The sequence below is a fragment of the Coregonus clupeaformis genome, chromosome 24 (genome assembly GCF_020615455.1).
Source record: "Coregonus clupeaformis isolate EN_2021a chromosome 24, ASM2061545v1, whole genome shotgun sequence".
In the NCBI taxonomy this organism is placed as follows: Eukaryota; Metazoa; Chordata; class Actinopteri; order Salmoniformes; family Salmonidae; genus Coregonus; species Coregonus clupeaformis.
In genome coordinates, this window is record NC_059215.1 from 11106341 (window position 1) to 11178429 (window position 72089).

Genomic DNA, 72089 nt, shown 5'->3' on the forward strand with positions numbered 1-72089 from the left:
TCTACTAGTTCTAATGTATCCATGACATTCACAATTTCCTTAAGAGCATGTGGGTGATTGTTTGTGGTGTGATTTCCTTTTCGGTCCATTGAGCTATTTAAAACAGTATTATAATCCCCACCATAATAATATTGTCTTGAGTTGCTTGCAGGCTTGATAATTTATTATATATATTGTCAAAGAATTGTGGATCATCATTATTTGGTCCGTAAAGGTTAATGAGCCATATCTGTTTATGGTCCAATACCATATTTAAAATAATCCATCTACCTTGCGTATCTATTTGGACAATTTGCACATTCGGATCGAAATTACTATTCATTAATATCATCACCCCTTTTGAATTTCTTTGCCCATGGGAGAAGTATATTTCCCCCCATTCTTTTTCCACGCTACTTCATCTCGAATTGTTGAATGAGTTTCCTGTATACAATAGATATTATATTCCTTCTCTTTGAGCCATGTAAATATTGTTCTTCTTTTGTTATTATCAGCTAAGCCATTACAATTATAACTGGCTATACTTATTTCACCATACACCATAATGAGATACAAGTTTCAAGTCTATTTATCATTATATATGTTTGTAAATTTACCAATAAAAAATAGCGTAATGATTGAGTGTCCATATAGCTGTACCGTGATATTTGCATTGCTACGGAGTAACCCTTCAATTGTTCTCCACTAATTCCCCGCTAAAGCCCCTCCCCATCCCAAGTTGAGCCGTCATCCCAGTGATCAGCATCCCCCCACGTCCCTCCGTATCCCTAAGGCCCCGAGAGGCCAGGACCCATCCATCGAAAAACAGCACACAGTGCCACCCACAAAACAGAAGCAGGTTAACCGCCAAAAGCATTTCCAATGCTTTCACCTCTATATATATATATCTATATAACTATTTTTTTATTTTTTTATGCATATCCTATTTTCCATCATTATCAATTAATATGCGAATAATGTCGGCAGTTCACGCATAGGATTCTAACATATAACCAGGATTGCCATTGTATTACATTTAATTCATTGACAAGCAATTATTATCCTAGCAAATAATTCCCGCGGTCCATCCCATACCCCCCCAACATCCCCACCCCCCACAACAGATGCCAGACCAGCACACACGCACATACTCACATACTCCAACACACTCAACCCCCCTCCTCCACAATCCACCATAAAATCCGATACTCAACGGCTGTTATATCCCAGAGCCCAACTCGAGAAATAACTTGATCTACGAGTGCACATACAGTTAAAGCTGATTGAGAAAGCATGCAAATTGAGCAGAAATTGACAACAATGTGAGATTTGATTAATCTACTTAATCTATGTCAAGTCCTAGGTGATGGAGATCAGATCCACCCTCTTCACCTGAGACACAAACACTCTGATCCCCCTGTTGTAACCATTTTCCCCAAGCATCTCCATGCGGTCAGACCTTTGATTATTTTGTGCCACCTGGGCCACAATGATAAACCCCCTCTCTGATTGTCCGAGTGTGACCCCTCCCCCATGGGTTACTGCAGCCAGTGTTGCCAGCACTGCCACTACCTGGGTGGGCGTACCCACCGGAATCCCCACCGGCTAGGTAAAAGGTCGTCAAGGTTCTCATTAGCAGCTTTGAGAATTTCCTTGTATATTATGCTCTCCCATCAGGGGGCTCTGGCTTTGTAGGACCAACCCTGCCAGGCAGGCTCAGAATCTTGAGGGGGCGGTGCTGCTCAAGTAGGTCTCTGACCGCATTTATTTCTCTATTTAGGCTGCATATTCACAGCAGGTCCATAAAAGAGATGGGAACTTCTCTTTGGTGTATGGGTCGCTCAGGTGGGTGTCCAGGTTATAGGGTTAGGGATCTTTCCATCATGATAGGACAATGAATAATTAGATTAGATGTATACTATATTAAAAAATGTATATCCCTCATCTACACAAAATTGAAAGCTCTCTCTCTCACTACCCCTGTTCATAGACCCCCGGTCGGCTCTGGGATATGCAACCATTTCCCCTCTCACTCACTTAACGCCGTACCTTTTCAAACACAAAAATGCACACCACATGGTTGACTGCGGAAGAAATGGGCCGAGCGTGCAAACGCACCCGCATCCACATCTGCTGCAAGGGGGAAAGGATGCCAGAGAGAACACAGGACCAACCACAACAACCATCCGCCAAAACAACAACCTCCCGCCAAAAAATCCATGTTCTAATTATTTGTATATAAAGATGTATTATTCTGCTTGTTATATCGTTTTATCCATTTATAAAATACTATACTTACTATAAATGTTATTTAATATTTCAATCCCTATCATTGCTAGTATCAGGTGCTCCAATATTTGACTCCTCCATTACAACTTTTAGAATAGCCATGGAGTAGTCTTTGTGTCTCTGAACATTTTGTTGTCAATATATAATTTATCCACCACTAGTGCAACACGTTTCCCTTTTAATCTGTTTTCCTTGAAGATTGGATACAGAACTTTGCGCCTTTCTACAATCTCCTTCGGGAACTGATCATTCATGCCTATTTTCGTACCAGCAAGTCTTTTTCCCAGGCTTTTCACCATAGCTTTGTCCTTAAAAAAAGCAAATTTGGCAACGATTGGGCGCTCATATTTCTGTCCTCTTTTTCCGAAACGATGTACACGTTCGAGTTGGATTTTATCGACAGCCTCGAGTGGGATTTGTAGCGCTGTATGCAGGAAGTCCTTCATAATATTCTCTGTTATTTCTCCCTCCTTTTCCTGAATACCCGTAAGTACTAGATTTTCCCTCATCGATCTAGTTTGGATGTCTAGTAAGGCTTCTCTCAGAAGATTGTTCTCCTTTTTTAATTCCCCTAACGTCCGTTTCCATTTTAGAGACTGTCACTTTTATTTCTTTGGTTTCTTTCTCCATTGCCAAAGCTTTTCGTCACTCATTTGAAGACTCGCTTTCAACTCTTTTACGTCTTTACTGACCAGTTCTAATATGCCCAATTTGTCATTTATCGACTTCAACAGGTCGCTTTCCACACTTACCATACCCAGTGGTGAAAAGCATATATCATCTGTATCTGTCGATGAGTCGCGTTTCCCTTTTTGGGGATCGGCTCTCACGCTTGTCTTCAGTCATGTTTGGGTGTTGCTTGTTGTAGTAATATTTGTCGATATATTTCTCTAGCCTTATGATCTTATTTCTGTTATTATCCAGATTGAATTATATTAACTGCGAATATATGAAATGCTAATATTTAGTCTAACTTACTGATTTTGAATATTATGTTTTTATCTTGAGGTGTTTTGTACCGATTTCTATTCAATACGCCATCTTGTTTACGCGCCTACTCTGGTCTTGGCACCTGCGCTCTAGCTCTAAACCAAAGTGAAATCCTCAGTGCTTCTTTGCATTGTCTGTGCAATTCAAAGGCAATTTACTTGTGCATGGTACACTATACAGTATATACAAAAGTATGTGGACACCACTTCAAATAAGTGGATTCGGCTATTTCAGCCACACCCGTTGCTGACAGGTGTATAAAATCGAGCACAGAGCCATGCAATCTCCATAGACAAACATTGGCAGTAGAATGACCTTACTGAAGGGCTCAGTGACTTTCAACGTGGCACCGTTATAGGATGCCACCTTTCCAACATGTCAAATTTCTGCCCTGCTAGAGCTGCCCCGGACAACTGTAAGTGCTGTTATTGTGAAGTGGAAACGTCTAGGAGCAACAAAGGCTCAGCTGTGAAGTGGTAGACCACACAAGCTCACAGAATGGGACCACCGAGAGCTGAATCGCGTAGAGCGTAAACATTGTCTGTCCTCGGTTGCAACACTCACTACCGAGTTCCAAACTGCCTCTGGAAGCAATGTCAGCACAAGAACTGTTAGTCGGGAGCTTCATGAAATGGGTTTCCATGGCCGAGCAGCCGCACACAAGCCTAAGATCACCATGCGCAATGCCAAGCGTCAGCTGGAGTGGTGTAAAGCTCAAAGCCATTGGACTCTGGAGCAGTGAAAACGCGTTCTCTGGAGTGATGAATCACACTTCACCATCTGGCAGTCCGACAGGCAAATCTGGGTTTGGAGGATGCCAGGAAAACGGTACCTGCACAAATGCATAGTGCCAACTGTAAAGTTTGGTGGAGGAGGAATAATGGTCTGGGGCTGTTTTTCATGGTTCGGGCTAAGCCCCTTAGTTCCAGTGAAGGGAAATCTTCATGCTACATCATACAATGACATTCTAGACGATTCCGTGCTTCCAACTTTGTGGCAACAGTTTGGGGAGGCCCTTTCCTGTTTCAGCATGACAATTCCCCTGTGCACAAAGCGAGGTCCATACAGAAATGGTTTGTCGAGATCAGTGTGGAGGAACTTGACTGGCCTGATCAGAGCCCTGACCTCAACCTCATCGAACACATTTGGTCCTAATCGCCCAACATCAATGACGGACCTCACTAATGCTCTTGTGGCTGAATGGAAGCAAGTCCCCGCAGCAATGTTCCAACATCTAGTGGAAAGCCTTCCCAGAAGAGTGGAGGCTGTTATAGCAGCAAAGGCGGGACCAACTCCATATTAATGCCCATGATTTTCGAATGAGATGTTCGACGAGCAGGTGTACACATACCTTTGGTCATGTACTGCCAGCCCGTAAACTTAAGATGACACCTTGAAATGATTTATGAAAATGTTGATTCCTCCCTTAGTGTTGGGTTGGACCTCACCTGATTGTGCCTGATGTTAATGTTGACACAAAGCCCATGTGGCTGGCCAACCAGACACTTTCATTCATTATCATTGATATCATTATACTGTATATCCCTGTGGTGTACTGTCTCTGGCTGTGTCCCAAATGGCACCCTATGGGCCCTGGTCAAAAGTAGTGGACTATATAGGGAATAGGTTGCCATTTGGGACACAGACTCTGTTCCTAATGCTCTGAGTTATGTGATGAGGCTTTGGCAGTCTGTACAACATACAGTTGAAGTCGGAAGTTTAGATACACTTAGGTTGGAGTCATTAAAACTAGTTTTTCAACCACTCCACACATTTCTTTTTAACAAACTATAGTTTTGGCAAGTCGGTTAGGACATCTATGTTGTGGCAAAATGGCTTAAGGACAACAAAGTCAAGGTATTGGAGTGGCCATCACAAAGCCCTGACCTCAATCCTATAGAAGATTTGTGGGCAGAACTGAAACAGCGTGTGCGAGCAAGGAGGCCTACAAACCTGACTCAGTTACAAAATTCACCCAACTTATTGTGGGAAGCTTGTGGAAGGCTACCCGAAATGTTTGACCCAAGTTAAACAATTTAAAGGCAATGCTACCAAATATTAATTGAGTGTATGTAAACTTCTGACCCACTGGGATAGTGATGAAAGAAATAAAAGCTGAAATAAATAATTCTCTCTACTAATTTTCTGACATTTCACAATCTCAAAATAAAGTGGTAATCCTAACTGACCTAAAACAGGGAATTTGTACTATGATTAAATGTCAGGAATTGTGAAAAACTGAGTTTAAATGTATTTGGCTAAGGTGTATTAGTGTAGCTTAGTGGTTAAGAGCGTTGTGCCAGTAACCGAAAGGTCGCTGGTTCTAATCCCCGAGCCGACTAGGTGAAAAATCTGTCGATGTGCCCTTGAGCAAGGCACTTAACCCTAATTGCTATGGATAAGAGCATCTGCTAAATGACTCAAATGTAATGTAAAATGTGTATGTAAACTTCCGACATCAACTGTAAATGGGTACAGGATGGGTTGCCAGGTTAACATTGATACAGTGGCACAGTTGACACACCAGGCTGTGCTCAATACAGCAGCAGACTCCAGAGATCTTTGACAGAGCAAGCAAGCAGCATACGGTACTGCAAGCAGTAACATGGTGAAAGATCCCATAAGGGTCAGAGGACCTGTGGATGGTGTTTATGATTACGGTTTTCCGTTATCCAGGACCATTTTCTCTTTCTGTGGAACACCTGCAGGATTGCTAGCCATTTCCCATGCAGTGCTATGCTAATCATGGGCCAAGATTTAGCTGCAGTAGCATTATGACCCTTTCCACTGTAAAACAACCTTTATATCTATGGTCATCAACAATAAAAGCATTGAATTTAATGATGCCTACTCTGAGGGGTCCAGCAAGTTATTGTTTGTTGCAACAATATTGGATGCCGCTTTTGGGAGATGATGATGTTAATGTCGACCCTCCCTTTAACACTGAGAGCCCTTTCCACCCCAGTATCCTTCCCCTTTGCCTAGAGCACCCTACCCCACTTGACCAGTATAGCACAAATGCTGGGGGTTGCCAAGCCCGGCTTAGGCTGAGCTAGTCAATTTGTGTGTGGGGCCAGTCATGTAGAAAATAGCCGCTCCAGAGAGAGGCCACATCAGAGAGCCGCCATCCTTTAAAGGGGCTTGATGGCCTTTGGCAGCCACAGTGCTAACATGGAGCACACATGAACACAGCACGGCTATTATCGTGTTTACCAGCGCAGGGGGAGAAAATAGAAGATAAAGAGGAGACCACCTTGGTTGATCGTTGCAGAAAACAGTGGCAGGGGGCTTGTCTGACGTCTGACCCTCATGCCAGAGTGGCATCACATGATTACAACCAGGTGTAGCTGTATATTGTATTTGCATAATATCTGCTGTTCTATTGGTACTGTAAACAAACAACTCCTCTGCTGAAGGTCGGGTGCGAAATAATATGTCCTCAACCAGGCCATCATAGTAATATTAGCTATAAAGGTTACAGTGAAATGCCTCAGCTGGTGAGCTTACAGTTGGGTAATGATTGACTAAATTTCAAAGTAGAGAAATACTGGTAGCTGTTCTTTGAATAAATAGGGGTTAGGCTACATTCTTGTAGATATTGTAATTACTGATTGATGATAAAATGTGTAAACTAATTTTCAACTGACCTTCAGCCATATGAAAACATATTTATGGATCTAGGACTGGATTGGTATCGGAGATATATGACTGAGGTAGTTCTGGCAAGCTTTGGCAGCTCTCACACTGTTTAATGAATGACAAACCTATGCATTTTAACATGAACTATTCCCCACTGCCCCAGTTTCCTAGAAAATATATGTTTATTGCTAAGGGACAACAAGTGTCGCTGTGTGGAGCAGCTGAATGTGCAACAGTGGTTCTATCTGCAACAAATGGTCTCGCTACAGTATGTAATTATCCAGATTTTCAGTAGTTGGGTCATTTTCTGCCACAGATGCCACTGTTGTTTGTGTCTCACAGGAGTTTGTCTGGGGGCTAACATGTATGCTAGAAAATAGCAGGAGGTATCATTGTGTTGAAGCACACCTGATCTCAGTCGTCATATGGCAGTACCACCTTCTCACAGGTCCCTCTCCTCATGGCCTTGCCTCAGGGTGGTCCATCTGCTGCAGAGAGAGCGAGAGAGAACAAGAGAGAGCGGGGGAGGGAGGGAGAGAGAGAGAGAGACAGAGAAAGAGAGAAGAGATAGAGAAAAGAGGGGGTGGGTGGGTGAGTAGGGGGTTGGATAGGCTTTGATGGTCCTCCCTAAGGGTTAAGATCTCTCCCACTCCCCTAGTTATTAAACTGATGTTTGAAGTGGGTGAAGGCGGTAAATAAAGGTGGTAACATATGCAGAGACTGTAATTAGCACAAACAGAGGTGGTCTTGAAAGCCAGGGGAAAAATACTTAGACATCCATTCCAATGCAGCCAACAAAGTCCCACTTTATTAATGTAAAATGTAACCAAAAAGAAACAAAAAAGAAACAGTGAAACATCTGAAAAAATTGCTAAACAATAGCCTATCTCGTATAACTGATTTATTTTCTGCTGATGCAGCATTTTCCTATTTGTCCTTGAGCACCTGCTGGTGTTATCATCTCCGTCTCCGGTAGCATTCATTGGAACAGGTTTTTGATAGGGCGGTGTTGTATGGTTTGCTCTGAATGTGAAGTGCTGTGTTTGTGTCACCTCTAAAGAAATGTATAGGTCTTTGAATAAATATTTCACCAAGTATCCAAAAGGGCTTGGCTGTGATTTTGGACTGTTGCATGTATGCCTATTCTAAACGGGTAAGAGGACAAGACCACAGGTGATGATTTATCCACCAGACCACTGTAGATGACGGGGGTGCTTTGCATTAATGTCCAGAACAATGAAGAAAGTGTCTATTTGGACTCAGTTCAAGGGAAATGACATTGGGTGGTCTTCAGCTTTCTGATTGAAATTATGAACTTTGATACCTGGTATCCAACAGAGGATGTTGAGCAGTGAATAAGAAATGAGTGGTCTTTTCAAGGATTGATTATTTATTTTCTCCTTCATTCATTCATATATTGATCTATCTCCTTAATTCCTGCATCATTATCTCTCTAAGCAGAATGATTCATGATAAGAAACAAAGTACACTACATGACCAAAAGTATGTGGACACCTGCTCGTCGAACATCTCATTCCAAAATCATGGGCATAAATATGGAGATGGTCCCCCCTTTGCTGCTATAACAGCCTCCACTCTTCTGGGAAGGCTTTCCACTAGATGTTGAAACATTGATGCGGGGACTTGCTTCCATTTAGCCACAAGATAATTAGTGAGGTCAGGCATGGATGTTGACTCGCAGTCAGCGTTCCAATTCATCCCAAAGGTGTTTGATGTGGTTGAGGTCAGGGCTCTGTGCAGGCCAGTCAAGTTCTTCCACACCGATCTCAACAAACCATTTCTGTATGGACGTCGCTTTGTTCACGGGGGCATGCTGAAACAGTAAAGGGCCTCCCCAAACTGTTGCCACAAAGTTGGAAGCACAGAATCGTCTAGAATGTCATTGTATGATGTAGCGTTAAGATTTCCCTTCACTGGAACTAAGGGGCCTAGCCCGAAACCATGAAAAACAGCCCCAGACCATTATTCCTCCTCCAACAAACTTTACAGTTGGCACTATGCATTGGGGCAGGTGGCGTTCTCCTTGCATCTGCCAAACCCAGATTAGTCCGTCGGACTGCCAGATGGTGAAGTGTGATTCATCACTCCAGAGAACGCGTTTCCAGTGCTCCAGAGTCCAATGGCGTTGAGCTTTACCCCAGTCCAGCTGACGCTTGGCATTGCGCATGGTGATCTTAGGCTTGTGTGCAGCTGCTCGGCCATGGAAACCCATTTCATGAAGCTCCCAACGAACAGTTATTGTGCTGATGTTGCTTCCAGAGGCAGTTTGGAACTTGGTAGTGAGTGTTGCAACCGAGGACAGACAATTTTTACGCGCTTCAGCACTCAGCGGTCCCATTTCTTTGAGCTTGTGTGGCCTAACACTTTGAGGCTGAGCTGCTACTAGACGTTTCCACTTCACAATAACAACACTTACAGTTGTCCGGGACAGCTCTAGCAGGGCAGATATTTGACGAACTGACTTGTTGGAAAGGTGGCATCCTATGACGGTGCCATGTTGAAAGTCACTGAGCTCTTCAGTAAGGCCATTCTACTGCCAATGTTTGTCTATGGATATTGCATGGCTGTGTGCTCGATTTCATACACCTGTCAGCAACGGGTGTGGCTGAAATAGCCGAATCCACTAATTTGAAGGGGTGTCCACATACTTTTGTGTATATAGTGTATGTTACATTCATGTTGCTCTGTGGCAATGTTCACTTTCTCTGCTGCCCTCACTTTACTATGATTTTCTTCATTATGTGGATAGATATAGGGTGCAGGAAAGAATGTAATATGCTAAGTTGACCTCTGCATACTGCTATGGCTTGGTGCCAGCTATGAAAGGACAACAACACAAGCACACTCTTTGATGACGACAATTGGCAAAGTCCCCAACCCTTAAAGTGACCTGTGATGCTGTTGCTGGATGAATCCAGTGGGGAGAGAGTGCACTCAATACATCTACAGTACAGGGCCTAGATACACACCGTCCAGCAGAGCAGGCACAATGTAGTAGTATAGATGTAAGAGTTAATGCCCTCTCAGTTTATGTAACAGTTTAACTTGATCTTGTTTTCTTCCACAGCATTGATACACCACATTTTGAACTCTGTGTATGATGATGGATAGATAATAAAAAGCATTGGGGGAGATCTTGACAAGTCATTTTAATCCGAGCCTCCCAAACATACATTTCGGCAAATAGCGTGAGGACAGCCAACAACCCCATTGAGAAATTAGAAGCCAGTCCCCTACCAATGTCTTTCTGGCCTTTATGAATAATTCAGTTGTCAGAGAGAGGTGAAGGCAGGGAGGGCTGGGAGACCTTGTCAATGGCATCTGACTCAGCACACTGTGGCCGGAGGAGGACACTCTAAACCTGAGAAATGGGTTCTACTTAGTTTCTCCCAGGTTCTAATGCATACTGTGCTGATGTGACTGAGTTCAAACCTGGGTCTCTGGTGTGCCACAAGACAGTGTTAGCCTGCTGAGCTAAAGTCTAGACGTTAGCTCTGGGAGCTAACATAGGTCTTCAGGTCTAAGACAAGTTTACTCTTGTGTGGATTAGCCACCAAAGTATTGTTGAATATCTGTAAAACTGCATGAAACTGGTGGAAAAGTCAGTTGATTATCATCACAACAATGATGCTAAGGAACTTTATCCATACAGATGATTAAGATCATGACCTGGATAAGTGTAAGTCATCTTGACACTAAACAATGATGATAATTGCGTTCGTGTGGCCCTGTCAAATTACTGTACGTGCTGCGTGTTAGCCTGACCTGATTAATCATAATCAGCCTGTTGTCACTACGACCTTTAGGTCAGACAGAGACCACTCTTCCTTTCGCACTCTCTCCCTCCCTGCTCCCCTCTCCCCCTCCCTCTCTCCCTCTCCCTCTCTCCTTCTCCCTGCCTCTCCCCCTCCCTCTCTCCTTCTCCCTGCCTCTCCCTCTCTCCCTCCCTGCTCCCATCTCCCCCTCCCTCTCCCTCTCCTTCTCCCTGCCTCTCCCCTCCCTCTCCCTCTCTCCTTCTCCTTCTCCCTCCCTCTCTCCCTCTCTCCCTCCCTGCTCCCATCTCCCCTCCCCTCCTTCTCCCTCTCTCCCTCTCCTTCTCCCTGCCTCTCCCCCTCTCCCTCTCTCCCTCTCCTTCTCCCTGCCTCTCCCTCTCTCCCTCTCTCCCTTCCTGCTCCCATCTCCCTCTCTCCCTCTCTCCCTGCCTCTCCCCCTCCCTCTTCTTCTCCCTGCCTCTCTCCCCCTCTCCTCTCCCCTTCCTCTCCCTCTCCCTCTTTCTCTCCCTCTCCTTCTCCCTGCCTCTCCCCCTCCCTCTCCCTCTCCCCCTCCCTCTCCCTCTCTCCCTCTCCTTCTCCCTCTCCTTCTCCCTGCCTCTCTCCCCCTCTCCCCTTCCTCTCCCTCTCCCTTTTTCTCTCCCTCTCCCTTTATCCCTCCCTCTCCCTCTTAACAACTCATTCCTCTGATCCACTATGCGCTCCCATTCCCTTGTTACTGTCTTTCTACTCTGTGTTCTTCCATTTGTATAGCCTTTGTTTGTCATACAGACTACCACTGTATGTATCATGTGGCTACATGCCACTCTTATAGCCTTTGGAGTGGGAACGCATTTCAGGACACTTACAAAAGAGTATTTCACATCCAGGCCATGCTGCTCCTCTGGGCTATATAGCATCATCTCCTATAGGCCACAGACTCAAGCCTAAACAAAACATCTGTTTGGCTCTGGAAGTATCCTTTGAAGTGGAAGGATCACAATGCAGAATGAGAATGAAGGAAAATCTAAACGAAAAGTCAGGGTTGAGGACCCACTCAATAAGCTCAACAGATTCATCTTTTTGATATAATTATTGTGGTTAATTGGCTTAACAAGCCAGCCCTATGGGTGCACTGCAAAACAGATCAATACTACTTTAGAAAGACAGCATTCATGTATTAGCAAGTCTTCTCCAACAAACCGACTTCATAAATCTGTTTATCAGGAGATAAGTCCTTTGATTGAGAATTCAAACAGGTGTCATCCTGGCTCCTTGGAGGTGTAATAAATGACAGACTACTGGGCCGTAAATAGCAGAACAGATGATGGGAAACTGGCCATATGTCCACTGTTTATCTATTAGTCCCATGCACAGGCAGTCACACCGGTTTGGTTTCTGATGGGAGGGATTCTTCTGGGAACATCTCAGTGAATGCTCCTCTGGGACAGAGATATGCTTCTCCATCGCCATGGCTGTGTTTACACAGGCAGCCCAATTCTGATATTTTGCCCGATTTTTGGCAAAGGAACTGGTCTGATTGGTCAAAAATACCAGTTATTAGTGGAAAAAGGTCTGAATTGGGCTGCCTGTGTAAACACATCCCATTTGCTTATTTTGTGAAAAAAATGTATTTTTGCTGTTTTGACATCTTAGAGAAGGGTAGAAACAAGACAGGAATATTGAGTTTTCCTGGCTCTGACTCAACTTCTCAGTAATTACAATTAATGTGAAATGATTTATGTAATGTGTTTATTTGTTAACAAGCCTTATGATATACATGACATTTAGATATTTAGATAGAGTTCAGTAATGAACGGCACAATGTAATATCTGTCAAAATATGTAAGGATATCATTTAACAACAACACATAATTTCACATTGTCTCATTAGCCTGCCGCTTTTCCCCTCAATACAGATTTAGAATCTTAATTTGATCACCCTGTTGCAGAATAACTTTCCTGCAATGCAGGACATTTACATATTTTTGTGTATTTGAGGTTTAAAAAGGCTTCTGAAGTTTGTAATTTCCACTTTGACATTTTAGACTTAAAAATGTGTCACACATTCCCAGTGGGTCAGAAGTTTACATACACTCAATTAGTATTTGGTAGCATTGCCTTTCAATTGTTTAACTTGGGTCAAACGTTTCGGGTAGCCTTCCACAAGCTTCCCACAATAAGTTGGCCCATTCCTCCTGACAGAGCTGGTGTAACTGAGTCAGGTTTGTAGGCCTCCTTGCTCGCACGCGCTTTTTCAGTTCTGCCCACAAATGTTCTATAGGATTGAGGTCAGGGCTTTGTGATGGCCACTCCAATACCTTTACTTTGTTGTCCTTAAGCCATTTTGCCACAACTTTGGAAGTATGCTTGGGGTCCATTTGGAAGACCCATTTGTGACCAAGCTTTAACTTCCTGACTGATGTCTTGAGATGTTGCTTCAATATATCCACATCATTTTCCTTCCTCATGATGCCATCTATTTTGTGAAGTGCACCAGTCCCTCCTGCAGCAAAGCACCCCCACAGCATGATGCTGCCACCCCCGTGCTTCACGGTTGGGATGGTGTTCTTCGGCTTGCAAGGACCCCCTTTTTCCTCCAAACATGACGATGTTCATTATGGCCAAACAGTTCTATTTATGTTTCATGAGACCAGAGAACATTTCTCTAGAAAGTACGATCTTTGTCCCCATGTGCAGTTGCAAACCGTACTGGTTTTGGAGCAGTGGCTTCTTCCTTGCTGAGCGGCCTTTCAGGTTATGTCGATATAGGACTCGTTTTACTGTAGACATAGATACTTTTGTACCTGTTTCCTCCAGCATCTTCCAAGGTCCTTTGCTGTTATTCTGGGATTGATTTGCACTTTTCGCACCAAAGTACGTTCATCTCTAAGAGACAGAACGCGTCTCCTTCCTGAGCGGTATGACGGCTGCGTGGTCCCATGGTGTTTCTACTTGCGTACTATTGTTTGTACAGATGAACGTGGTACCTTCAGGCGCTTGGAAATTGCTCCCAAGGATGAACCAGACTTGTGGAGGTCTACAATTTCTTTCTGAGGTCTTGGCTGATTTCTTTTGATTTTCCCATAATGTCAAGCAAAGAGGCACTGAGTTTGAAGGTAGGCCTAGACATACATCCACAGGTACACCTCCAATTGACTCAAATTATGTCAATTAGCCTATCAGAAGCTTCTAAAGCCATGACATCATTTTCTGGAATTTTCCAAGCTGTTTAAAGGCACAGTCAACTTAGTGTATGTAAACTTCTGACCCACTGGAATTGTGATACAGTGAATTATAAGTGAAATAGTCTGTCTGTAAACAATTGTTGGAAAAATTACTTGTGTCATGCACAAAGTAGATGTCCTAACCAACTTGCCAAAACTATAGTTTGTTAACAAGAAATTTGTGGAGTGGTTGAAAAACGAGTTTTTGTCACGATTCAGACAGACGACCAGGGGACCACAATTGCGTCACACCAGAAAGTTTATTAAACTTAAGGGAAAAGGGAAGTAGGGAGTGAATGAAGGCTCCAGGGGTAACAGGGATCCCGTCCAATGCGCTGGGTCTGTGCCCCCCCCAGTGGCAGCGATGCGTCCTATGAAGCCGGTGGTGGGTGGTCCAGAAGTCCTGGGGGGGGGGGAGACACAGACACAACAGGGCGGAATGAAACCAGGCAGCAGTACAGTTCAAGGGAAATCCAAAATACGTAGTAGCAAGGCAGAAGGCTGGTCAGAGTTACCGGGATTGAAGAGTAGTCAGGAGTCGTAATGGCAGAAGCAGGTCTGGATCTCCTGAGGCAGAAGAGTATCCAAAAAACAGGCAGGTCCGGGGGTCACAAAACCAGGGTGAGCCAGAAGCGCGAGCAAACAGGTTCCGGGTGTGAGCTTTGCAGACGATCTGACACCGGAGAGCTGAAAGACAGGGCCTTAAATACTGGGAGAGGTTAGTGGGTAATGCAGCGCAGCTGGCAGAGTAATTAGAGCCGAGCAGAGCAGGGACAGGTGGAGCTAGTTAGGCTGAGTAGAGAGAGGGAGGTGAGCAGAGTGGAAGATAGTGGAAACAAATTAAGGTGGTAACCCGGTGGAGTGAGAGGGCTCATGACAGTTTTAATGACTCCAACCTAAGTGTATGTAAACTTCCGACTTCAACTGTAACTACCCTTTAATGTTCCAAAATACAAATTTTCCTTAAAATTGGGAAAAAGACTTTATTGAAAATAAAGTTATGTAAAATGAGACAATGGCGATTGATTTGAATTATATATTTTAATAATATAAGATTCGATTATTTTAATAATAATAAGATTAGACTGCAACAGCAATATAACCTTTTATCAGAGATCACACTTTTCATAAGGACGATGTCGTTATCCTCAGCAATACAACATCTCTGCTCTCTATAATATATTCAGTGAGTCATGAAGTAAAGTACAGTGGCGTCTCCTTAAAATTATTACATTAAAGTTCCAAAGGGTTGTAAGAGCAAAAACACAAGCTCACCGCAAAGGCATTAACACCTACACACACGTACACATGCACATTCCTCTTGGCAACCATCCAGCCATAGACCACAGCAGTAATTCATTTCCATATTTCATAACTAATGAATTTACTCATGAGATATTACCAAATTCCTATTCCATCCCATTGTCAATGTAACGTGACAACCATAAACTCCCTTCCTAACATCAATGCTTTCTGCTTTAAACCTGTCTGCTATTCTACAAGTGGAACATAATCAAAGGACAAAACCCTTTTGTTGTGTGCAGAGGTACTGTCTGTCTGGACAGCATTTCATAGGATACAACAACTTTATTATCTGATCATTACTCAACAAGATGAATACGGCGGTCAACACATTCACAGACAAATGCTGTCCTCATGGTTGCAAAGGTTTTGGAGTGGTTTATTTATCATGGTTTGAAGATGCGTCTGAGTCTATCCAAAGTACTGATTATACAGAGTGAAGAGGAGCTGCTGGCCCATTACCGGCCAGGAAAAAGACAATGTGAACACCCGCCTCCATCTCCTCTCCCAATGTAGTATGTCAGAGCTTGTCAGCTGCAGCACCATTCATTCAATCTCAACAAGCCGTGTGCTTGAGTCCTCATTCGTTCTCCCCTATCTCTTTCACCCCACCCCCCTCTGTCCCCTCTATCCCTCCACCCCCCTGTCCCTATGAGCCATTGTGAGATCCAAGCAGATGGATGGGAACAAAGGGGGTGAGAGGAGGCCCCCCTCTACTTTGCGTGTCTGCGCCCTCAGTATCACTGCCAGCCAGGCCCTGGGTAATCTTCTCAAGCTTTCACGGCAAGGCCATGAATAACCCCAGCCTCCCCTCTGTGACCCAGGCTCCACCACAGCCCATCCGCCCCCTTCTTATCTCCCCTTGTGCAGGCTCGCCAGCCAGGCCCCGTGCTCCCTTGATAGCATCTCTCACCCTCGCTTCCCACTCACCGTCTCTGACTCTCTGTCCTCCTAGTCATACGCACCCAATGATTTTTTGTTTTGTTTCTTCTAGGGGTGTGTTACAAGACGTGGAGATTAATTGGGGCTGTGGCTGGCTGACATCTGGTCCTGGATTCATAAAGACTGGGTCCTTGAGGTCTGCTGGGTTTATAATGAAGTGTACATAAGTTAATTTTCTAATCAACGGAACGTTCATCAAAGACTCTACAATAGCAGTCTCCACACCCAATTGGGGATGATTTTGAAAACACAATTTTGACCGATTTAATTACTCAAATTGGTGTAGCAACTCACACTCCGGTTTTGACATTTTCATAAAATATGTGATTTATATATTCTGATGATACCATTTTGATTACAGTATTTGAGAAATTGTGTCAAAATGAAAATAATCAAAGTTTAGAAATATATACAGTGCCTTTGGAAAGTATTCAGACCCCTTAACTTTTACACATTTTGTTACAGCCTTATTCTAAAAGGGATTAAATATGATTTTTCTCAACAATCTACACACAATACCCCATAATGACAAAGCAAAAACAGGTTTTTTGAAATTGTTGCATATTTATTAAAAATAAAAAACAGAAATACCTTATTTACATAATTCTTCAGACCCTTTGCTATGAAACTTGAAATTGAGCTCAGGTGCATCCTGTTTCCATTGATCATCCTTGAGATGTTTTTACAACTTGGTTGGAGTCCACCTGTGGTAAATTCAATTGATTGGACATGATTTGGAAAGTCACACACCTGTCTATATAAGGTCCCACTGTTGACAGTGCATGTCAGAGCAAAAACCAAGCCATGAGGTCGAAGGAATTGTCCGTAGAGCTCCGAGACAGGATTGTGTCGAGGCACAGATCTGTGTGTCTGCAGCATTGAAGGTCCCCAAGAACACAGTGGCCTCCATCATTCTTAAATGGAAGAAGTTTGGAACCACCAAGACTCTTCCTAGAGTTGGCCACCCGGCCAAACTGAGCAATCAGGGGAGAAGGGCCTTGGTCAGGGAGGTGACCAAGAACCCGATGGTCACTCTGACAGAGCTCTAGAGGTCCTCTGCGGAGATGGGAGAACCTTCCAGAAGGACAACCATCTCTGCAGCACTCCACCAATCAGGCCTTTATGGTAGAGTAGCCAGATGGAAGCCACTCCTCAGTAAAAGGCACATGACAGCCCGCTTGGAGTTTTCCAAAAGGCACCTAAAGATTCTCAGACCATGTGAAACAAGATTCTCTGGTCTGATGATACCAAGATTGAACTCTTTGGCCTGAATGCCAAGCGTCACATCTGGAGGAAACCTGGCACCAACCCTACGGTGAAGCATGGTGGTGGCAGCATCATGCTGTGGGAATGTTTTTCAGCGGCAGGGACTGGGAGACTAGTCAGGATCGAGGAAAAGATGAACGGAGCAAAGTACAGAGAGATCCTTGATGAAAACCTGCTCCAGAGCGCTCAGGACCTCAGACTGGGGCGAAGGTTCACCTTCAAACAGGACAACGACCCTAAGCACACAACCAAGACAACGCAGGAGTGGCTTCGGGACAAGTCTCTTAATGTCCTTGAGTGGCCCTGCTAGAGCCCAGACTTGAACTCGATCTAACATCTCTGTAGAGACCTGAAAATAGCTGTGCAGCAACGCTCCCCATCCAACTTGACAGAGCTTGAGAGGATCTGCAGAGAAGAATTGGAGAAACTCCCCAAATACAGGTGTGCTAAGCTTGTAGCGTCATACCCAAGAATACTCTATGCTGTAATCGCTGCCAATGGTGCTTCAACAAAGTACTGAGTAAAGGGTCTGAATGCTTATGTAAATGTGATATTTCAGTATTTATTTATTATTGTTTTTGCAAAAAAAATCTAAAAACCTGTTTTTGTTTTGTTATTATAGGGTATTGTGTGTTGATGAGTGCAAAAAAAACAATTTAATCAATTTTAGAATAAGGTTGTAAAGTCAAGGGGTCTGAATACTTCCGAAGGCACTGTATAACTTCAACCCAAGAACAATCAACAAAAGAAAATGTAACAGGTGTGAACCTATCAATTAAATTCTTAATTATGTACATGAAAATAGAGTTGATAAAACAAAGGAAGATAAATATATTTTTCAAACCACGTGTCACATGGATATATAATTTTTTTCTCCAAAAGAGGCTTTTACAAGGTCAGCATGACCCATGTTTTTGTGGTACAATTTCACTCCAATTGTTTTTCGTCATTAGTCAGTTTGTCAAACTTAAGTAACTGTACCTGGTGTGAGCATGGAGTTTAAACCATAGTGCCTGGACAGTGACGCGTGTTGTTGAGTGATAGGTCAGCCCTGAGACTCTAAATGACATGGATGGGGCTCTACTCTACAGTTGCTGTGGCTTAACAAAGACACAATCCAACAGCCATGCCATTCCATTCCCAAGCCTTCTTTCACGGCCAGCCTGTTAAAATATTGAGCAGGTACTTAAGTGTTATTTGGCCAAGTGTCATTTAGGCTGAAGGACCCTCCATCCACAAAAGACGCCTTGAAGTGACTCAATCAGAACTGGTAGTGAACCACAGACGAACACAAAGGTACTGAATTATTTACTGCCCATCAAACATTCATGCTATTACTAATAACCAGAACTGGGGAAACATAGAATAACTTAAGTTCACATTAAAGATGAGTGAAAAAAAGACCACAATTATGTACCTTATCATATTTATGTGGGTTAAGATCCAATGAGGATTAAATGTGGTCGGTTTCTGCAATGCTTTGTTGTTGTGTGGGAGTAGACCTATGTAGGCTATAAAGGTATTATGTATACCCTTTATTTTCTATTTTTGTTCAGACCCTGACCTACTGTAGCCTCTGGCTGCTGCTGTCAGTACGTGTTCCTGACAATGGCAAGAAACAAAACCAGTCTATTTTCTATACAGGGAATCTTACACACTTGTAGCCAAGCTAAAAATAAATCATGGTTTTATTGCTTTATTGTGTGATTCATATTTCTACTAATTCCTAAAATCATAGTTGTCTGAGAGATTTCATACAAACAAAAGCGTCCTAAATGCCCTATGTTTTGCTTCTTGTAAACAAGCTCGTCTGAGAAACTGAGCACCTTGCACATGTATACAGACTTTTGCATTTTAATTTCTGTAGCATCTGTGACCAGTCCGTCATGCCCCAGTCCCTAACACCCTCAGGGGACCCCCAGCCTATCCACAGCAGGCCCTCAAACCCAGGGGGGAGGAGGAGGGACACATTTGATTGATGATAGTGTGAATTAAACAGAAAGAGATGGAGAGAATCCTTTTATCAGGGCTGAAACATGAGTGGATTAAAATGTAGTTGTACAACCCGTCTGTATAATTCAGCAAGCCATCCCATCGTATCGCAGTGTGCCAGAAGTCCTGATGAGATCCGCCTTCCTCCATCACTGATCCCCACATTATGTCGGTGAATCAAGACAACACTCTGTTGAGAAACCTGTGAGAAATCTGTTTTCAACAGATCCCACATCATGATCACCATATTTTTCAAGATGTAACATGTTCCATACTCTAACATGTTCCATAATCTAACCTTTGGTGCTCTCAGTGCAACTGCACACATTACAGTACTTTTTGGTATCCTAATAGATAGATTAACATATTTTTCTTTACATATAAAGGTGCCAGTATGCATGTAACAGAGCGAAGGGAATTTGATTTTATTATGAAAATGGAATTACTGTGAAAGAAGAATGTGTAAAGTGTTGGAAGTAGTGCCTACGCCACCCACAGACCCTAGAGATCCTATATATCTGAGATATTTCTATTTAATTCTGTATGAGAGACTTAAAACACAATTTGCCACAATATATCAACTAGTTACATCTATACTCTAGAGCTCAGTATACATTCAATCATGGATGAGGGGACATGCAGTAGCTTCTGGCTGTCCTTAATCAGTGTCACCAAGACATTCTCTCCATGCCCATTTCAGAGGCCTTAATGGGTCTACTGCATGTCTCTGTCTGTCTGGCAGGATACACTGGGCACTCTGCGCCTCTGACTCCATGGCTGCCCCGCTCATGTTTTGTGCCACTGTGTAATTTATTAGCCTCTACTACTGGCCTCTCTCTGCACATCCTCCACTCCCCTACTCAGGGGGCAGGTGAGAGTTCAGCTGTTTAGTTTAACACATCACTGACAACCAAGGCCCTGAGACCAGGCTGGCTCACTGCACCACAGACCCCACATGTGACAACTGCAATTAGTGGGAATTCTGGGAAATATGCAATTACTGAGAATCCCTGTTTTCTCATGCGGACAGACGAGAGTAATTTATCAACGGGCCCCCAATGGCATCTCCTCAGTCTTTTAGGCCTGTGGGGAATGGTGTTGTACAAGTGCCGCTGTCTTTGTCTTGAGCTCTTCCCCTCCAGGCCTGGTCTGGTCTGTGAACTCAAGGATCCCTGGGAAGGCAGGGTGTATTGACGAAGAGGGATGCAGCCAGGGTTCACTGATTAAAAACAACCCCCTTGCTTACTCCCTGCAGCCTTTTGTTTCAGCTGAACACTGTAGTAGAGTGTAATTGTTGCTGCAGGCTACTGCAGGAGTAGTGCTTAACAGAGTATAGTAGGACAATAGGGAAAGACATATGGGACAAAATTAGCTAAATAAATATCCACCCCCATACAGTGAAAGTATGGGTTAGCATATTGCAAGATATTCTTGCCTATATGAGACTATAACAATCATCTCTCCAGTGCTGAATGCTGACCAAAATGTGACTGAGGTACCAACCTGCTGCAGGCCTTTGTTCCCATGCGGTCTGAATGGAGCGTATAGATAGGATGAGACTGACGAGGGCAAAGAGCATGACGATTTGAGCACTGACCTGGTTTTCCACTGTAGTCATCATAAAGGAGAGAGACAAGCTCCTGGCCCTCCAGGGGATGTAATAACATCAGGCCCTTGGTCTAATTCAGAACCTCAGTGTGCAGTCGGTTAATATAGTAAAAACCATTACCATTTGCCTTTACAATACCCTCCTCTGTCCCTGGTCCCAGGCAGTCTGGATTCAGGTGACTGTAGTCCCCTCTAATGGAGTTCCAGTGATAAGGACGGGTCTGTTTATTACGTACATGCGGTCGACCGTGGCGGTAGCAGCTGTGCACAGGCAGGTGTTGAGACCAGCGTGCACTAAGGCACCGCTGGCAGGCCTCGACGTTCATTTCACGCACGCTAATGTTGGTAACAGAGGTCGCCGGGTGCACTGTAGCCTATAACTGATGAGTGATGAGGTCTCGTAATAGTCAGGGAGGGAGTTTCCATTATTCTGTAAAATTGGTTTGTTTGTGAAATATCAATGAATCATCATTGTTTTTTTGGGGGGAGAATATCTGGTTTAACTAAGAGCCAGATTCAATCAGATCCGCTTTAGCCGAAATCCGCATAGCTGATGTTTTGACGGTGTCGGAGGTGGAACTGTGTTAGAGCTGTCAAATACACAAGTGTCTCCCGGCATTATACCTAAAGCAGACATTGTCATTGCCTGCAAGGAGTCGCATTAAGAGAAATCCCATGCAGCCTTGTTTACAAGTTCGAACACTGTAATGTGAGATGTAATCTACACCTCGATTAGGCTGATAGAAATCCTCATTATTATTTTATTTTTTATGCCATTTAGCAGACGCTTTTATCCAAAGCGACTTACAGTCATGTGTGCATACATTTTTGTGTATGGGTGGTCCCGGGGATCGAACCCACTACCTTGGCGTTACAAGCGCCGTGCTCTACCAGCTGAGCTACAGAGGACCACCATTTTGTTTCAGGATTTTAAATTTGAGTGTCATTATTTCTATATAGCTACACTTTCTCCTTCTGAACTTCTAACATGAGTGGGACGGGTGTGGCTTTGAGACAATGATCACAAGAGCAGCTGCTCACCGACTTGACAGCTCCAACGCAGTTCCACCTCCAATACAGACAAAACATCAGCTATGTGGGTGTCGGCTATCGCCAGTTAACGCTTGATCGGATTGAACCCAGACCTACAGTGCCTTGCAAAAGTATTCATCCCCCTTGGCATTTTTCCTATTTTGTTGCATTACAACCTGTAATTGAAATTGATTTTTATTGGGATTTCTTGTAGTGGACATACACAAAATTAAAAAAACTAATAGTTTCAAAAAGAATTAACAAATTTAAAACGGAAAAGTGGTGGTGCTATGAAGCCCCTAAATAAGATCTGGTGCAACCAATTACCTTGCCATTGCTTAAAGAAAAAAAGGCATGTGGGAGACTCCCCAAACATATGGAAGAAGGTACTCTGGTCAGATGAGACTAAAATTGAGCTTTTTGGCCATCAAGGAAAACGCTATGTCTGGCGCAAACCCAACACCTCTGATCACCCCGAGATCACCATCCCCACAGTGAAGCATGGTGGTGGCAGCATCATGTTGTGGGGATGTTTTTCATTGGCAGGGACTGGGAAACTGGTCAGAATTGAAGGAATGATGGATGGCACTAAATACAGGGAAATTCTTGAGGGAAACCTGTTTCAGTCTTCCAGAGATTTGAGACTGGGACGGAGGTTCAACTTCCAGCAGGACAATGACCCTAAGCATACTGCTAAAGCAACACTTGAGTGGTTTAAGGGGAAATATTTAAATATCTTGGAATGGCCTAGTCAAAACCCAGACCTCAATCCAATTGAGAATCTGTGGAATGACATAAAGATTGCTGTACACCGGCGGAACCCATCCAACTTGAAGGAGCTGGAGCAGTTTTGCATCTTCAAAGTGGTAGGCATGTTGTGTAAATCAAATGATACAAACCCCCCAAAAATCCATTTTAATTCCAGGTTGTAAGGCAACAAAATAGGAAAAATGCCAAGAGGGGTGAATACTTTCGCAAGCCACTGTAAACTTATGGCCACTTCTGTGCAATCATACAGATGTAGGATCTTAATTTGAGCCAGTTTTCTACAGCAGGAAAATAATCCTGCATCAACAGGAAATTTGTATAATTATGTGGATTATAATTAATGGACATTTTTGTAGGGGTTGATACATTTTTCATTAGGGCAAATCAAGTCTGAAATTTCAAAGTGGAAATTACATACTTTAGATGCCTTTTTAAAACTTAAATGCACTGCAAGTTTGCGTTTCCTTCCATCCAGGAAAGTTCTCAGCAACAAAAGAATGATCAAATTAAAATCCTACATCTGTACATAAGATAGAAATTCTGAAACAACTTGGCTATAGCCTTACATAAACTCTTATGTCCAAGGAGATTGTGATCTAGTGCTTTGCTACATGTCCTAATTCATGATGACGTTACTATTGAAAAATATATTGCTGTGGTTCACCAATAAGTCCAAAAGGAGAGAACCGTTATTGACTGCAGTATTTAAATGGAATCTATCCAAAAGGCATCAACAATGCCTGAGTGAAATGATATACGTCAGAATGAACAAATACAGAAAAATAATACCAATGGCCATTCAATGTTGCAAATGAAAAGTTATCTGTTTCATCTCTCACAGACATTTACAAACCCTTGAGGAGAAAATGAACTTCAAATTAAAATGTCTGTTTGATGCATTATCTTAATAGGGATGGATTGGAGGAGAGGACTGGATGTATGGTGCTCTCTCTCATCCCTAACCCTGAGGGGACAGACTTAGGGAGTTGTCATTACCAATACCAACCCAGTCCTTCAGAACAGGCCCATTGGGAGGGAGGTGGTTCCACAGAGAATGTTGCCTTTTGACAGGTGTCTTACCTGATTAATGTATCAGGCAATTATACAGAACTATTGTACTTCCTCATTTGGGCAGCCATTGGTGTTGATTGGTCAGATTCTAGAATAACATATCCAACAGTGGAGTGGATTGTGTTGAGTGAATATGAAAATGTGTCACAAATATTTGAATCGCTCATCTGTTAAAAAAGGAAGAATACAAGGAAATCTTCAAATAGACAGTATAGCTTCAACAGGCAGTGACGCTTCTACACCACTTTCCCACTACAAGAGCAAAGTTATAAAATGGATATATCTGACATAAATGTGAAAGTGATTTATGGAGACTGAACTCCTACATATCGTTTCTTGTGTTGTTCAATCTGCTCTACAGCCGTTCTGGATGGAGCAGACAGCAGACGGGAGGGAGGCAGCTTTTATGCACCCTACATAAAGGGTGACCTAGGAGCCACGGCCTTCTGTAAGGGTGTCAACTTGAACACGCTTCCAGGCAGCAACACAGTGAACACAGCCATGCCTCCACTCTGACTGCCAGCTGCTTCGTCTGTGTGTGTCTGCAGAAAAGCTGCATGCCCTTTGAAATGCGCTCAAATACACAAATGTAGGCCTATGAATGCACACACCCACTTACCGATGTGCACTGCAAAACATGTATGGTTGCACACATTTCAAAGGAAAGAATGTAACTTTATCTGTAATGTAGAATGTTATGTACAGTAGTCTACAGGTACACAAATAAACCATGAATTATGAATATACATCATAAAATGGTATGACCTTTAATGCAATGTGGATGAATGAATATAGCTATAAAAAGTGGTCTCTTGGCACAACTTATCCCGGGTATGGGGTGAGTTGAGCCTCGGGACAGGGTAAGTTAAGCCTACACATTTCTGTACTGAATGAAATACAATATTACCACTACCTTTTAAAAACCATGTCTATCTTTATTTCCCAAACACAATTCAACACAATCACAATCGCTTTTTGGTCTTTTAATCATTTTAAGCATATTTTAACACAGACTTAACACCTAACAAACACTTTGTACTTTTTTAAACACTTTTGACACAGGCCAGTCTCTTGCATGCATTGCATTACGCCTGAAAAAAAACAAAAAACTTCAATTTGTTCAACTTGCCATTGGCTCAACCATTGGCTCAACTTACCCCAAGGCAAACATTTTGACTATATTAGCCCACACAGCTACAAGGATGCACTTTCATGCTAGGTTTAGGAACTCATATTGAAGCTTATAGGGACCCCAACTGATGTATAGAACAATCTTAAAATGATCTACTTTGGTTTAGATACAAGCATCATGAAACCTCTAAACACAATAAATTAATTTGACTTGGTGAAAATCTGTTTTTGGGATCTAATTGCTTACTACTTTTTCCATGTGTTTTTTTCCTTCACAGACTCCATGAAATGATGACCTCTTCCTAAATTTTTGGTCAAATGATAAATGTTGTGTATCGTTTCCTAGAAACAAGGATGGCTCAACTTACCCCATTGGCTTAACTTACCCGACTCTCCCCTAATGGGTCTTTGTCTTGTGGTAGCATCTGTAGCCAGCGAGGAAGAGGCGAAGAAAGAGGGTTTACTCCGCCCAAAATCTGTCCACGTTAAGCAGATCATTAATTATTAAGCAAGTGAGGAGTTTTTTATGGGGGGCAATGAGAGAGTGTCGAATTTAGTCAAGACGAAAATTAAATGCTATTTTGATACATGAGGCTTATTTGATCTAATAGAAGTTTCATAATGCTTAGGTTGTTATGAGTGTAGTGATATGTAATGCACGTGACATCCCAGCAAGTTTGAGAAAAAACACTTTACATCGGAGTTGTCCCTGTTGAAATTTGAGACGGACTATGCATATTCATGAGGCTAGCATCTCACTCTCCATTGAATACAGGCAGTTGACGTCAACACCCCTCATCGAATATTCAAAAACGTATTTAAATAACGACCGCCGTTCCGCTCTGTGGACAATGATTCCCATTGTTAAGGCAGAGACACAACCCACTGGGCACAGACGACAATTTAACATCTATTCCACATTGGTTCAATGTTCAACATTTAATTGAAATTACGTGGAAACAACGTTGATTCAACCAGTGTGTGCCCAGTGGGAAGCATCTCGTCATTACAGATCTCTGTATCTTTTGGGATTGAAGAGAGTTTGCAGCAAAAGAGTGTCAGGATCTCCTAGCACCATGATTATCGCCTGCCTGTCTCTCAGCATTGTTTACGGACAAGGCCCACTGGGCATAAACTGGTTGAATCAACGTTGTTTCCATGTTACAAAAAAAGTATATGTGATGACGTTGAATCAACATGGAAAACTGATTGGATATGTTTTTTTAAAGTCATAAATTTAAGGGAATTTCATATTTTTTTCACCCAGATTTGAACCTAAATCCAATGACATGGTGACATAAAAAAAAAGAATCACATTGAATTCACGTTAGTTGACAACTCAACCAAATGTAAATCAAAACTAGATGTTGAAATGACATCTGTGCCCAGTGGGGGGCCTCATAACAGAATGCCTGCTACCCGCCCCCACCTTCCACCCCCATCCCAGAATGGTGACTATTATAAACCAAAAACGTATGCTCTCAATATATATGCAAATGATGACTGGTCCCAAGGTGAAGATCGCAAAGGCAGCAATGCTGCTCGCCTGTGTTTTGCTCATTTGAGAAAATGTTGAGAGTAACAAAGACCACAGGAAATATTATGTTTTTTGCTAAATATTAGAAAAAGCAATCATTTTCCACAGGCCGCCTAATCCTGGGGAAATTGATCCTCACCTTTGCTGACAAGCAGGTGGGAAGGGAAACACATAAGAGGAGAAAAAAGACGTCTGGTTCAATGTCGCCTGATGATTTTATTTTAGCTTGGTTGCAGATTCCTTCATTTTATTAATGAAAGGGCTCCGTTTTTGGTAACAAGTGTTTGTTAATCCCCTAAAGCAAACAGGTGTTGCTCACACAGACAAATGAGCAACTGGAATGAAAACTTCTTTTGGACTTGCTACACAATAAACATCTAGGGGTCTGTGTTTAGTCTATTGAGCCAATCAACTTCATCCATGCTGCATATATGCAAATATTCTCATTTGTTGTCTAATTTCAATCAGACTGAGAGCATCACACTAATGCAGTTGCTCCTATTTTGGGGTTGGGGTACAAATTGAAAGCGACAGTCTATTATCCAGTGGCATGACCTTCTCCATGGAACATAATATGAAAAAACCTGCAATGCCTTTTTGGGAATGGAGGAGGGGAAGTGGGGGAGGGACTGTTCATGATTAATTAACCCAATTAATTTAGAATAAGATTACTGGAACAATCATTTAGAGATAACTTAGAGCAAGGTGCGATGATTACTATTATAATTCATATTTAATTATCACTATAGAAAGGAAAGCGGTTGATATGAATACAAATTAAGGTCTTTAGATTTTTTTTTATGGCACCAGGGTGCTTCTTCTTTGGAAAGTACTGGGTTAATTAGGTTTGCCTTTAAGGAAATGTTTATGAATAATAATGACTTATTTGGGATGGAGACGAACAATCAGATCTATTATATTAAGTCCAATCCAAGCATCTCTCCATTCACAATTACAGCTATTTGAAAAGATGACATTTAGAAAATAACTTTCTCATCATGCTGTCCATTCTTTTCCCCCAGTACTCTTTAAGACCTTATCCTTGGAAGTTAATAGCACATTTGTTTCAGAGGATGACAATAACAGAGTTCCTTACTGTGCGTGGTTGTGGATGGCTAGCTACCTCCCATATGTTGTAGATTGCATATTCTTTATTGCTCCTACTTTCACCAGTGTTATTTATTGATCTGCCATTATGGAAGAACCCTGCTCTGCACGGCCAGTTATTCCCTCCTCATCCACAATATGATAAAGGAATTTATCCCACTAGAACTGTGTACTGAGCTGCAGCTTTAATGGTATTAAGAAACATAATTCTTTCATCATATTAAATAGTCTCATATGCTCCTGGGTTGGGTTCTCTCTGATAGAGGCTGTTGAGGCAAAATAACAGACTGTGAGTGTGGGGTGGGAGAGCGAGAGAGAGGGGGGAGGGAGAGAGAGGGGGGGAGATGGGGGGGAGAGAGAGGGGGGAGATGGGGTAGGGATAGAGAGAGGGGAGGGAGAGAGAGAGAGGGGGAGATGGGGGAGGGTTAGAGAGAGGGGGAGGGGGAGGGAGAGAAAGGGGGGAAGAGGGGGAGGGAAAGAGAGGGGAGAGATGGGGGAGGGATAGAGAGGGGGAGTAGAAGAAAGAGAGGAAGAGGGAGAAAGAGGGAGAGAAAGAGGTTGTAAACATGCAGCTAGGTTGTAAACATGCAGCTATGTTGTAAACATGCAGCTAGGTTGTAAACATGCAGCTAGGTTGTAAACATGCAGCTATGTTATAAACATGCAGCTAGGTTGTAAACATGCAGCTAGGTTGTAAACATGCAGCTAGGTTGTAAACATGCAGCAGGCTAAATAAGGAACAAGTGCTCAGAGACAATAGGACAGAGGAGGAGATTTTTATTCACTGCAAAACAATTGCTTTCCATCTATGTTTGATCACACCTTGGGCTGTGTTTGTTGTATCATTTATATCCAAAATGCTTCTAATCTTCCAAATATCACTGGGTATGTGTTGTTATTCATGTTTATGCATCCATTAAGTACTCCTTCCTTTCCAAACTACAAAAGGGGTTCACAGTATGAGTGAGTGTAAGTAAGAGTTACCATTATATATTGATAGGTGAGGAACAGCCAATTCTGTCTGTGCTCTGTCTGAGAGATATTAATTCATTTCCATGCAGCTGTCTTCTTGCAAGGTGTTGAGAAACAGGATGAAAAGGATTGTTCAGAGGGAGAATGAAGGGTCTGCTATCATCTTTAGGCAGACTGGAGCTGGTGGAGATGTTATTAGCATAAATTATCTCACCCGCCAAAGAGAGATAGGAACATATTAGTTTCTTTCTGCCTTTCTCACTTAATTGCCCCACTTATTGTACAGTTGCCTGTGGACAACAAAATCGAGCACACACACAGAGACACACACACAGGACAACAGGCAGACACAAGCCAAATAGGGCATGAGTGATATAGTGAACTATCTGCCAACTTGCATTTGATATACAGTGGTGTGGCAGTGGAAGCTGTTAAAGCCCATTCACTCCCTTTATGTTGAGCTGGGAGTCCTCAATAAAGTAAGAAATATTGTCTCCTCGACCTTCTTCTCTTTGCTAGGGCTGATCAGTGTCTGTTTACAGCAGAAGAAAGGGTTTGTATTGCATTGTAGAGCGCTATATATAACAATTATTTATTCGTTTGATGTAGTCTGGGTTTATTTATTTATTTTCTCACCACCCGAGACAACATCATTCATCATTCTCTCTGTGTGTGATATTGTTGGATAAACTGTAATCCTGATCTAACCAGTCCCAGACACTGGTGAGTCACTTATCAATTATTTATTATGTCACTTATCTTTGTGCGCATATACATATCTAGGATCTTTTTTATATACAGTACCAGTCAAAAGTTTGGACACACCTACTCATTCAAGGGTTTTTCTTTATTTTTACTATTTTCTACATTGCATAATAATAGTGAAGACATCAAAACTATGAAATAACACATATGGAATCATGTAGTACCCAAAAAAGTGTTAAACAAATCAAAATATATTTTATATTTGAAATTCTTCAAAGTAGCCACCCTTTGCCTTGATGACAGCTTTGCACACTCTTGGCATTCTCTCAACCAGCTTCACCTGGAATGCTTTTCCAACAGTCTTGAAGGAGTTCCCACATATGCTGAGCACTTGTTGGCTCCTTTTCCTTCACTCTGCCATCCGACTCATCCCAAACCATCTCAATTGGGTTGAGGTCGGGGGATTGTATAGGCCAGGTCATCTGATGCAGCACTCCATCACTCCCCTTCTTGGTAAAATAGCCTTTACACAGCCTGGAGGTGTGTTGGGTCATTGTCCTGTTGAAAAACAAAAAGTCCCACTAAGCCCAAACCAGATGGGATGGCGTATCGCTGCAGAATGCTGTGGTAGCCATGCTGGATAAGTGTGCCTTGAATTCTAAATAAATCACAGACAGTGTCACCAGCAAAGCACCCTCACACCATAACACCTCCTCCTCCATGCTTTACGGTGGGACTACACATGCGGAGATCATCCGTTCATCCACACTGCGTCTCACAAAGACACAGCGGTTGGAACCAAAAATGTCCAATTTGGACTCCAGACCAAAGGACAAATTTCCTAATGTCCATTGCTCGTGTTTCTTGGCCCAAGCAGGTCTCTTCTTATTATTGGTGTCCTTTAGTAGTGGTTTCTTTGCAGCAATTTGACCATGAAGGCCTGATTCACACAGTCCCCTCTGAACAGTTGATGTTGAGATGTGTCTGTTACTTGTACTCTGTGAAGCATTTATTTGGGCTGCAATTTCTGAGGCTGGTAACTCTAATGAACTTATCCTCTGCAGCAGAGATAAATCTGGGCCTTCCATTCCTGTGGCGGTCCTCATGAGAGCCAGTTTCATCATAGCGCAATATGGTTTTTGCGACTGCACTTGAAGAAACGTTCAAATGTTCCATATTGATTGACCTTAAGAGAAATGATGGACTGTCATTTGAGCTGTTCTTGCCATAATATGGACTTGGTCTTTTACCAAATAGGGCTATCTTCTGTATACCCCCCTACCTTGTCACAACACAACTGATTGGCTCAAACGCATTAAGAAGGAAATAAATTCCACATATTAACTTTTAAGAAGGCACACCTGTTAATTGAAATGCATTCACTGTGACTACCTCATGAAGCTGGTTGAGAGAATGCCAAGAGTGTGCAAAGCTCTCATCAAGGCAAAGGGTGGCTATTTGAAGAATCTGAAATATATGATATATTTTGATTTGTTTAACACTTTTTTGGTTACTACATGATTCCATATGTATTATTTCATAGTTTTGATGTCTTCACTATTATTCTACAATGTAAAAAATAGTAAAAATAAAGAAAAACCCTTGAATGAGTAGATGTGTCCAAACTTTTGACTGGTAGTGTATATAAAAAAAATTACATTCTTTTTCATGATGTAGGATCTTAATTTGATCACTCTTTTGTTGCTGAGAATTTTCCACTTGCTGAGAAAAGTCCACTTTAAAATGTCAGACTTGATTTGCCCTAACGAAAAATTTAGCAACCCCTACAAAAAATGTCCTTTAATTATAATTATCCAGATAATAATTCACATCTCCTATTGCTGCAGGATTATTTTCCTGCTGTAGCAAACGTTCTCAAAATAAGATCCTGTAGTGACTGTAGAGTATAGAATGTTTATTATAAAACAACACAACACAATCTGATCCAGTACATGACAGAGCCTCCATAATAAAACAGTATGAGGGGATGTTGGCTTGTTGCACCACTGACCCAGTATGGAAAATAGAGGTGAATTATAAATGATTGTGCCTAATGGACTCACTACCTTGCTCCAAACACTCATGGTAACATCATAAGTGACGCTATGGGCTGTGTCCTGGACTCCTTAGGCACCACTACCTTTACAAATGAATAGCTGTTTCAGAGAAATTAAGAGATGTATTTTCTCTCCATTCAACAGAAATCCTTGATTTCTACAGAAATTAACAAGATGAATTAGCTTGAACGTAAATGAAGTGATTTAATTGCTTTACATGTTTGTAAATTGAGGCAATAGAAATAGAGTTGTTGGAACCTGCGGAACGGCCTTACGTCCTCCTTTTGCAGTTTGCACAGCATCCCTAGTGGAGGAATTGCCTTGAAGAATAAGAAACCCAAGAAATGTGCCTCCATTCAGCTGGCCAACTTTCCACAGCCCTCTGAGGCCGTACAGTATGTTAATGAGGTTGAGATAGTGTCGCTGCCTCCCCCTCTGACCAGACGGTGGATACAGCCCAAGCCCCTTCCCCTACTACCGGGGAGGGTAGAGCCATCCTACTCCCACTAGCCCAGAGGGGATGTCACCATAGCAACACCCGTCCCAAGGCAGTGACCAGATGTCAGAGTGAGTCTGAGGGGGCTGGAACTCAGGGCAGAGGAGAGGGGTGAGGAAGGGGCAACCTGTAACTTGTCACCTGTAACTGTCACTTGTTGGTCTCAAATCAGGATAATTAATAAAGTACGTGGATTCATCAAGTCTGTGGATTAGTGAATTGTTGAATCATATAATTAAATAGAACACAGTAAATTATAGAATTACTATGGGTTGAATACTGTGTATCTTGTGAAAATATTTAGTCAATTACTCAAATGCTCAGACAAAAAAGTTAACACACAACCATATGAATAAAACAAATATAACACGGTAAAACCACTTAAATGTAGGGCAATAGCACTGGGAGTGCTGACACAGTAGGTGCTGAGAATGCTTCTTTCTCAATGATGGTTTCCTTCCTCCATTAAGTTGAGTTGCTATCTGTGCCTCAATGTTTCTTCTGAGTGTCATCTTTATATGTTTGAAATATTAATGTCTGCGTGCCATGTCTGAAGCGGAGAGGTGTGCCCTGGCTGTGCTCCACTGCACTGTACAGAAAGCAGAAGAATAAGAAGGTCCTCTGCCCAAGGTTGAGCTCAGTTCAGACAGCAGAGTCAAGCTAGAGGACGGGTAAACAAAACAAAATTTTTAAAAAACTTTAGGAAATCATTAATAGCATGATGCACTGTGTTTTCTCCATCTTTCTCCATTTCTGATCCTCCCTAGACTACATAACAGAACTTGGCTGTAACAAGTTTCTTAGAGCATGTCCAAATTGTTGAAGCACGCCGCAGCACCCTTATAAAATTGTTACTTCCAATTTATGACTGTCAATTCAGCATTAAATTCATCCGTAGCATTGCTACTGTATCACCGCAGCATGACACATTTTTTTGCTGTATGATCCAGCAGCAACACAGCATTGTTGTGCATGGTTTTCCTGATTGATTATTGAGAATGTCGAGAGTTCATATGCCTAACTGACATACAGTAAAAAACGTCTCAGTGTCCTACAAGTGATCAATCAAGTCTCGTTATGTAAGATTCCTACAGTCTCCGATGTATATTTGTCAGATACATTGACACCTTCTGGCAGCATTCTGACATTTAAATCTGTTCAATATTTCTAAGTAACAAATATTACAGAATATGTAGACATCGGAGCATTTGCTGCCTGCTATGTTTTAATGTTATCAACCCAAATCAATCTAAATGTGAGTCTAATTTTACATTTCATTCTAATCAAAAATATGTAATTAATTAAACAGGTAATTAATTTTCATGCATGTGCCGCACCGTCAGGGAGATGCTAGAGATTTTGCCAAAACGCTATTGCATCCATGGATAAGCAGATAAACAGTGCTGAAATCACTATAATGAAACTACAGTGTGTATGTGTCAGGGTTGGGGTAAATTCCATTAAATTTCAGCCAATTCAGGAAGTAAACTAAAATTCCATTTTCAATTCAAACATTTTCTCATAGGGAATCATTGAGGAAAATTTGAATTGTGGAATTGTACAGTACAGATGTAGGATCTTAATATGAATCACCCTGTTGCAGGAGACCTTGTAGTGTTTTTGAGGTTTAAAAAGGCTTGTGAAGTTTGTAATTTCCACTTTGAAATTTCAGACTTGAATCAACCCCTACAAAAATGTTCATTAATTGTAATCCACATAATAATTCACATTTCCTGTTGCTTCAGAATTATTTTCGTGCTGTAGCAAACTAGCTCAAATTAAGATCCTACATCTGTATGTGTGTGTGCAGTGTGTTTTCAGTACTGTAAGATATGTCTACTTTTGTCCCAGCTAGGGATAGTTTTGAATGGTGAGGGGTAGTCTGAGGTAACAGAGAGGACAGGATGAGGAGGAGCAAAGTAGTTCCTGCAACAAGGAAAACATAAACTGTGCCACTTCATCTGAAAACAATGGGGGACAGGACACTGAATGTGCTCTCCTCCATGTCTCCATTGTCTCAATCCACCTCTTGTACTCCTCCATTGAGCATGGAGCAGAAGAAGGGGGAGGGACGGACGAGAGAGGGGCAGTGGTAGTAGTGGGGGCAGTGTGTATGTGTGTGGGGGGGTCTGGGTGTGTTCTTTCTCCTCTGTCTGTGTGCGAACGAATGCACAGACGGTTCAGTAGTAATTTGATGTGTGTCCCCGGGGACATTTGATGGATTAAAGCTAAGCAGCTCCATTTCGCAGCACCACCTGATCTTCCACTGCCTGTGCCCCATATAAAGGCTGGAGAGAGAGCTGATCTCAGCTAGTCTGATGGTCTCTCTCTCTCTCTCGCTCTCTCCTCCCTCCTCCACGCTCTCTCTCTGTCTCTCCCTGTCTCTCTCTTCTCTTTCTCTCTGGTCCTTTAAGCCTGGTGCATCACAGGAGCTATCCAGTGCTGAACCAAATAATTTTATTGTATTTTTTGGAAAGCTGTTGGAGCCATAGAGTAACACACAGCATTGTTTACCAACGTTGTTCTCCACTGGTTTCCATTTTCTTTCCATCTCTTCTGTTTTTTAGAGGTTGCCTTTTCGTTTAACACAAGGATTACTACTACTGTCAGCTAGCTCCAGCTCTGCCTGTTTGCTGATTTCTTTGGGGGTATTTTCTTTTCTCTTAATGCGTGATTCTCAGCTCTGTGTGTTTTTTATTCTTTGAAACATGCCCCGTTCGTTTTTGGTGAAGAAAATCAAGCTTGATGATTTCTCTAATCACCATCACCACCTGGACGACTCGTTCACTCCTTTCACACGCTCCCTCACTGACTCTGTGACCAGTTTGGGTGTTCGTCTCAGTGAGAATGGTGAGTTTGCATGCCTCTGCACAGCACAGCACACAGCACATTCGCGTCCTGCCTGCCGTTGTCTAGGGTGTGCTACTGTAGCACCACTGCTCCCTTTGGAGAACCAGGTTCAGTTGTTGATTCCAGAATAAGAATGCCCCATGACATCAATACAGTAAACACAGTTGGAATTATCTTTTGATTGTGTATTTGTAAGTGGTTCTTCATCCATTGACATGCCTGTTGTCTGCATAAATTAATAACAGACGTTACATAAATCCGGCTGATTTTGCATCCGTATCCCAAATAATCCTCTCCAGCACCCCCTGCCCACCCCCATCCTGCTCCCAGACTTTTGTTTTTTGACTCTGATGATAGGCAGACACAATTCAGGTCACAGCAGAGGATCGGCTTATGCAAATGGTGGAGCAAAACGTGCTTCTTGCATTTAGACATGTGTTCCTATGAATTTGTATTACGTGCACAAATTAAGGTGTGCTTGAATCATGCAGGCTGTCACTTTCCAGTATTTGTGCGATCTGAGAAATGTATGAAAATGAAAGATAAGTGCTGGATGATACATTTGTCCTTAGCTGTTATTGTCCTTGAGTCTCCTCCTTCCGGGCGTTTGAAAACTAGCAGGGGTGGAGTTTCATCCATGCAGGCCTATCGCCGCCACAAGAGACATCAACGCACTGTACAGTACTGCCGGGGGAGGTGGGTTAGCTGGGGTAGAGGGGGAGCGAGGAGGAGAGAGAGAGAGAAGGAGGAAAAAGGAGGAAAAATGCTTCGGGCAGCATTGACGTGGGGCCACGTGACTAGGGGTATACAGTTAACATAGAAGAAAGGGTCCATAGCTGCACAGTGGGCAACAGTAGGACTGGGCCGCATGCTAAGCCCCTGTCCAGTCAAAGCTAGAGAGAGACGTCCTTCACTTTCAGTCAGTCAGGTTTAAGCTCGCTCCCATTTTGTGGCCATATTTAGGATGCCAGATGTCTGTCTGTCTCTCTTTGTTATTTTGTCTTGGCAATAAGCAGATAGCTTTACAGTTCAGATCAACCTGTGAACGTAAAATGATCACTTGTTATTCAGTCACATCACATAATGCTATTATCCAGTGATTTTAGATTAGCAGCAGCAGCAACCAAGAACAAAAACACATGTTTGAACAGTGTTGTTGTTATTAACAAATTATGGCTAGTGAATGGTCAGTTTAACTAAATATATATATTTTTACAATAGAGTATGAGGATAAATTAACTTCTGTTTTATTTACATTTTATAAACACAAATGCAGTTACGATAAAGTTATGGAATCAGATTCATTGCAAAAAACATTACTTCTTTGCATAAATTATGTGGTTGAAATGTAAATCCTTAATAAAGATGTTAGTCTCAGTCTCTGTTGTTCTGTCATTGATAAACACTATTCCTCTTCCTTTGAGAACGAAATAAGCATTTTGATGGGGGAAAAAATTATATATTATGGATTATTGCATTAGTACCAACACTACCATTGTATGCAGACAAAATAACCCTTCTTGTCTGCTCAATGAAATCCCAGAGAAATCCCAACATTGTTGAAACGCCTGGCGTCAGCGCTTTCCCCATTGTGGAGACATTTGACTTGAAGTGTCTGTCGAACAACAAAGAAGGAGGGTGGGAGAGTGAGTCCATTAATAACATGCTTGATTTGCATTAGAGGAATGAGTCGCTGTACTGCAAAGGTTAATACAGCATTAGTTCAGCCACAAAAATGAACTCTCTGTCTGACCTTAAGTAATTTAAACCTGTTACACATGTGCAATTAATCAGGGGAATAAAAAACAAGATGTCTATGTGTTTCAATAACAATCTGTTGCTGTATACAGTATGTTTGGCTATTTTCCTCTGCTCTCTTTACGGTACTGCATATTCAGTGAGATAGTGTTTCATTTTAGATGTTAGAAGAAAAAGAAACAAGGTATTATTAAACTTGAAATAGCCTATGAAGTAAGAATGACTATTACCTTTAGAAGTTATATCAGGAGAGGAAGAAATATCATGAGTTGTTATCTATATAGGCTAGTCAACAAAAGGTTGGTGCTTTTGACCAAATAGCACCCTTGCCTTCCTATAAGATCCCAGTCTCCCAGTCCTATAGCATCATGGTAATGACTTTGACAAGGAATGGTCTCTGAGTGGGAACCCTTGGGAATGGAGACAGCATTCTAAGAGAGCACTTAAAAATTGATTTTCTAATGAGCTGATTCCTGAATGCACTTCAGCGAGCTTTAACACTACAGCCACTTTGTTCTGCTGGTAATCCTGTGTATCACGTTTCAGCTTAACCTTTCCATCACTCAACCATGTTCAGTAGGCTATCGTTGTGTAGTCCTCTCCAATCACTTTATTCTGTGCCCTGGCCTGCATTATTTCAATCTTATATCCCCACACGCAGTGTGTTCCAACAGCTGTACTATTTTACAGATGATGGCCTATTGATCAGCAAGAAACTTTGAAGTTCATTAAAAAACAGTAAATAGTTCATTTCCACCGCTTGCGACACACAATGCTTAGGAATCTGCCTTTTCTTCTTCAGTTATGCAATATTTCTCCCAGGGCAGGATTCACACCACATATTGGAAATGGAATCATATGTTTGTCCTATATGTTAGTAAGCTATTGAAGTGGAACATGTTTAGATAAATGCATACAAGTGTGTAGATGTACTGGACTAACGTTAGTAAATATTCAGTGTTGTTTAGCTCCACTTAGCTGCATGCCAGGAAACCTTTTAGCTCCACTTGGCTGCCTCACAATATAGGGATACATTAAAGATTGTCTAGACAATAAAATGGCCTGTCTGTAATGTAACATAAGTCAATAATCCAGTGAGACAAATTGGAAATATCCTGGAAGTGCTATTCTGTTGAGAGGAAGGAATGTATATGGTGGTAGCCAAGCTACTAGAAAGAAAGAGCCAAGCTACTGCAAAATAATAAAGCACTCAAAAACAATTGAAGTGCTTTCTAGTATTTTTTCAAAATGTGTTTTTCAGTTTTAATGGCCTCTCCTGATGATTTATCATCCCAAAATACTGTATCCCCTGGACAGTCACTCCAGACCATAGACAGTGTGTGCTGTCTGATGGTTCAGAGTGTTCAGGCTTAATTGGGCAAACAAAACAAAGATATAGACCTTCAGTCACAGAGGATTGACATACAGTACCTTAGAGTGAGGAAGTCACTGGGTGAAAGAAAGGGTGACTAATCAATGAGACCACTTCAAGTAATAAGAGGGGCCTTCTTTCAGAGGTGTCTATAATTAGCAATTATCTGTGTTTAGCAGCCACCACTCATCTTTGCTGTAACTGTGTAATAAAGGTGAATGCTGTGAGTAGTGCTCTGCAGCAGCATCACAGGCCTGTGGTAAATACTGTGTGATTTGGGGAGATTGCAATTTGTTTTGTATGTGTGTATGCTATTGTTTAATAATTTACAAGAGGCAATCATCCATGATAATCATATAATCACAATGCACTTATCCACCACCACAACGCCCGGCCTACTGTAGACTAACTGTCACTGTCTCTGTGTGTGTGTGTGTTTTGCCTTACTGTAACTATTATTGTGTGTTTTCTCCAGGCTACATCCAGGATTACATCACGCCATCTATATGTCAGGGGGAGAAGAAGATGGAGCTCAAGATGGCGTCGCCCGTCTCTGACCCTCTGTACACCCAGGTGAGCAGCAGGGGTGAGGAGTACTGTGACCCTGACCTGGAGCACCCCGACAGCCCCCAGTCCGGCATGACGGACAGCGGCTTCTACAGTGGCGAGGCGGAGGCCCTGACCGAGGGCTACACAATGGATGCCTTTTTCATCTCCGACGGGCGCTCGCGGCGGAAGGGAGACGGTGACGGCCGTAAGGGAGGTCGTTCTGGCGCTTCCAATGCCGATGCCACAGAGGACAGGGAGGCAGGGGCCGCTGGCACAGCCCGCCACACTTGCAACGTGTGCGGCAAGACGTACGCCACCTCGTCCAACCTCAGCAGGCACAAACAGACACACCGTAGCTTGGATAGCAAGATGGCGCGCCAGTGTCCCACCTGCGACAAAGTGTATGTGTCCATGCCGGCGCTGGCAATGCACATCCTCACCCACAACCTCAAGCACAAGTGTGACGTGTGCAGCAAGGCCTTCAGCCGGCCCTGGCTCCTGCAGGGCCACATGCGCTCGCACACCGGGGAGAAACCGTTCGCCTGCGCCCACTGCGGCAAAGCCTTTGCTGACCGCTCAAACCTCCGCGCCCACATGCAAACCCACTCTGCCTTCAAGCACTACCGATGCAAGCGCTGCAATAAGACCTTCGCCCTCAAGTCCTACCTGAACAAGCACTATGAATCAGCCTGCTTCAAGGGTTCCGGGGACGAAGATGATGACGAGTCCTGCTCTGAGAACTAGCTGCCGGAACTAGAAGGACGGAAGCAGAATTTGGAACCCTATATTGTAGGTTCTGCAACCAATAACCCCCTTCACTCTGCCCTCCATGCCTTTTTCTTCCTTTTTTTAGAAAGCAATATTTTCACTGAGATTATGTGAAGAAAACTGTTATGATTATGGCAAAGACAATTTCAAAAGATGCTGGATTCCCCCTCTCCCCCGCACAGTAGCTAATCATCCACAGATACATACAATCAAAAGACCCATCCTCCAAATAAAGACTCTAGTTTTTAGCTCACTCACAAACACGCTCACACACACGCACACGACATTATATATGAGGCCTGGCATGTGAATTTTTATCAATGACTATAATGATATTGATATCAATAGTAATATTTAGATTCCTGATATTTTATAGCAAAAAGTACAGGGAAAATGACGAAGAAAAAAAACATTAAAAAAGGACTGTAACAGTTTTCTTTTGTTGTTTATTGACAAAAATGACCTCTTTTATTTCTATGCTGCTTTTTATTTGCTAAGAATTGAATTATTTTGCAACTGCCAACATTCAGTTTTTATGAAAATGTGTACTTTGACAGTATTTGCAAAAGAGGGAAATCATTTTAAAGTTAAAAAAAGTACCCTTTTTGTCACACATATGTTTTTAATTCAATGGGTGTTATTTTTCTATTGTCTGACTGAATTTGTTATACATTTTGGTGCCAATTCTTCCTTGATTTTTAAAAGCAAAGCATCTTTGTAACTGTGGGTATTCAGAAAACTTCCAGCAAAACTCATTGAACAAACCTTAAGGCAAACTACATCAGCTGAGTACAATAGGATCATGAACTAGCGGTCATTGTCAGTTCCATCAGAGCAGTTGTTTTGAGTTCTTATGGAGACCTGTTGAACAGGTTGTGGTATCACAAGATACCGGTGGCACTCAAAGTACAATCTCTTCATCATACTGGTAACTACAGTATACCAATAACAACAATGGGAGCCAAACCAAATGTACCGATCAGTTGTTATAGGTGCCATGTGCATTGTGCAGTGACCTGTCTATAGCAATGGAAACCATCCCTGTTCTTCCTCCACCGCGGTGGCTTGCATGAACTTTGCCACTCTGTGCTGTTTCCCTCAGTCGTAATAAGCAATGTTCATTACACGCTCTGAGGTGCTCTCCCTCTCCTTTTACTGGTATTACCTCAAAAAGGAAAAGGTATGATCTCACCACATGCACCCTCAGTTACAAAGGAATGTTTGTATTTTATTTTAAATATGTTGCTGAAAGTTCTTTCTACCATTAGATGTATAGCATCCCACTACCTTGTAAATTGTGTATTTATTGATCTATTTATGTAAGTATTTATTTATTTGTCAATTTATCTATGTATTTGTTATTTATATGTTTCTAAATGTATTCATCTATTAATTTATTAATTTATGCCATTACAGTATTTGTCTATTCATGTGTTGAAATATGACTTTCCATTGACCTTGTAAGATGCTGCTGATCTTCAAAGAAAATGTTTATATGCATGAAACTGTAGAGAGTCCATGGGACTTCGTTTTTTAAAGAGGAACAATGTCTAGTATCAGCCATAACTTCAAACAAATGATGAATGCAGATTATATTTGTTTCACAGCAATAATAACTTCACTGGTACAGCAATTGACATGTATAATAATAATCAAAGCTGTCCTGTTTGCAGTCGATTTAGGGCAATAAAATGAAACAGATGAAGAAGAAATGTTAAGAAATCCTCCATCTTGTTGTTTCCCAAAGTAGAGTTCACTCAACTGCCTCCCTCTACATATTGGCTGAAGATTGACCCTTGAAGGGTTCATGATCATAATGTCATGCAATACTGTCCAAAGATAGCAAACCTTACTATTATGCTTTATTAGATATCCCATGAAATCATTTCCCACATAGAACATCAAACACTTCCTTATTCAACCCTCTGAATAAGATAGGGGGAATCAGTTATTTTTTAAACAGACACACATTCTATTCTACCAGCTGTCTTCTCTTCCACAACTCACAGAGCTGTATTCCAGAATCCTGACAGGTTGAGTTAGTTGGAAGGAGGACTGAGGAGCCCTAATCATCATGCCAGAGGAGATAATGGCAATGGGAAGGCTTTTTTCCCAAGTGGATTAACAAGGCGATAATAATAGCAATGCAGTAATTATAAAACAGTGTCGACAGCAATTGCTCTCCCGATTACCCTGCCAGAGCATTGCTGCAAGCGACTAAAGCCATGCAAAAGGGAAAAGTCGTGAATCGAGAGATTGGCAGATTTATCTGTAAGATAGTGTTTTCACTCCTTATAACGTAGACTGAGAGAGCTTTGGATAGGTTTATATAGTCTGGTTTAACAGTGAAAGGGGAATATGCACTGAAAAGACCTTAGAAGTTAAATGAAAATGTGAATGTTTTCCAAAATCTCCCACAGTATATAGGAAAATGTAAAACAACACTTCCCATAACAGAAAATTGCCACTTGGTTGGAAGGCTGAAAACAACCGGTGTAAGGCAGGGTGATGCAGAGTGCTTTCCATTTAGGACATCTGTGATGATAGGGATTTTTTTTACAATCACGGTTGCTTCCAATATTAAGCTGTTTGGCAGATCACTCTACATTGAATCCATGTGTTTTTTTAGGATTAGAGGTTTGAAATGATGAGGTGTCTATCGGCAAGATAATGATATGTATTAAAAATATGTCATTATAATTAATGTGTCAATAAATGGATATTCTTCCATCAATTGACAAGAGAAGGTTTTATTCAAATTCCTTTTTCATGTAAATCTCTTCATGACACAAAGACTGATGTTATTGTCGTAAAATAATAATAGACCATCCTTACCCTCTCACCTCCATCATAACCCCTCTCCCTCTCTAACTGGTTTTGATGAGACGTGTGGTTTAGTGGTGTGTGAGATGTGTTAGACTGGGATTGGTAGAGGCCGTGGCTTGTGGGAGGATAACAGGTGTTTGCAGACAGACTGCAGATAGGGAGAGTAATTGAGTTGGTGAGCGACCTCCAAGGGGAAGGTCGAGCACCAGCAGACAAATGCACTGTCAGCTATTTGCATATTCTAAATGGATGACACAATCACAATAATGGTGATCTCTCCTTTAAAATCCTGTATGGAGTAAACTGTCTGCCTTCCATTGTTCCATCCTCTTCTTTTTACCACTACCACTCCCCCATACAATGACCCCAGACTCTATATTAACCTCTTTCATCCTAAAGATGTAGTCTTGGTTCATGATAGGCTTGGCGATCATACTGGACTTGTTGTGAAAAACCACCTTTCTCCAAAACAACTTGTGGAATATTTGTGTAGTTTACAGATACTTAATTTGTAGAGTATTTTGAGTTCAGAAGGAAATGGTTACTTTTCCCAAAATTATTTTGTATCTTATCCTCCTACTTGATGGTGAGATCCATGTTTGTTCTGAGCAATATGACAACCAAACCACACTGTATTTCCAATACAGATCCTGATTTGATTGTAAAATCAAACTTATAGGCTAAGTTTAGACAGGCAGTCCAATTCTGATCTTTTTTTCACTAGCTCTGAAAAAGATCCAATGTGAAAAGATCTGATGTGATTGGTCAAAAGACCAATTAGCCTGCGCAGCCATATTGTCCCAAACATTTATAGAAACACTAAATGCAGAAAAGTAAGTGAAAATTAGTTCTGAAACGGTTGTTCTGAGTTTGAGAAGGGAAAACATTGTTCCTCTTTGACAATTTTGTAAATATATTTGTGTATACTGTATATCACAGCAATAATATGACAATGCATGTGGACATTTACTTGTTTGCTCTCTTAGCTTAGGTTGTCTTCTGTAAAGAATACAAATACAGGTACCAACTGCAGTGTGGGTAGGAATGTGAATCAGGGAGAGTCCTAATGAAAAGCTATCTGTCATAGGTTACCAACAACACTCCACTACTCTGTGTACTCTGACTGGGAGATTTGTCCATGTTCTTATCCTTATTTATGTTATTTATGTGCCCGGCTTGGCTGCGCAATGATGAAAAGTGCCAAAAACTATGATTTCCATAACAAAAGCCTTCAACATATGGTGGGTTGCTTGAAACCTTCCATATGATCCTCAGAACAATGATTCAGTTTTACCACTTTATTTCTAACTCTATCTTTTTTTCTGTCTTTACTATTTCCAATGAATTGTGAAGAAATTTAAGCCATGATTGCTGAGGGGTGTTTTGGTTGATTTTATTCTGCTACAATTAAAATTTATGATAACAATAATGGATAATAAGATAATAAAAACAAGTTATCTACAGGTCCGTTTTTTATTTCCTTGATAAGGCCTCTGTGAGCAATCAGACAACCTATTCAATTTATACATTGTTTTAACAAGCTGTATATTGTCGTATCTTCTCTAATACTGACTAATTTGAATTACGCTATAATATCAATAACAGATATGACAGATTCTTTGTTTTCAATCAATTATTTCAGACTGATCCACCATATCCACATCAAATCACTGGTGTTAAACATCATTTCTATACAAATAATCTAGAGACCAATTGGCCTGCAATGCTACAAACATACAATATCTATCAAAATCTATTTTATTTTTATTGTGAGAAATATGACCATTATTCTATTCTAGTGCCCAGATCAACTGACAGAGAAAATAGGACCGATATAGAAGCCCTGGTTGTATATTTATGTGTAAGAGTTACCGAAACATAGGGTAATATTAAAAGCAAAAGCATCAGTTCCAGAGCTATTAAGCCATTCTTGATCATAACATTTTAATGGGACATTGATTTTATGCCGGAGCTCCTCTTTCACCAGTGACTCAAAAGCCAGAGAGAAAAATATGGAACAAAATAAAAATGAATCATGGGGATTCTTTTTCTGGGCTTTTCTTGATTGGTTTCCAGGGAATATACAACACTTGAATTGGTGGCGGTGGTGATGTCCTTCAGTGTCCTACAGCAGCAATGAAACAGTATAATGAGACAGACGGAACAGTGGGCTGGGTAGGGAACTGGAGGTGGACAGATGCTTTGTAGAACATTAATTCACAGGAATCTTTCTCCACTCAAGGGACAACTGGGACGATGCATCATATATAAAGGTGTATGCTGTGACAGCAGTAAACTGTAGCCCCTCATTAGTAACATTTCAGAAAGGAAATTATGTACTTGTTTACATATTTATGTGCATTTACGTGCTGTTCTCAGTTTTTTTTTAAACTAGCTTCACTACAAGTGTTTCTAAATTCAACATTTATTTATCTATCATTTATTATATCTCAACTCATTCCACAGTGACGTGTTCTTAGATCTTATATTTCAAACCCTGATTTCTAAAGTAATGAGAATCACACAAACACACAAACAAAGTTTGTTGTAGCAGATGTTGTCCCTGGCCAGATTTAACAATGACAATAAACAGGTCATTTCATTATGTGGCAATAAAGTGTAAAGTGAGGACCCATGGAATCCAATTACATTACCATAACTTCCCCCTGGATGTGCAGCCTGGGCAGGGCCAGCCCTGGGAATAAGCGACATAAGCGGTCGCTTAGGGCTTACTGTTGAGCATTAGGATAGTAGAGTACACAAGGTGTCATTTTGAAATGTGGTTGTCCATCAGCAGTTTCTCTCTTGTTATGTCAGTCACTAACAGTCTCTCAATTAGCCCATGTCAGCTAAATTTTTTTAGATTGGTAAGTTAGTCTAGCCAGCTATCTAAACTTCTAGTAATCATGGTCGAATTACAGGGCATGTGCCCAGGGGCCCTGACCTCCATGGGGCCCCCATAGATTTGGTCACTTTCACTCATAAGTCATGGCAAAATGTGTAGAATTGCAGGAAATTCGATTTAAAACTGAAAAAATTTCTCTCAACCTGTCATCCCGTATATGGGTTGAAAATGGCAGATTTTGTCATTGATAAGTGCCTAAATTGGTACCCAGTGGCCGTACAGTAACATGCTATACATGATGTCAGAGCTCAGGTTCTCCAGTTCGCAGCGCTGTATGGGTTTTGACTGACAGCCATTATAAACTGGAGTAGCGCGCGCGACAAGAAGATGCCCCCATCCCTCCCGCTAATTGGGGTACTTTTGCATATTTGTTGTTGTCTGAGTGAGGGAAATGTTGTAAATCAAGAGCAGTCGATGTGTAATGAAAGATGAGACATTGAGGATTATAATAAATACCACTTTGATGTCATACAAGCAAACCACACACCCATGAGTCCAAATGTGCACTTCATATTTCCATATTTGAAAACTCATGTCATTTACAGTATCAACGTTTATGATCGCTATGTTTGAGCCACAGTTACAAGGATGACATGCTTTATACCCTGGGTTGTCCTGAACTGAATGAGCTTATGTTTGTCGTATTATGAACAACATTTTGCTTAGGCCCCCAAAAGCCTAGGGCCAATGATCAGACTTTGAACACTGAGAGAGATGACTGAGACGACAGTCATGGCTCTGTGGACGTCCTCCTCACATCATGGCTCTGTGGACGTCCTCCTCACATCATGGCTCTGTGGATGTCCTCCTCACATCATGGCTTTGTGGAAGTCCTCCTCACATCATGGCTCTGTGGACGTCCTCCTCACATCATGGCTCTGTGTACGTCCTCCTCACATTATGGCTCTGTGGACGTCCTCCTCACATTATGGCTCTGTGGACGTCCTCCTCACATCATGGCTTTGTGGAAGTCCTCCTCACATCATGGCTCTGTGGACGTCCTCCTCACATCATGGCTCTGTGTACGTCCTCCTCACATCATGGCTCTGTGTACGTCCTCCTCACATTATGGCTCTGTGGACGTCCTCCTCACATTATGGCTCTGTGGACGTCCTCCTCACATCATGGCTTTGTGGAAGTCCTCCTCACATCATGGCTCTGTGGACGTCCTCCTCACATCATGGCTCTGTCTGAAATGGCACCCTATTCCCTATAGTGTACTACTTTTGATCAGAGCCATATGGACCCAGTGTACTATAGGGAATAGGGTGCCATTTGGGACACATCCTCATGTCTCTCTGGTGCCTGACAGGCTACTGCCATCTCCTTCCTCCACCAACTGATCCAGCCACCCGGCCATTAGGAGCAATTATGATGCATTGAGCTTGTTATTAATTATTTTATTAGACCCCCAAAGAACAGTGGGTATCTTACAGACAGTGTTACTCTAACCAGTGTGGTTTTGTTTTGCTCTCATGTACTGTTTCTTAGCATCTCTCTGCATCTGGCGCCATTTGTTGGATGATTATTGACTCACGTAAAGGTCCCTATCTCAACAAATAAATACTCTAGAAATCAGTACAATCCTTTAAAAGCAGCAAACAGAAAAAAGTTGAATTTGTCCAAATAACTAACTACTTCATCCTAATTTAAACCCAAAATGGTATTAATTGGTATATACTGTCAACAAATATGTTTGCATCACCAGTTGGTTCTTGGGCAGTCAAGGCCACCCTAACCATAACTGTAGCTGCCTCTTTAAGAGCTAACAGTTTGTCTTTGAACATTCAGTATGTGCATCACAGGACAGAGAATCTCATTAAAGCATCTCGATTCCTCCCTGGTCTGTTTCATCAGTTGAGACTGCCAAGCTCTTTAGCTCAGTGTTCTTGATGTGTGTGCTGTTTATGTAAAACCCATCTGTTTGCTCCTCTCTCTCTTGGAAGAGGGGCCACCTCTTCCTTCTGCTTCTCTTTTGAAGTCATGTCAAAATCAGATTTTCGTGCATTTAAATCATCTGAGTTTCACTTTTTGTAATCAACGTTCAGGCAAAAGTAAAAAAGGGCACTGCTTGAATTAGGCACAGTCCAACTCCTCGCCTTCATTTCCTGTTTTGGCTGAATGGTCCACATATGTGTTTGTTTTTGCATTTATGCATGTTCAACACAGTGTATGAACACAACAGATCAGTCATAGATTCTACTGTAAAAAGAGCTACATCAAGTAATGACAGAAATAAAGCCAGTCACAATTAAAAGACACTTAATCTCTCAAAGAGTTTGTTTAAAAGACTGAACATCACCGTGATAATTATTATCACTTTAAAAGCATGTCACTGTGTTATAAATAAAAATAGCTTATAGCCCTGCTGTCGGAGAGTTGGCAGGTAATTTTTTTGAGGAGCTCCAGCGCGACAATCCCATGGGGGCTGAAATCTAATATTAACTGCAAATCACTATGTGAGAACTGTTCTTCCGTGACCTGACGCTGTACCTGTATGACTAACTCAATCTAGGTAATTTAGATATGTTAGCTACTGTACTGGGATGTAGTGCTGCTGTGACAGTTATGGGCTATAGAAAGTGCAGTGGGACTTCTGGAAATACAGTACACACTGTAGGGGTAATTTACATGTTTGTTGGATGTGAGTGACAAGGCTTCTTCCTCTCCTGTGATGATCTGATGTGTGATTGACAGTAAATCAGATGATCTGATTTGTGATTCTGACGGTTTGTGTGATTGACAGCAAAGCAGTGACTTGGATGTGGCATTGCATATATAAAGAAACTAATGTGCTGACAGTGGAGAGATGTGTTACTTCGATTTGTAACCTCAGATAATATTTATATTTGCAGCTCAGATATTCAAAGCCCACACACATGCAAATATTTATATAAAATAAGTGCACTTTCAGTTGATAAGTGAGGATGGCAACATCTACGGCCCATGTTAGGGAGAATACAGTTTTGTTTTAATTCAATAACATATACATCTGATACATTATATTCCTCAGTATAGAAGGCTAATGCTTTGAGCACAGAGCATATCCTGTATACCACGGTTCTTCAATTCCGGTCCTGGAGGGCCGAAACACCTCTGTTTTTCATCCTCTCCTTCTAATCAGGGGCTAATTCAGACCTGGGACACCAGGTGAGTGCAATTAACTACCAGGTAGAAATAAAAAACAGACGTGTTTCGGCCCTCCAGGACCGGAATTGAAGAACCCTGCTATATACTATATGCCATTTGCTTTGTCTGAGATTGTACACCCTACATTGCCAGACTCTTTATACTATTCCATTGTTGACTTTTAGGACAGATGATTTTCTACCCTCTTGAACAATGGGCTTTAAATTGCAGCTAATAACCCTTGTGACCAATTAATCATATTCAATCATATTGAAGTTCAAAGTATTTGTGATGATTTAATGCAGTGACCTGAGTCTCCTGTCCAATAAATCATTTTTAATTGTCTCATTAGTGGGAGAGCCTGACTGTGGGTTGGAGAAACCAACAATTGTTCTATCTTCTTCACTACTTTGAAGCTTTCCAGTAATACCTGGGCAAAGCACCGAGCCCAGACATCCTCTTAGTTACCACAGCAACCTGGCTGGCTCTTTGAAATCCCTACAAAAATAGCATTTTTATCCACACATAATCATCCAAGTGTTCTTTGAAGGAAAAGGCATAATATCATGTTCTAACACTTCAAAATTCAAAACATGTACGCACCTCATTATAAAAAGTTTGTCACCTAAAGAGTCTGTTTGCTTATTTATTCGGTTTATTTATTATTTTCAACTGCATGACTAATTACTAGGATTCATTTTTATGACATTCAGTTTGGTTGGGATATCAGGAAATAGTATTTTGTCTCACATACAGTAGAGAAGACTGCAGGTTCTGATTTAAAGGTGTATTATCATCAGAAGCAGAATATTACAAAAGTTCCTGTGAACTTTAATCGTTTGCTGAACTACACTCCCTAGGATACATAGGGAGACATAGCGGCGCTTTTAAATCTTCCTTGATGCAACACAACTTTGGCGAAATAAGTTATTATTTTGATTCACATCAACTTAATGTTTTATGATTGTATAATAATAATGCAATAATGTATAATAATCCAACCCTATAGTTTTGGCTTTCCCATTTAACAAATCGGATAAATATGGTAGGCCTATGGCACAATACATTGGCATGATCAGCAGGCTAGACTGGGTATTCTAGAAACACAAGCATTTCGCTGCACCTGCTTTAACATCTGCTAATCTGTTTACGAGACAAATAAACTTTGATTTGATTTGGTCCTCTGTAGCTCAGCTGGTAGAGCACGGCGCTTGTAACGCTAAGGTAGTGGGTTCGATCCCCGGGACCACCCATACACAAAAAAAAAAATGTATGCACGCATGACTGTAAGTCGCTTTGGATAAAAGCGTCTGCTAAATGGCATATTATTATTTGATTTGGTATTCCGTCAAAGGAGGTGGGCAATGCGCTGATAGGGTGGAATCCATCTGCATGGTCAGGAAGATGTTTGAAACTGATGGAACGTCGAGTGGAAATGAGAGTGAGAAGGAATGGATTACAGTGGCAAACAAAAAAGGAAATAAGAGAAGTAAAGTGGTCGAGGAATCGAGTAAATCTAAGCCTACACTCTTCCGGAAAAAAGGTGCTATCTAGACCCTAAAAGTAAAATAAAATGTTGTTTGCCACATGCGCCGAATACAACAGGTGTAGACTTTACTGTGAAATGCTTACTTATGAGCCCTTTTCCCACAATGCATTTCAAAAGTAAGAAAAATATAAATAAATAGCAAATAGAGGAAAAAAGGAAATAGTAACACAATAAAATAACCATGGATTTTTTGGGGGTTTGTATCATTTGATTTACACAACATGCCTACTACTTTGAAGATGCAAAATATTATTTATTGTGAAACAAACAAGAAATAAGAAAAATAAACAGATAACTTGAGTGTGCATAACTATTCTCCCCCCCCAAAGTCAATACTTTGTAGAGCCACCTTTTGCAGCAATTACAGCTGCAAGTCTCTTGGGGTATGTCTCTGTAAGCTTGGCACATGTAGCCACTGGGATTTTTGCCCATTCTTTAAGGCAAATCTGCTCCAGCTCCATCAAGTTGGATGGGTTCCGCTGGTGTACAGCAATCTTTAAGTCATACCACAGACTCTCAATTGGAATCCCGGAACATATCCCAGTCTGTGCTAACGAAACAGTCCTGTAGCTTAGTACCCATTTCAATGGACCACTTACGTATTGAGCGCGTCATTGGTACTTCCTGTTAGAGTTTTTGCTTGTAAGCAGGAATCAGGAGGATAGATTTATGGTCAAATTTGCCAAATGGAGGGTGAATGCCAAATCCGTCTCTGTGTGTGGATTAAAGGTGATCTAAAGTTTTTCTGCCACAGGTAGAAATTAGGTAAAACAGATTTCAGTTTTCCTGCATTAAAATCACCAGTCACTAGGAGCGCCGCCTCTGGGTGAGCATTTTCTTGTTTGCTTATGGCCCTACACAGCTCGTTGAGTGCAGTCTTAGTGCCAGTATCGGTTTGTGGTGGTAAATAGACAGCTACAAAAAATATAGATGAAAACTCTCTTGGTAAATAGCATGGTCTAGCTTATCATGAGGCATTCTAACTCAGGCGAGCAGAACCTTGAGACTTCCTTAATATTAGAGATTGCGCACCAGCTGTTGTTAATAAAGAGACACACACCCATGGATGGATTATTTTTATTGTGATTTTTCAGGCTGCAGCACCCCTACTTCCTGCAGCTATGCCCTCCCCTGAGCTTCCCCGACTATGTCATTCTGTCCTGCTGATGTATATAAAAACCAGCTAGATTTATATTTTCCATGTCCTTGTTCAGCCATGACTCAGAGAAACATAGGATATTATATTTCTTCAGATCACATTGATAGGATAGTCTCGAACAGAGCTCGTCCAGTTTATTCTCCAGTGCACGTTCGCCAATAAAACGGAGGGCAGAAGCGGTTTATCCACTCTCCAACGTAGTCTCGTCAAGTATCACGCACGCCGGCCTCTATAGCACCGACTCCTCCTTCTCCGAGTGTTGCGGATTTGGGCCAGGTACAGGATAATAATATGTCCTTCGCCTCTGACTCATTGAAGTAGAAGTCTTCATCCAGGGTTCTTCGGCTGTCCCCATAGGATAACCATTTGACGAACCCTTTTTGATTCCAGGTAGAACTCTTTTCACAGTGGGTTGGTTCTACATGGAACCCAAAAGGGTTCTACCTGAACCCAAAAAGGGTTCTACCTGAAACCAAAAATGGTTCTCCTATGGGGACAGCCCAAGAACACTTTTGGAACCCTTTTTTCCTAAGAGTGTAGTTCTGACTCTTTTTTCGTTTCAGTGAAGGTTCTGGACCAATGGAGTTACCTGGGAGATCTGTTTGATCTCTCGATGAAAATTGCAGATGCATTGGATGAGGTTGCATCAGTTTTTTTGTGTGTCCAATGAGCAGAAGCAGCGTGCTTTGCACCTGAAAAATATACAGGATTTGAATGGGTCGCATGTGGATCTGCGAAACAGGGCATCTATAAAGGAAGTGGCGCTAGAAGTGCAAAGGATGTAACTGAAGAATTAATTGCAGTGCTTTTGTGCACACCGACTAACCCGTATGGTGGATGGGGTGAGGAAGCACACTCCATTCATTATTTTTTTATTTGAAGAAGTCTCTACCTTCGCACGTATATTTGGGTTATGTGAGATACCCTATAGGAGCCTTTGTGCCCAAACCCATGCAGTCTGATAAATGTAAAATATTTTGGACATGTGTCAGGTGTATGTAGACGGGAGGCGTATTGGATGCCAGTTGAGGCAAAATGCTGCAATTGTTGTGGCAAACATGCGCTCAAATTCCAGAAATGCCCTGTTAGGGTGAAGGAGACAGAGGTGGCAAGAGTAAGGGCTGTCCAGTGTGTCTCCTATCCGGAGGCGGTGAGAAGAGTGGAAGAAGGGAGTAATGTTGAAGAAAACATGGTAGTTGGATTAGAGACACCAGTAAATGTTCCTCGCCAACAGGCTGCCATGTTGCATGTTAAAAAGGTGGACATTGTATCATTTATTGCATTGGTTATAAACTGCACAGCGCAAACAAAGAGGAAATCTGAGGAAACAGGTATTGTTGTGAATGCGGCTGAACGTTTTTGGGGACTCAGCAGAGGCAATTACAAGGAAGAAAATTATTTAAGCTACTTTTGCATTTAAAGCCAGTACGACTCCAATCAGAGATACTTTCGAGGAGATGGGACACTACATTGGACTCGTGTTAACGCCCATCGTGTACGTTACCCATGCGTCGTCAATGGACTGTGCAGTGCATTCTGGGTAATTCTGGGACAAGGAGCGAATGGGAGTCAATTCAGCATTAGCTAAAAAAAATAACATTAGCATGAATTTAGCCAACAAGAAGTACAACATTACAAATATTTTCAGAGATGTGAGATAATTAACTTGTTATCTGTAATATAGTATAGCTTTGGAATTGTGACATTACGTACTTTCGAGGAAAATAGGCAGGTTTCTCGACTCATACCCTGACTTTGAGAAGGGATTGCGTGTGGATTACCTTAGCAAATGCGTGATGCAGCATGACAACGTGAACACGATTTTTCGGCAGTCTGCTTGGTGAGGCATTATACAGTCGTGGTCAAAAGTTTTGAGAATGACACAAATATTAATTTTCACAAAGTCTGCTGCCTCAGTTTTTATGATGGCAATTTGCATATACTCCAGAATGTTATGAAAAGTGATCAGATGAATTGCAATTCATTGCAAAGTCCCTCTTTGCCAAGAAAATTAACTTAATCCCAAAAAAAACGTTTCCACTGCATTTCAGCCCTGCCACAAAAGGACCAGCTGACATCATGTCAGTGATTCTCTCGTTAACACAGGTGAGAGTGTTGACGAGGACATGGCTGGAGATCACTCTGTCATGCTGATTGAGTTAGAATAACAGACTGGAAGCTTTAAAAGGATGGTGGTGCTTGAAATCATTGTTATTTCTCTGTTAACCATGGTTACCTGCAAGGAAACACGTGCCGTCATCATTTCTTTGCACAAAAAGGGCTTCACAGGCAAGGATATTGCTGCTAGTAAGATTGCACCTAAATCAACCATTTATTGGATCATCAAGAACTTCAAGGAGAGAGGTTCAATTGTTGTGAAGAAGGCTTCAGGGCGCCCAAGAAAGTCCAGCAAGCACCAGGACCGTCTCCTAAAGTTGATTCAGCTGCGGGATCAGGGCACCACCAGTGCAGAGCTTGCTCAGGAATGGCAGCAGGCAGGTGTGAGTGCATCTGCACGCAGAGTGAGGTGAAGACTTTTGGAGGATGGCCTGGTGTCAAGAAGGGCAGCGAGAAAGCCACTTCACTCCAGGAAAAACATCAGGGACAGACTGATATTCTGCAAAAGGTACAGGGATTGGACTGCTGAGGACTGGGGTAAAGTCATTTTCTCTGATGAATCCCCTTTCCGATTGTTTGGGGCATCCGGAAAAAAGCTTGTCCAGAGAAGACAAGGTGAGCGCTACCATCAGTCCTGTGTCATGCCAACAGTAAAGCATCCTGAGACCATTCATGTGTGGGGTTGCTTCTCAGCCAAGGGAGTGTGTTCACTCACAATTTTGCCTAAGAACACAGCCATGAATAAAGAATGGTACCAACACATCCTCCGAGAGCAACTTCTCCCAAACATCCAAGAACAGTTTGGTGACGAACAATGCCTTTTCCAGCATGATGGAGCACCTTGCCATAAGGCAAAAGTGATAACTAAGTGGCTCGGGGAACAAACCATCTACATTTTGGGTCCATTGCCAGGAAACTCACCAGACCTTAATCCCATTGAGAACTTGTGGTCCATCCTCAAGAGGCGGGTGGACAAACAAAAACCCACAAATTCTGACAAACTCCAAGCATTGATTATGCAAGAATGGGCTGCCATCAGTCAGGATGTGGCCCAGAAGTTAATTGACAGCATGCCAGGGCAGATTGCAGAGGTCTTGAAAAAGAAGGGTCAACACTGCAAATATTGACTCTTTGCATAAACTTAATGTAATTGTCAATAAAAGCCTTTGACACTTATGGAATGCTTGTAATTATACTTCAGTATACCATAGTAACATCTGACAAAAAAATATAAAAACACTGAAGCAGCAAACTTTGTGAAGACCAATACTTGTGTCATTCTCAAAAGTTTTTACCACGACTGTACGTTCCTGCGTTCACTGCACAATGGGATTCCTATCGTCTCCTTTTTCTAATATCTCTGCGTTAACTAAACGTTTCGATCGTTGAAGAGTGGGATCAATAGAAACCACAAATGTTTACCTATTAGACAGTTGAGCATCTCTCATAGCCTAATAGAATGGACATAAAATAAAACAGTGAAAATAGGTCTATTCACTCTGACAACGTTGAGGAAGTTCATAACGTGCCAATGGAAGTTGTCATACGACCAATCCCTCCTGTACTAGATGAGTGCAAAGTTCAGAGCCTTATGGGTATAATACGGGTACAAATGAGTCCTAGTTCTGCCTAGATCAAACCATATGAGAGTTGATTGATAAGTGGTGGTGGCATAAATACAGATGGCGGCAAGAAAATAGTAAAGATTCTCTTGTTGATTGAGAAACATCTGAGAAACTAGGCTACTGTATTAGACTGATACACCTCTAGTGGGAATGACACATTTTTGCCATGTTTATTGAATGTATCAAACATGTGTATTTCCCTCTTCTGTGTGATATACAGTATTTTTCCTCATAGGAATCAACAGACATCAGCACTGTTCCTCCCATTGATATACTCTGGATCAAAGGAAGGGAAGGAGGAAATTACTACTACTCCTTTGGAGGCTGTCACCGGTTTGAGGCATACAAACGGTTGAAAATGAAAACCATTCCAGCAAAGATCTTCAAATAAAATGTTGCAGACCTGCGCATGTACTTGGGCACCTCAACCCCAGACCTACAGTGAAATTTGATTAATTGAGGACTGTAGAGCCATGTTATACTCCATGTGAATCAGTGGTTTCAACTGTATAATGTGCAGTGCAAGTATTGACAAGCAGGTGGAGATGTAACTCTGTTTTATATCATGTTGTTATATCATGTATTGCCCCTCCTGTATCACCTTTGATACTGAAAGGTGGAGTATTATGTAATATTTCCAAATACAAATAGCCCCAATTGCATATCATATATAGAAATAAAGAAATACGATTCCTTAAAGCTGCAATATGTAACTTTTTGGGCGACCTGACCAAATGCATATAGAAATGTATGTTAAAGATCTGTCATTTTCATTGAAAGCAAATCTAAGAAGCGGTAGATCGGTTCTATGTGCGCTATTTCTATGCTTCCTGTTCTTAAGTTTCGTTTTCGCTTTTACTTTCGGTTTTGTACATCAGCTTCAAAAAGCTTAAAATGCAATATTTTTGGTTATGGAAAATACATTTCACAGTGGTTTAGATGGTGCAATGATTCTCTACCCTATACTTGCTTGTTTTGTCGCATAAACTGAAATTAAGCGTACTATTAGAATTTTAGCAACCAGGAAATGGCGGAGCGATTTCTGCATAGTGCATCTTTAAGAAATGTATGTCTTTTTTTATTAACATAATTGGAAGCTCTAAACGTTATTTTATACTAGCAGAGTAGCAAGTGTTTATATCTGCAATGTAAATGTGTAAGTTAAATGATTATGATACAATTAAAGACTTTTTCCACATTTTGTTACGTTACAGCCTTATTCTAAAATTGATTAAATAAAAACATTTCCTCATCAATCTACACACAATACCCCATAATGACAAAGCGAAAACAGGTTTTTAGAAATGTTGGCAAATGTATAAAAAAAAATTAAAAAAACTGAAATACCTTATTTACATAAGTATTCAGACCTTTTGCTATCAGACTCAAAATTGAGCTCAGGTGCATCCTGTTTCCATTGCTCATCCTTGAGATGTTTCTACAACTTGATTGGAGTCCACCTGTGGTCAATTAAATTGATTGGACATGATTTGGAAAGGCACACACCTGTCTATATAAGGTCACACAGTTAACAGTGCATGTCAGAGCAAAATCCAAGCCATGAGGTTGAAGGAATTGTCAGTAGAGCTCAGAGACAGGATTGTGTCAAGGCACACATCTGAGGAAGGGTCCCAAAAAATGTCTGCAGCATTGAAGGTCCCCAAGAGTACAGTGGCCTCCAATATTCTTAAATGGAAGAAGTTTGGAACCACCAAGACTTTTCCTAGAGCTGGCCGCCCGGCCAAACTGAGCAATCGGAGGAGAAGGGCCTTGGTCAAGGAGGTGACCAAGAACCTGATGGTCACTCTGACAGAGCTCCAGAGTTCCTCTGTGGAGATGGGAGAACCTTCCAGAAGGACTACCATCTCTGCAGCACTCCACCAATCAGGCCTTTATGGTAGAGTGGCCAGACAGAAGCCACTCCTCAGTAAAAGGCACATGACAACCAGTGTTGTCAACTAATTTTCAGGGGAAGTTGCTAGAGGCAGATCGATTTGTTGCTAAAAGTTGCTAAATTACGTTGTGATGTCATTGCGTGCTGACGTCATTACGTAATAACGTAAAACTGCATCATTACGTAGAATACACAATAACGTTACTCAAATTGACTGGCCACCTCGGCGACAAATATGATTTGACATTTGTTAGTTTAGATTTGTTTGTTTATTATCACATATTTTTATTTGTAAAAGTAATATCAACACAACACATTTTATATGATCAGATATTTTTTATTTTTAAACACAACACATTGAATTATTGAACAATTACACATTACACATTATTGAGCAATTGCATTTTATTTATTTATTTTCTTATTAACTAGTAAACCTACACATTCTGAACAATTATAGTTTTAAGCAGTGTATTGGTAGTTAGTTAACATGCTACCTAACTGATCAACAATTATAGGTACAAGCTAATAACAAGGTCTATATGCTATCTTATTGAACAAGCAACTTAACTAAAATAATTATGTGTGCGCAAGGCATCTCTCCCCAGCTCTCTCCAGGTTGTTGTGCTGCTTGGCTGGCCTGTTGCTGCCTTTGCACAAGCTGAGCGCCTGCTGCTGAAGTCACTCACAATGCACTTTTGCAGCCAGGCACGTGTGTTGTGACTGAGTGTGTGACAGAGAAAATCGTTTTTGTGTCATTTAGAGGAAAAATGCATGCATTTTAGCGTTTTTCAAAAGTTTTTCTAAAGTTTTTCAAAAGTTTTTTTCAAACAGCACCTAGCACTTTTCAAAAGTTGCTAAAAGTTCCAAATACATTTTTAAAAGTAGCTAAATTTGTTGCTAGGTGCTGTTTGAAAAAAAAGTTGCCAGGGTAGTCTGAAAAGTTGCTAAATCTAGCAACAAAATTGCTAAGTTGGCATCACTGATGCAGCCCGCTTGGAGTTTGCCAAAAGGCACCTAAAGGACTCTCAGACCATGAGAAACATAATTCTCTGGTCTGATGAAACCAAGATTGAACTCTTTGGCCTGAATTCCAAGCGTCACGTCTGGGGGAAACCTGGCACCATCCCTACGGTGAAGCATGGTGGTGGCAGGGTCATGCTGTGGGGATGTTTTTCAGCGGCAGGAACTGGGAGACTAGTCAGGATCGAGGGAAAGATTAACAGAGCAAAGTACATAGAGACCGTTGATGAAAACCTGCTCCAGAGTGCTCAGGACCTCAGACTGGGGCGAAGGTTCACCTTCCAACAGGACAACGACCCTAAGCACACAGCCAAGACAACGCAGGAGTGGCTTCGGGACAAGTTTCTGAATGTCCTTGAGTGGCCCAGCCAGAGCCCAGACTTGAACCCGATCGAACATCTCTGGAGAGACCTGAAAATAGCTGTGCAGTAGCGCTCCCCATCCAACCTGACAGAGCTTGAGAGGATCTGCAGAGAAGAATGGGAGAAACTCCCCAAATACAGGTGTGCCAAGCTTGTAGCATCATACCCAAGAAGACTTGAGGCTGTAATTGCTGCCAAAGGTGCTTCAACAAAGTACTGAGTAAAGGGTCTGAATACTTATGTAAATGTGATATTTCAGTAATTTCTTTATTTTTTATAAATTTGCAAAAATATCTAAAAACCTGTTTTTTATTTGTCATTATGGGGTATTGTGTGTAGATTGATGTGGGGGGGGAAACAATTTAATCTATTTTAGAATAAGGCTGTAACGTAACAAAATTAGGAAAAAGTGAAGGTGTCTGTCTTGACGTCAGATTTGCTCAAAAACTTGAGTGAACAACAACGATCTAAAGTCAGAATACGGCCCTACGTCAAAGATTTGTATAACTAACCCAAGTTAGACCAGAGCCTGTCCTTTCCAATGGGAGCAAATTCATCAAAGTGGACAGAACAAGCATGGAGGTAGGCAGAGCCAAGCATGAGCTAGTGAGATCCTATTGGTGCTTTCTAGTATTTATTTGCATAATTCCATTTGGGAATGCCTACTCGGTGAAGTGCGTGTGTGCAGTAACTCAATTCGCCCTTGCATTCCTTCTGAACAACACCATTTTTAGAACCTTGGGCAAAGGATAAAGTCTACAAAACACAGTCCACTCTTTGTTAAAGATTCTAGTTTTGGAAACAGAAAACTGTATGGAGATCAAATCAATGAGAAAAGTAACAGAATGTCGGCCAAAATCCGTTTCGCTCCATCTTCTCCCATTGCCGGCCACTGGGCTTCCTCTCATCACCATATTTGGTAGTGGGTGGAAACGCCAACCGGATACTTAAAATGTATACATCTGTCTCATTGTTCTGTCTGTGATATGTCTTCTTCTTCTTCTTCTTCTTCTTTTAATTTTTTTGTAACCTTTATTTAACTAGGCAAGTCAGTTAAGAACAAATTCTTATTTACAATGACGGCCTACACCGGCCAAACCTGGACAACGCTGGGCCAATTGTGCGCCGCCCTATGGGACTTCTTCTTCTTCTGCTTCTATAATATTATGGTGGTTCTCAAACAAACATTAGACGTGCATGCCACCTCCTACTGTACTGGAGTGTATAATCAATCACAGTTTACAGACTAAATTAATAAAGAAACAAACATGAGAAACTAAACCCTCCTATCTAATCCTGTACTACTAATAAAATAAAAAAGAGCCCTACTAATTCCTAGCAAACCCTCCCCATCCCCAAAATCCCTTCCAACTATAGAAACTTCTACCAATGTAATTGTCAACCAGTTCCCCTATCACTCACTTCTGACCAATATTTTATTTTCTCTACCAAGGTTAGATCAACAACAGGATCTGTGAGTAACCACGGAGGAACATCCCCTATCACCACAGAAGCACCAACCTCCAACTCCCTCAGACCACTCTCATCAGCAAACTTTTCAACTGTCAATCCAAAGCCACTGCCTTGTCTACTAGTGTATTCCTAACAGTCATCTAGAACAGTAGTAGTTAGATTACCAACCTCACAGCCTTTCAGTCTAACCCAATAAACTAATAACAATTTTTATGTGGTATGTCCTAAGGCATCTCCCTGTCTCTACTAATAATGCACTTACAGGTGTTGATTTAAATGCACCGATACATATCCTTAAAGATCTATACTGGATTCTGTCCAGCCTCTGAAACCAATTCTTCACCGCTGTTCCATAAACTATGCATCCATAATCAATTGCTGTTCTGACCAGAGTTCTATAGATACACTACATGGCTTAATGTACAGTATATATCAGCACCCCATTCATAACCAGAGATTTACCAACTTCTTACACTTTGTTTCAATAATTATTAAAAGCTCTTTCCATGTATATCTCTTTTTGAACCATATACCCAAATATTTGAATGTAGAAACCCTACACATAGGCTGTCCATTCAACAGGGTTCGCACAAGGTGCTTGAGGTGCTTGAAGTACTTACATTTGGCACTCTGAAATTCAAGTACTGGAATACCTTGAAAATCAGACATTTTCTCAAGTTGGTACTTGAAAAGTACTTGAATTAAAATGAGAGGAGAACAGATCATGATCAAATATGTTTATGAAAAATATTATAAAAATGTATTGGTCTTGCAAATTAATTTCCAGGCAGAGTACCGAGTTTTATTTCCTCACGTTTCGCGCTGTTGTTTTCAGGCGAGTTTGCTCAGTCCACCCACACTGCCGCTCAGCCAGGCAGGTACAGAACTGACTGATTAGGCACCGCCAAACGTCACATTGATAGCTAAATTGCCGGGAAAATGTAGATTCAACCCTGCCTTTTGTGCGTATGGAACATTTCTGGGATCTTTTATTTCAGCTCATGAAACATGGGACCAACACATGTTGCGTTTTATATTTTTGTTCAAAATATACGTCGACTTTGACATTGCCAGCATGAATCAGCCCTGAAGAGCCACATGAGGCTGTGGCGATGTACTGCCATCTGGTGGCGACTAGAAAAAAATGGCATAAATAAAATAAATATTAGTGCTTGAAAAAGTACTTGAAAGTCCTTGAATTTGACTTGCCACTGTCTGTACGAACCCTGATTCAAAAACAACTGTTAATTATCAGCAACTTTCTTCTTTGACACCACTGATCATTTTAATCCCCAGTTAATCGACCATCTTTCAACAGCCAATTGTTGTTGAAACGATTTGATCTCATGAGAGACATTCCTTCCCCTCTTCCGAATAGCTCCATCGTCAGCACACAGGGAAACCCCAATGCCCCACCACATGGCTAAACATCGTTAATCATAATGTTGAACAGAATAGGACTGATAGCACTGCCTTCAGGAATACCATTATCAACTCCATAATCATCAGATAAATACCCACCTGTCACGATCGTTGACACATGATGAAGCGGACCAAGGCGCAGCGTTGAAGGTGAACATATTATTTATTTAGAATGATCACACGATCAAAACAACAACGATAACGTGACGTCTACGGTATAACACAAACCAAATCAGAACAAGATCCCACAAAGAATAGCTGAAAACAGCCTACCTAAGTATGGCTCCCAATCAGAGACAACGAGCAACAGCTGCCTCTGATTGGGAACCACCCTGACCAACATAGATCTATATGATCTAGAACAAAACCCAAAACATAGAAAACCCAACATAGAAGCTACCCCGTGAAACTAAACATAGAAAATCCACACCCTGGCTCAACATTTCAGAGTCCCCAGAGCCAGGGCGTGACAGTACCCCCCCCCAAAGGCGCGGACTCCGACCGCGCCAACAGAACACCACAGGGGAGGGACCGGGTGGGCACTCCGCCTTGGCGGCGGATCCGGCTCTGGGCATGATCCCCACTCCCTCTCTAACCCCCCATAGTACCCCTGGTCCGGTCTGGCCCTGCTGGTCGGAGCTGGACTGAACACTGGTGGAGCGGATTGCTCTAGCTCCGACGTGAAGCATCTGACCGGTGCCGACCAGCCACCGGTGGAACAGGCACGGGCCGTGCCGACTGACGACGCACACCACTGGCTTGGTGTGGGGAGCAGGAGCCGGGCCGAGCCGGGCTGTCGGGCGCACCCCTGACTTGGTGCGGGGAGCAGGAACGGGCCGAGCCGGACTGACGACGCACACCACTGGCTTGGTGTGGGGAGCAGGAGCGGGCCGAGCCGGGCTGTCGAAGCGCACCCCTGACTTGGTGCGGGGAGCAGGAACGGGCCGAGCCGGGCTGACGAAGCGCACCACTGACTTGGTGCGGGAGCAGGAACGGGCCGAGCCGGGCTGGACGAAGCGCACCACTGACTTGGTGCGGGGAGCAGGAACGGGCCGAGCCGGGCTGACGAAACGCACCACTGACTTGGTGCGAGTGGCAGGAACAGGCCGGACCGTACTGGGAACACACACCACTGGCCCTACGTGGGGATCAGGAACAGGCCGGACCGGACTGGCAACACACGCCAGTACCTCTCGCCGTGCCTCTACAACCTCCTTCCCCCTGGTGACCAGTGACTCCCGTAACCTGGCGTCCTCCTGCTGCCCCGTCGTCCACGGCGTTAGCCCCCCCCTAAAAAATTTATGGGCTTCACTCCTACCCGTGGCCAAGGCCTCCATCCCTCTTGCCAGACTCGCACTCATCTCCTCCCACGTCCATCCTCTCTCCTCGTCACGCTGCTTGATCCAGTCAAGGTGGGATCTTCTGTCACAATCGTTGACACATGATGAAGCGGACCAAGGCGCAGCGTTGAAGGTGAACATATTATTTATTTCGAATGATCACACGATCAAAACGATAACGTGACGTCTACGGTATAACACAAACCAAATCAGAACAAGATCCCACAAAGAATAGCTGAAAACAGCCTACCTAAGTATGGCTCCCAATCAGAGACAACGAGCAACAGCTGCCTCTGATTGGGAACCACCCTGACCAACATAGATCTATATGATCTAGAACAAAACCCAAAACATAGAAAACACAACATAGAAGCTACCCCGTGAAACTAAACATAGAAAATCCACACCCTGGCTCAACATTTCAGAGTCCCCAGAGCCAGGGCGTGACACCACCAATACCCAGTCTTGCCATCTTAATCAGTAAGCCTTCTCTCCACATAAGAGTCATAGGTTTTTTTAATGTAAAAAAAGACAGTAGCCATTACTTTTTTCATGACCAGCGTTTTTCCCACTTCATTGCTCACCTTTACTAATGCATGAACCAAGATAGATCTACCTTTAAGGAATCCACTTTGATATTGACTCAATAAACCCCCTTGCTCCAGGAAATAGGACAGTCTGTTGACAATCATCTTTTCCATCAATTTACATGGGTTAGAGGTCAGTGCTATCGGTCTATAACTACCAGCACATGAAGGATACTTCCCAGGCTTTACAAAAGGTCATGGAACTGCACGTTTCCATCCAGAATGTATAAATAACCCTTTCACTCCAGATCTTATTAAATAATCCCAGGTGAATATTTATGACCACATCAGGAAGATGCTGAAACATTAGATAAGACGATTTATCATGACCTGGGGCTGTACATCCACAGCCTATTAGTGCTAATCGCATCTCATGCAATGTGAAATCAGCATCCAAGGAAGAGCCAACAATATCAATTTTCTTATGCACGTTAGTATGAGCATTTAAAATCTCAAGCTTGCATTTGTTGTACACTTCGTTCAAAGTAACCCCACTATGTATACTGAACAAAAATATAAACGCAACATGCAACAATTTCATTGATTTTACTGAGTTACAGTTCATATGAGGAAATCAGTAAACTGAAATAAAATCACTAGGCCCTAATCTATGGATTTCACATGACTGGGAGTAAAGATATGCATCTGTTGGTCAGAGATACCTTTTAAAAAATGGGCCTCAAAATGGGCCTCAGGATCTCGTCACTGTATTTTTGTGCTTTCAAATTGCCATCGATAAAATGCAATTGTGTTCGTTGTCCATAGTTTATGCCTGCCCACAACATAACCCCACCGCCACCATGGGGCACTCTGTTTACAACGTTGACATCAGCAAACCGCTCGCCCACACGACACCATAGACATGGTCTGCGTTTGTGAAGCCGGTTGGACGTACTGCCAAATTCTCTAAAACGACTTTGGAGGCGGCCTATGGTAGAGAAATTAACATTCAGTTCTCTGGCAACAGCTCTGGTGGACATTCCTGCAGTCATCATGCCAATTGCATGCTCCCTAAAAACTTGAGACATCTGTGGCATTGTGTTGTGTGACAGAACTGCACATTTTAGAGTGGCCTTTTAATGTCCCCAGCACAAGGTGCACCTGTGTAATGATCATGTTGTTTAATCAGATTCTTGATATTCCACACCTGTCAGGTGGATGGATTATCTTGTCAAAGGAGAAATGCTCACTAACAGGGATGTGAACAAATGTGTGCACAACATTTGAGAGAAATAAGCTTTTGTGCGTATGGAACATTTCTGGGATCTTTTATTTCAGCTCATGAAACATGGGACCAACACTTTACATATTACATTTATATTTTTGTCTTCCCCAACTGGTCAGCTTTTTCTTTATCTGATAGAGACAGATTCTCACCATCAACCAAAATTAGAGTGCTTTTGCTTCTTCCAGTCATCTTCTTCAACATGGACCAAACATCCCCCAGTCCAGTACCGCTGCCTATTGTAGATCAAAACTGTCTCCATGCATTTCTCTTGGCAGACTTAATGACCCTACACACCAAAGCTCTCTTCCTTTGGAAATCAAGCAGAATTTCAGGAGGCAAAGTCCCCAAGTATCCTGATATTTCATCAAACATCGCTACAGATAGTTGTCAACAAGGATTGTAGAAATTTAACAGCTTAACATTACTACCTGTACTGTAGATTTCAACCATCACACATTCATATTCAGGTGGAACAGATATTTTCCGATATGCAAGACCTTCCTTTATGAACGTAACGCATCCACCACCCTGACCAGTTGTTCTATCAGATCTGGATGAACAATAACCAGGAATAATATAATCAAGATGTGGTCTAAACCACGTTTCTTGAACACATATCACATTAGGTTTAATCTCTAAATCAATTAAACATTTCTTAAACTCTTGACTATTAACAATAAGGCTTCTAGCATTCCATTGAAGGATGATAAAAACTATAATACAACTACTTATTCTGTTCCTGATCATCATTCGGATTATGATTCAACATCCAATGTATCAAGGGTACTGAAACTTCAGTAATTTTCAGTATTTCTTGGGCTCCCTTCACTACTTCCATTATTCGTGCAGTCCTGCTCTTTTTCATGTGGCCCATATTGGTTGCTCTACACAAGAAGGCTATGAAGTCTATACGATTTACAACCATCGATTTCTCTGTAACCGAGAATTTACGCTGGCATGTCACATTGACACTAGGCTAAGGCGCCATGGGCACCCTGGGTGCTATAGGCATCTTAGAAGCTGTCCCCACTGACTGCTGATGTACCAGAGCATGGTACTTGCAACGCCAGGGTTGTGGGTTCGACTCCCACAGGGGACCAGTACAAAAAATACGTAAAATGTATACACTCACTACTGTAAGTCATTCTGGATAACAGTGTCTGCTAAATGACGTAAATGTAAGCGCATTTAGATCAAAAGGCTTGTTCTTTCCCGAACAGCCTCTGCATATGATACATTATTTGTTACTTTGTACCTCTGCGCTTCCATTTTTGTATCCGTATGCTGCACTATGCTCACCATCACAGTTTCAACATTTAACTTCAGTATCAGATCCACATTTTCCGTACTCATGATCCCCACTACATCTTGCACATCTAATTTTTACCTTTGAACACATTAGCAACATGCCCCATCCTTTGGCACTTAAATCACCGAAGTGGAGATGGCACATATTCTCTAACATGATAGCTCAGCATTCCTAGCTGTACTCTGGTTGGCAATTTCCCTTCAAAGTTTAACAGTACCGTTGTTGTGTCCACTCGGCTGCCACTCTTTTTGCTCAACATCCTTTTTGGTTTGGTTACTTTCCCACCATTCAAGGAAGGCATAACTTCTTCCATGGTTATTGACAGTTTAGTCTTAGCAACGGGGATATGGCATTTCACCCGACCCTCACTAAGCAATTCTAACTTCAGAATGTTCTCCTGCTGCATTTTACCGTTTGCATAAATCAATACTTTGCCGAATCCCAAAACTTTGGAATCCTTAATCATCCCTATCTCTCGCTGAATTGCTTTTGTCAACTGAATAGGATGACAGCGCTTGTTTGATGGTTCAGGGAAAACAACCATACTTTGTAGCTCTCTTCTACATTCTCCTTTTCTAGAGTAGTCCTCCGTTTTATAGCAGACCTATACTTTCAGCACCACTCAATTCCCCAGCAGTATTCAGCCCTCATTACAATCCCTTTTGTTTCTGTTCTTCCTTTTTTTTCCATTTTTTTTTCACCTTTATTTAACCAGGTAAACCAGTTGAGAACAGGTTCTCATTTACAACTGCGACCTGGCCAAGATAAAGCAAAGCAGTGCAATAAAAACAACACAGAGTTACATATGGGGTAAAAAAACATAAAGTCAAAAATACAACAGAAAATATATATACAGTGTGTGCAAATGTAGCAAGTTATGGAGGTAAGGCAATAAATAGGCTATAGTGCAGAATAATTACAATAGTATTAACACTGGAATGCTAGATGTGCAAGAGATTATGTGCAAATAGAGATACTGGGGTGCAAAAGAGCAAAATAAATAACAATATAGGGATGAGGTAGTTGGGTGGGCTAATTTCAGATGGGCTGTGTACAGGTGCAGTGATCGGTAAGGTGCTCTGACAACTGATGCTTAAAGTTATTGAGGGAGATAAGAGTCTCCAGCTTCAGAGATTTTTGCAATTCGTTCCAGTCATTGGCAGCAGAGAACTGGAAGGAATGGCGGCCAAAGGAGGTGTTGGCTTTGGGAATGACCAGTGAGATATACCTGCTGGAGCGCAGACTACGGGTGGGTGCTGCTATGGTGACCAATGAGCTAAGATAAGGCGGGGATTTGCCTAGCAGTGATTTATAGATGGCCTGGAGCCAGTGGGTTTGACGGACGAACATGTAGTGAGGACCAGCCAACAAGAGCGTACAGGTCACAGTGGTGGGTAGTGTATGGGGCTTTGGAGACAAAACGGATGGCACTGTGATAGACTACATCCAATTTGCTGAGTAGAGTGTTGGAGGCTATTTTGTAAATGACATCGCCGAAGTCAAGGATCGGTAGGATAGTCAGTTTTACGAGGGCATGTTTGGCAGCATGAGTGAAGGAGGCTTAGTTGCGAAATAGGAAGCCGATTGTAGATTTAACTTTGGATTGGAGATTCTTTATGTGAGTCTGGAAGTTGAGTTTACAGTCTAACCAGACACCTAGGTATTTGTAGTTGTCCACATACTCTAGGTCAGACCCGCCGAGAGTAGTGATTCTAGTCGGGTGGGCGGGTGCCAGCAGCGATCGATTGAAGAGCATGCATTTAGTTTTACTAGTGTTTAAGAGCAGTTGGATGCTACAGAAGGAGTGTTGTATGGCATTGAAACTTGTTTGGAGGTTTGTTAACACCGTGTCCAATGAAGGGCCAGATGTATACAAAATGGTGTCGTCTGCGTAGAGGTGGATCTGAGAGTCACCAGCAGCAAGAGCGACATCATTGATATACACAGAGAAAAGAGTCGGCCCAAGAATTGAACCCTGTGGCACCCCCATAGAGACTGCCATAGGTCCAGACAACAGGCCCTCCGATTTGACACATTGAACTCTATCTGAGAAGTAGTTGGTGAACCAGGCGAGGCAGTCATTTGAGAAACCAAGGCTATTTAGTCTGCCAATAAGAATGCGGTGGTTGACAGAGTCGAAAGCCTTGGCCAGGTGGATGAAGACGGCTGCACAGTACTGTCTATTATCGATCGCAGTTATGATATTGTTTAGGACCTTGAGCGTGGCTGAGGTGCACCCATGACCAGCTCGGAAACCGGATTGCCTAGCGGAGAAGGTACGGTGGGATTCGAAATGGTCGGTGATCTGTATGTTAACTTGGCTTTCAAAAACTTTCGAAAGGCAGGGCAGGATGGATATACGTTTGTAACAGTTTGGATCTAGAGTGTCACCCCCTTTGAAGAGGGGGATGACTGCGGCAGCTTTCCAATCTCTGGGAATCTCAGACGTTACGAAAGAGAGGTTAGTAATAGGGGTTGCGATAATTTCGGCGGCTAATTTTAGAAAGAAAGGGTCCAGATTGTCTAGCCCAGATGATTTGTAGGGGTCCAGATTTTGCAGCTCTTTCAGAACATCAGCTGTCTGAATTTGTGTGAAGGAGAAGCTACTGAATAGCTAACAGTACATTTTGAATGAAAACTTCTAGTATGCAGAGAGATATCCAAAGAAATGTGTTCTATGTCTATGGCTGGCTCTTCTTCATCACTGGTGAGTCTTCAACATGATCCAGTCCAGTTGTGAAATAAAAATAAGTCCTCACAGGCACCTCAATTCTTATATTTTGCCCAAAAGATCTGATCTGATTGGTTAGACCAGTTTGGGGAAAAATATCAGAATTGGGCTCCATGTGTAAACGCACATGGAGTCTCAATAAAACGGCTGCGCAGTTACCTACGGACAGTAAGACAGCTCACCCATTTGTTCCACTTAGGGAGGGATTACGGCCGAGCCCTTTTGTGGCCTGGGCTGTGTCCCAAATGGCACCCTATTCCCTATATAGCGCACTACTTTTGACCAGGGCCCATAGGGTGCACTACTTTTTTCCAGCTGTTTGTTGGGCTGAGGGATGATGCCTCTCCAGAGCTTTCTATCCGGCCACCAAAGGGCGTGTAATGCGTGCCAGACCAGTGTTTCCAATACCTTCTGGACCGCCATGCAGACTCTGGTTTTCCCAATGCCTTCTGGACCGCCATGCAGACTCTGGTTTTCCCAATGCCTTCTGGACCGCCATGCAGACTCTGGTTTTCCCAATGCTTTCTGGACCGCCATGCAGACTCTGGTTTTCCCAATGCCTTCTGGACCGCCATGCAGACTCTGGTTTTCCCAATGCCTTCTGGACCGCCATGCAGACTCTGGTTTTCCCAATGCCTTCTGGACCACCATGCAGACTCTGGTTTTCCCAATGCCTTCTTCTTGGCATCTTGACTTCAGAGAAACATGGCCTGCACTCACTTGAGTTTACACCTACAGTCGCTAGTGAAAGTCTTGCTGCCTTAAAATTAAATCTGAAAAGGGATTACATTCAAAAAAAATTATACTGATCTTTCATGTGAAATATTTTGTATTTGTTTTAAATCCTAATTAATTAAAATGTTATAAACAAAGATCTATTGATTGTGTATGTCTTCACACCCCAGAGTTAATACTTGGTGGAAGCACCTTTGGCAGCCATTACAGCTGTGAATCATTCTTAGGGCAACATACTGTTGATCCATTGTGTTTGTCAAAATTGCTCAAGCTCAGTAAATTTGGTTGGGAATCATTGATGGACAGCAATATTCAAACCTTGTCTCTGATTTTCAAGCAAATGTAAGTCAGAACTGAGACTGGACCACTCAGGAACACTCAACACCTCTTGGAAAGCCATTCTGGTGTGTCTTTGGCATTACAATTTGTGTAATTCAAGTTTCAAGTTTAATTTGTCACATGCACAAGTACAGTGACATTCTTAACTTGCAAGCCCTACCCAACATTGCAGTATTCAATATCAAAATAGTATAACTAATAAAAATAAAAATAAAACAACACGAGAAATAAGAAATAAGAGAGGAAGCTATATACAGGGTTAGTGCCAGTACCAAATGTTCAATGTAGGGATACTGGAGTATTTGAGGTATATATGTACATATAGGCAGGGATTAGGAGAAAGTGACTGATAGCAGGATAAATAATAATAATAGTAATAACAATAATAATAATAATGATAATATTAAACAGTATGGCAGCAGAATAAGTGGTGGGTGTGTGTGTGTATGTAAGTGTAAGTGTGTGTGTGTGTGTGTGTGTGTGTGTGTGTGTGTGTGTGTGTGTGCGTGTGCGCGCACGCGCACGCGCACGCGCAAAAGTGTCAGTGTAGGCATGATAGGTGGATATACATGTAAACAAGGCTGAAAAGTGACTGGTAGCAGGAATATGTATGAATACTTACGGTAATATACTAATGATAATATATACATGTAAACAGGAGTAATAGTGAACAGTAGCAGGATAGATATATACTAATAGTAATGGCAATCGATAATCAATGAACAGCAGCATAGTGGTAGTAACAGCAACGTAGTGGTAGTGTCCCACTGGAAAATAAAACTATATCCCAGGGTTAGGTGTTCAGAAGACTGAGGCACGGTTTCCTCTCACTTTTTACCTGGGCTTTGCTCCTTGGGCAGTATTACTTAACGGCCTTGTTGCAAACAGAATGGATGATTTGGAGTGAATTTATTAAAGTAACTGTCCAGTGAAAATCTAACTTTTAAAAGTTCATATTCTGTTACCTCATACCCAAATAATGTTGTTGACTCATCCTATCCCCAGATTTGTGGCCAAAGCATAAATTGAAAAAAATATTATACAAAATAACACCTCAAGCTTGTATCTCAAACAGACTGTTTCAAAAATGCTTACTATTTCCTCATAGAGGGTGATGTCATCCTCCTCAGCTCACCCATCAGCGGTCTACTTGCATTAATATTTTTTATGACCGGTGTACACCCACACCATTCTGTTGTTTGGGTATGCCCAAAACATTCCAAGACAGAAAAGCTGCTTTTTAACATACGTAATTACAATTTTGGGGAAGAAAAACTATTTAACTCATATTGTAATTAATTATAGGTCATGTATCATAGAAATCTGTAAACAATGGACAGTTACTTTAACACAAGCTTCCTTCTTTTCACTTTGTTATACAGGCCAGTAATGTGGAGTGAATGCAAAGTTGTTGATACTCTGTATTTTCAAGTATTGTGGTGGCAGCATCATGTTATGGGAATGCTTGTTACTGGCAGGGACTGGGGAGTTTGTCAGGATCAAAATAAATATGAAAGGAGCAAAGCCCAGATAAAAAGTTAGAGGAAACCCTGCCTCAGTCTTCTGAATACCTAACCCTATGACATAGTTAAAATGTTCAGCGGGGACAATTACACAAATGTAATGCCAAAGACACACCAGAATGGCTTTCCAATAGGTGTTGAGTGTTCCTGAATGGTCCAGTCTCAGTCCTGACTTAAATTTGACTTGAAAATCAGAGCCCAGATTTGAATATTGCTGTCCATTAATGATTCCCAACCAACCTTTTTTAAATTTAATTTTAAGGCAGCAAAATGTGCAAACTGTGCAAGATAAGTCACTTCTCTGTCTTACATTTTTTTTAAATAGTCATTTAGCAGACGCTCTTATCCAGAGCGACTTACAGGAGCAATTAGGGTTAAGTGCCTTGCTCAAGGGCACATCTACAGATTTTTCACCTAGTCGGCTTAAAACGTATAGTAAGTAGTTGGTGTCTACTGTAGTCAAATACTTCAATTGCTATGCCTATGCCATAGTATTTTGAGCAAGACATACGTGTCAAATGGTCTTGCCTCATCTGCAACAACAACCACATAGTCATGGGAAAAGATCCACACTACACATGAATGTGCTTTTTGTCGATCTTTAGTAGGTTCCTATGCCTGACCCCTTCTTAGGGTTCAGTGAGACTCAGTGAGGGATGCTCTCTAAAATACGTATGTTGGTCAGCATGGATGAAGACAGTTTGAGGTTCTCTCCTCTCTGACTCTAAGCTTATTCTCAGTTCCCATGTTATCCGCAGGCTGAATAACAGGGGCCTCTGCAGGGGGTGAAACCAATGAGCTGTCATCTCACCACCATGGATAAATGGCAACACTTCCTCCGGATGGACATTAAGAGCCTTGAGAAATCCTGTGAAAAATGAGTGTTGTTCATAAGCATTGCTTAACATTTCATCATAAATGGTTGCTTATGGTTACCTTCATGTGTGTGTGAAATACTACTGTTCTCATATTTTTTATTCATAGATTTTAGATGTGTATGATTATATATTTTTTGCAACACTATATATCTATTGCTTAGCTGGAAATGAATGTTTGTATACAGTATATTTGTCTGTGGTATGTGGTTATCTCACCTAGCTATCTTAAGATGAATGCACTTACTGTAAATCGCTCTGGATAAGAGCATCTGCTAAATGACAAAAATGTAAAATGTTAATATTTTACATACAGATCTCATTTTACTGTATTGCATTATTATTATTTTTAATATTGATGTCACAAATTTATTATTTGTTCTTTTCTTTATTAAAAATGTAGTTATTTGTTACATTTGACTGTGTAAAACCTAGCAGTACTACTAATTTCTCTGAGAGTGAGGCGGATATATAGCATTTCGCAAAAAACATGATTATTTGTCTCTCTGAAATGAAACCATCAAGTGATAGATAAAAAAAATATATATATATATATACATGTCTGTCAACCACATGCCATGATTAGATAGTGAAGAAAACACACCAATCTCTTTCATAATTTGTTTATACAATAAATACTAATTTACCATCCTTCCTGAAAATGGATACAGTGTATATAGCGTTTTGGAAAACTCTTCAAATACAGACGTGAGCACAATACCTCTTCATGAGCCATAACATGACTATTTCACCATGTGGC

General features: G+C 41.8%; 1 protein-coding gene across 1 annotated transcript; it reads left to right on the forward strand.

The window, feature by feature from the left end:
- Positions 1-34187: 34187 nt before the first annotated feature.
- LOC121538048 (transcriptional repressor scratch 2-like) lies at positions 34188-43619 on the forward strand. Its single transcript, XM_041845790.2, has 2 exons — positions 34188-34730; positions 38336-43619. The coding sequence occupies exons 1-2, from the start codon at positions 34589-34591 to the stop codon at positions 39151-39153; spliced, it is 960 nt and encodes a 319-aa protein (XP_041701724.1). The 5' UTR covers positions 34188-34588; the 3' UTR covers positions 39154-43619.
- The last annotated feature ends 28470 nt before the right edge of the window (positions 43620-72089 follow it).

Excerpts from the sequence above, each read along its gene's own strand:
- LOC121538048 (XM_041845790.2), top strand. The coding sequence starts at position 34,589 with ATGCCCCGTTCGTTTTTGGTGAAGAAAATCAAGCTTGATGATTTCTCT. Across the intron at positions 34,731-38,335 it reads TGTTCGTCTCAGTGAGAATG|GCTACATCCAGGATTACATC; the intron begins GTGAGTTTGCAT and ends TGTTTTCTCCAG.